General features: G+C 38.6%; 2 protein-coding genes across 3 annotated transcripts in view; both read left to right on the plus strand.

The window, feature by feature from the left end:
- Window positions 1-11,701: 11,701 nt before the first annotated feature.
- gclc (glutamate-cysteine ligase, catalytic subunit) lies at window positions 11,702-40,341 on the plus strand. The gene is given in 16 exon segments (NM_001079335.1): window positions 11,702-12,066; window positions 24,428-24,540; window positions 25,567-25,749; window positions 25,991-26,104; window positions 26,406-26,464; window positions 26,562-26,698; window positions 28,168-28,242; window positions 29,505-29,621; window positions 30,060-30,198; window positions 30,523-30,635; window positions 33,219-33,311; window positions 34,800-34,904; window positions 36,447-36,528; window positions 36,617-36,720; window positions 37,311-37,431; window positions 38,946-40,341. Coding segments are annotated over 16 exon segments (1,914 nt in total). The 5' UTR covers window positions 11,702-11,916; the 3' UTR covers window positions 39,155-40,341.
- A 26,609-nt stretch (window positions 40,342-66,950) lies between these two features.
- Window positions 66,951-72,089, plus strand: part of elovl5 (ELOVL fatty acid elongase 5) — a 21,920-nt gene continuing 16,781 nt past the window's right edge. Inside the window, 2 exon segments of one of the 2 annotated variants that reach the window (NM_001011248.1) lie at window positions 66,951-67,015; window positions 69,170-69,236. In NM_001011248.1, the coding sequence (NP_001011248.1) occupies window positions 69,179-69,236 (58 nt within the window). In that variant the 5' untranslated portion in view covers window positions 66,951-67,015; window positions 69,170-69,178. 2 annotated transcript variants of the gene reach the window in all.

Below are 72,089 nucleotides of genomic sequence, written 5' to 3' on the forward strand. Positions count from 1 at the left end.
AATGATTGCCAAGACTTTTGGGAAAATACCTTGTGGACCGACGAGACAAAAGTTGAACTTTTTGGAAGGTGCGTGTCCCGTTACATCTGGCGTAAAAGTAACACAGCATTTCAGAAAAAGAACATCATACCAACAGTAAAATATGGTGGCGGTAGTGTGATGGTCTGGGGTTGTTTTGCTGCTTCAGGACCTGGAAGGCTTGCTGTGATAGGTGGAACCATGAATTCTACTGTCTACCAAAAAATCCTGAAGGAGAATGTCCGGCCATCTGTTCGTCAACTCAAGCTGAAGCGATCTTGGGTGCTGCAGCAGGACAATGACCCAAAACACACCAGCAAATCCACCTCTGAATGGCTGAAGAAAAACAAAATGAAGACTTTGGAGTGGCCTAGTCAAAGTCCTGACCTGAATCCTATTGAGATGTTGTGGCATGACCTTAAAAAGGCGGTTCATGCTAGAAAACCCTCAAATAAAGCTGAATTACAACAATTCTGCAAAGATGAGTGGGCCAAAATTCCTCCAGAGCGCTGTAAAAGACTCGTTGCAAGTTATCGCAAACGCTTGATTGCAGTTATTGCTGCTAAGGGTGGCCCAACCAGTTATTAGGTTCAGGGGGCAATTACTTTTTCACACAGGGCCATGTAGGTTTGGATTTTTTTTCTCCCTAAATAATAAAAACCCTCATTTAAAAACTGCATTTTGTGTTTACTTGTGTTATCTTTGACTAATAGTTAAATGTGTTTGATGATCAGAAACATTTTGTGTGACAAACATGCAAAAGAATAAGAAATCAGGAAGGGGGCAAATAGTTTTTCACACCACTGTATATATATATATATATATATATATATATATATATATATCACTAAGCTGGGGGGCATTTACTAACATTCTTGATTTTTTGTAATTCTTTTGATTTTTTATTATAAGTGTAAAAACCACCAATGCAAAACTTCGCCATCTAAAAGCTGTCATGGTCATGTAGTCAATGTGATGTCTTCTGAGGCAAATTGTAACAATCTTTATTTAATTTGTTGTTTTATAGGTTTTCTGGCTTTTTCCGTAAGTCCACAAAGATTTGAATGAAAACTTAAAACCCACAGAAAATTTGTGGTTTACATGTTCTTTTTGTAAACCACATTCAATTGTTCATGCTTTTTTCATGGTTTTAGTGAAAATGAATTTATTTGTGGTTTAAAAAACCTCTAAAACAACTAAAATCCGAATGTTGATAAAAGTGCCCATTAGAGTTTGCACAAAACTGCTGGTCAGGTAGGTTTGGTTGAAATGTTGGCAAACAATGCTAGCTTGGGTGCGGGTCCCACTGGGGAAGTTTACTCCTTTTTTGATCCCTTTCTTGGAACCAGAGGCGCATGTAGAAGTAGTGGAAAAACGGGTTGGACATGAGTCCAGGTTTGGGTACAGGTTATGGGTTAGGTGTGGGTTGCGTTTTTCCTGACCAACACATCACTATTCTGAAATGTCTAGTTGTGTGGGTAATAAATTGTTTAATCAACCTAATCGACCAAAAGAGCCCTATATTAAAGTGTTTTAAGAAATATATATATATATATATATATATATACAGGTATGGGATCCGTTATCCAGAAACCTGTTATCCAGTTCGGATGGGATGGCCATCTGCCATAGAGTCCATTTAATCAAATAATTCACATTTTTAAACAATATATACTTTTCCTAGTAAATTATGCAAATTAAGATATAACAAATCCTTATTGGAGGCAAAACAATATAATTGGGGGTTAATTAATATTTTTAAGATATGAATATCCAAATTACAAAAACACCCCTTATTCAGAAAACCCCAGGTACCATACATACATATTGTATATATATTTTTTTTTAATAACCCTTGCTCTATGTCTCTGATCTTTACAACTAAGAAGTCCCCAACCTTTTTTATCCATGAGCCACATTCAAATGTAAAAAGAGTTGAGGAGCAACACAAGCATAAAAAAAAGTTCCTGCGGGTGCAAAATAAGCGATGTGATTGGCTATTTAGTAGCCTGTGTGGCTTGGCAGCCTACAGGAGGTTCTGTTTGTCAGTACATTTAGTTTTATGCAACCAAAACCTTCCTTCAAAAGCACCTGCTTTGAGGCCACTGGGAGCAACATCCAAGGGGTTGGTGAGCAACACATTGATCACTGACTAGGTCCTTTTTACCTAAATCTCTAAATCTATTTGTCTCCTGTTTCTCTTTTGACCGCCCTTCATTCTTACTTCTCAGATTTCACTAATGTCAATGGAAATCTACTCGTATTTAATATTTTCTGTTATTCGTATATTTAAAAATTCCCTCCTCTCAACTATTTTTCTGTTTGATGCTTTTTTACACCTGTTTTAACTGATACTGTATAAAACCAATTTATAAAGAGAAGAAATAATGCATTAAAATATAATGGTGTTTAAAATTATGGATTGAAAAATGAATCTACTGATGTATATAAACACTGCCCTGTACTTCAGCCAGAAAACATGAAAGCACACAAGGTAATATGAGTAACCAACTAAACTGTAAAACATATGAGCATGCCCACAATGGCAGCAACTTGTTTTAATCAGAAAAGAATGCATTAAGCTCAGAAATGAATCCATTTAATCAGCTAATTGCTGGAAATAAAGGAGGAAGAATGTTGCAGCCAACTGGTGCCAGAAATATTAATTACATATTAATATTCATTAAAACACAAAAAGATTTTCTGGCATCAACTGATGCCAACATTCCCACATGCTCAGCTGTGCCCATTTGCACTGAGGAAGTTATGGTTGTGTATACTTCCAATGCAGGTGGTCAAGGGCTATGGTATTGTGGCCCTTTTGGCCAAGGTGGACATCCAACCTGTCATTAGATTCCTGTCCACTGGCCTCAGTACTGGCTCTCAGTACTTTGGAATCTAATTTTGGGAGGTCGAAGGGGTGAGTATTATATACTCCTGTCCTGTGGGATTTCTGAGTTATGCCTTCCACAAAGTGGTATACTTACTTCTTTAGTTCTCCTTTAAAACCTTATTTTCAAGCAATAAATCTGTATTTTGTACTTACAGCCCAAAGGTTTTTTCATTGCAAACTTCCCTTTTTGTTTTCGAGCCAGAAATGAGTATTTTCCTATTTAACCTTTGCTACTGGCAAATTGCTCTAATCGTCGTACACATTTTTTGGCAAACCTAGCTGTAGTAAACCATTTACAAACCATAAAGCTTTTATCTAAGCCTCCAAAAGGGCTTTCAGTGTTTAAGTTCACAATGTTTCTTTCTTGAGTTCTAACTGAAAAGCTAAACTGAAAGCTAGCACTTTTATAGGTAAAACACAGGGATTGCATAGTAGTGTAGTAGATAGAATTGCTACCTTCCCTTGTCTCCTTCACAAGCTTTTCATAAGGGTGAGGCTGAAAAAAGAGTTTGCCCAGTTAGAAATGTGTTTCAAGCTGGGATTAGTGGGCCTGTGCCAGGAGGAACTAAGACCAATTATTTTATTTGCCTCTGTGTAACCTCAGCAGGTATGTGTTCCTATTGATCTGCAGTGGTTCAAAGCTCTACCTATTTGCTAATTTGTACCAGTAGTCCTAATGGATGTAGGCCACTGGTATATGGTAAGGTTGTTAGGCTCTGGTATATGCTTGCAATAAGCAGCAGCTATACTACATATTCATTACACATGGCTGTGAATATGGGGCTTTGTTTTGTCCATGTTTAATTCAGCTACATCTAAATCTCATTACAAATTTCAGCCAAATCCAGTGCTCTTGGGATTAGGTGTTGCGTAATCAACAAAGCAAACAAATGTATTTATTTTACATGCCAGTGTTTCTCCATGCTGTTTTATCAAGGGTCAAACTTATTGCCTTTGATACATGCTGCAGGAATTCCTGAGGCCTGTCTGAAAGATTTTCAAATGGCACAGTGTATTTCACTATTCATAGCTAGGGCTCTGGCGTTTGGAAGCGTATTCTCTTTAAAAAGCAGCATCCCAGGGCCCTGACAGAGGCATACAAAATAATCTGCTTAGATGTAAAATATACTGTTTAGCAGGTGCTAGTACCACAGCTAGATGTACTGTATATGGATTCTAGATTAGCCATTTTTTGTTGTTCTTAAAGGGAAACGAAATGTAAAATCACTTGGGGGTGCCAAAATGTTAGGCACCCCCAAGTGACTTTAACTGCTTACCTCGTACCCCGGGCTGGTGCCCCTGTTAGGAGAAAACAGCACCAGCCCGGAGCACCTGGAGCGGATCGCTTCCTTCTTCCGGCTTCTGTTGCCGGAATGCCAGCGGTGAGAGCATGCGCGATAGAGTGAAAAGCCGACTTTAATGTTTAAGTTAGGCTTTTCACTCTACTGCGCATGCGCGCGCAGCGAATCGGAAGAAGGAAGCGCCGGCAGCTACCCCAGGCTGGTGCTGTTCCCTCTTCACAGGGGCACCAGCCCGGGGTAAAAGGTAGGTGGTCAAAGTCACTTGGGGGTGCCTAACATTTTGGCACCCCCAAGTGACTTTGACTTTCTTTTTCCTTTAAATTTTAAGGGTATCTATGATCATCTGAAGAATGAACATATGTATCCATATGAATACATGACAAAAAGAACATGGGAGAAGAGGACACAGCCCTGTCCATTCTTGGCTGTGGTAACCCTTCAGTGTTGACCATGTTTACCTTAATCACCTTTCTAGGTTAGTATGTTCTGCCATCCAGAAAAGGCTCTGTTTCCTAAGATAGTTGCTCTGGTCTCCCCTGGATTTATATTCTCAGGATGGGAGTTTGGTACTGGTGTCTACTTTCATTGTATACTGGTCTCTTACCTATGGAGGGTTCCTTTGTGTTTTTATCACTCCTTCTAAGTGTTTCTTATAGGCACCTTTTGATCTGCACCAAAACTTTGCATATGTATAGCTTATACTACCTGGTGAGTATGGGAGTAAGTATCTCACATTTTGTTTAATGTATATATAAGCCAGGTGAAGATGTTTCTTGATATCTCTCACTTTCTGGGAGTGTGAAGCTGGTACCATGCTTATTGTGCTCACTTTCCAGATGTCTTTGGTAATATGTAGTGCTTTTTCCCCCTCACTCTGTAGTATATAGTCTATAAAAGTATAGACATTTATAGATTACGGGGTTTGTTTTGTTGTATATATCCATACAAGTTGCATGATTGTGGGTTTTAATGCAATTCTTATTACAGGTTTCTGTTAAAGCCTTATTACCCACCCATTATGAAACAAGTGCCCTGTTACATCCCTATACTGACATGGACTTAATCATGGGAAAATTGCATCATACTTACATCATCATCTTACTTTCCTAGATAAACTTAATTTAAGTACATTACCATGGGAGGGTACTTCTGGTGTGCGCAAGGGGCAAGGGTTGTCCTATGTACTAACATTCTTCCAGAGAAGGTCACTGTTAGTATGATAGAATCTTTGCTTTTTCAGCATATGATTCCATACATCCTCAGCAGTTAGTACATTAGTATTTTAGTACACATTATCTATATTTAAATTTTGTGCACTTTAGCAAAAGTTTGAATAAAAAGTAATTTTGTGGTGCTTTTGCTTGTCTTTACTTTCATGTGGAAGTAGGAGGCTGGACCTAGTTAAAAATAAAGTAAGGTTTGTAAGGCATTTTAATAAGAAAGGCTAAAAAACACATGTGTATCTTACTAGGAAAATGTTTACATCATGCTCTCTGTGGGTTTATCCAATGCATAATAGAAAGGCAGGAACCATTGGTAGAAAGGCATTTTGCTTAGGTGTAATGACTGTTTGCAGTATCAGATAAGGGCTACTCAGGTGAATTTATATGTAGCTTAAGCAATGAACAAATCTAGAAAATTATCTTAGTCAGTGGGAGTGCCAATGAGACATCTTACAAATAGGAATTCTTTAGTGCTCCTTGTACTCATAAGCAAGGCTTGCAAAACTGTTGATTTATGGGCAGACAAAAGACAACCACACCTGTTAAAAATGAAAAGAACACAAGAGTGACATAAATGTTCAAGTTACGTGGGTCATTTGGATCACAGTGATTAAAACCAAACATAATTAACTAAGGTTACTTCCAATTATCATCAAACGGTAGAGTTGTGAGTTGCACTGCATAGATGATTACTGCCTATATATTGATGATTATTGTCCTATATTTGCTTAAAATAAAGGATGCAGTGCTTTTATTACACCTTTTTGTGGGATCTGTGAGTACCTGCTGGTTCCTCCATGGTGTGATTTTTGCTTCTCGAGCTGTAGTCTGGGGCATGTGCACCTGAACCCCACATAATTACTGGTGAGCTGTTTCACCTCTTTATGGTCAAATACTAAAAAAAACCTTTACTTTATTTTAACAGCACTGATGAAAATTCAGTGTGACATAGCTTACCCAAAGCTTTATATGACCTCCTTTAACAAATACACAGGAACAGCCAGTAGATACAGAGCATTTAAAGGAGGTCTTACAAAAAAAATGATTGGTGTACACTGATTGTTGATTGGTCCCCTGAGCAATTTTTATATTAATTTTCTATTTTAAGCATACCTTCCAACGTTTTGAAAATGGAAAGAGGGACAAAAAGAAATGCCATGTGCAGCACTTTTTTTGCATTTTTGCGACAATACCACTCCCATTTGACTAAATTTGGCCGGTTATTTAAAGTTTTAACACATTTCTGGGGGCTTTGGGGTCCTGTTTTATGTGTTATTACAGTTTTGCTGAAAAAGGTGAAATTGCCCTTTAAGCTGCAAGTCTCAGTTCCCCTAAGAGACCTGTTTAGCTTATTAGTTACAATTGTATCTCCGAGCAGGTGGGGCTTCTTACCTTTCTGGGCTCTCTGCCAAAAGCCCACTTATTTAATAAAAAGTGCAGGTGACGCTCCTTAAGATTTGTGGGCTCTCTGCCAAAAGCTACTTTTAAATTTGTATCTTTTTTAGCTTCAGTGCAGGAGATCAAAGGGAAATGAGGGACTTTTCAGTATGAATCTGGGACTGCGGGTTGAGCTTTTAAAAGAGGGACTTGTCCCACGAAAATCGGGACAGTTGGGAGGTATGTTTTAAGTGGTTTCCGAGATATTAGCAGTTTTAAACTTCTAATGCCACACTTAAAAATATTACAAATGGTGATTCTATGTAATTGCTCAAAAATGCCTCCTTTAGCATTTTCAGGTGATTACCAGGGACTGCCACATGTAATGTGTTTTAAAGGAGAAGGAAAGGTAAAACCTAAGTAAGCTTTATTAGAAAGGTCTAAGTAAATATAGCCATAAGCACTTACAGAAACACTGCACTGAGTCCTCTGTCAAAAGATTTGTTGTCTTTGTTTTCCTGTGCCAGAGACACGCTGCTCTCTCCTCTCTCCTGCTCCCCCCTCCTTCAAGAATGCTAAGAACTCACTCTCCCCCCTTAGGAATGTGGATCTGAGCCAATCAGCAGAAAGCTTCCTGATAGTCTAACTAACTGAGCATGTACACTGGTCTGGGTCTCGGTGCAGGAGTGATGCATTATGGGAACTTTCTTTACAAAGCTCAGCGGTTTTTTTCCTATGAGGCTTCTGATCATCTGAATGGGAGAAATGTGGGGAGACTTAAGGGCACTATTGAGAAAACTGAGGGTTTGCCTGCAGCTTGAGATTAACTCTTTATTAGCCTTTCCTTCTCCTTTAAATGCAGCGACTGAAAGGAAAGTGAAAGGGTAGTCAGCTGACCCAAAAGCCTGGTAGCTGACCCAAAAGCCTGGTATTAGCTGTTTAAAAATGTATCCAAAAATCCACTAAAAATAGAAAACGAGCACAAATTGCAAGAGCGCTCACAGAAGCACCCTGAACATGTTTACATTAATTAATTTATAGGGTTTAGATCCCCTTAAAGCACATAAGAAAAAGCTGTCATGCAGGCTAAAGCCTAAGTAAAAATGCACAAGTAACCAAAAAATAAATCATATGTATAACACTGACTTGTCAAAAAAATAAAACAAATATATACTTTCTAGATAGAATAAAAGTTGATTATCCTTGAACTATTATTTAGTAGAATATATGCTCAATAGTATCCTTGCATGAGTCAGCAGCAAACACAAGAGTCTGAATCATCAATGAAGAAAATTTCTATACGCAAAGAAAAATCACAAGCTGAAATGTATAGTCGGTACAATTAGCCATTATTCTTAAATGACACAAAGAAGCTAGAGCTACTTTAGAGGCATGGTCTTTAAAAATGTTTTTTATATGGTATACTCTCTATTAAAGGGAAAAATATCCCCCCTACTTTCTAACCAATATGAATAGCAGAAGTATTTTAAGGGGCATATTTATTACAGGGTGTAAGCAAACATCACCGGTGGTGTTGCTCATAGCAAGCAACTGATCAGCAATTAGAATTAAACAGTCACCTACAAGTTAAAAAACCAAAGCAAAGATCTGATTGATTGCTATGGGCAACATCACTTTTAATGTTGGCATACACACTATAATATACAGTATATGCCCCTAAGTTCTTGAATCCTTCACTTCACTATGGAACAAAGCGAAGGAGGAGTAGTATGACTATGAGCATAAGCGCAGTTGGAAAATGGCTCCTACGAGTTTTTCTTTAAATCTAAATAATCATCTCTGTATATCTGTAGTAAAAAGAATAAAATATATAGTATTTTTGGAGTGTCTATGCACCTTTTACCTTTTTGTTGCAATCTTTTTGAGAAAGTATGGACCGTTTGTGAACAATTTCAACACTAAACAGTTTTTGAAATGCCAAAGAGTCCATACTCAGGGTAAGGGTATGGGGTCATATGTGGCTACTCAAAAGCCCACTTAAAAACCACAGACATGATACAAGAATGTTCTATTGCCTATAATACCCACTTTAATTTCATGAGGTGCACTCTGTTACTAAGGTGTAACATAACACCTTGTCCACTTTGTACCCAAATGGAATGCTGCCAGGGCAAATTAGGGCAACAGAATATGATTACATACCAGGGTTTGATATATTAATTTGCAATTGCAGGCATACAATGATTATGAGGAACCTGGCTGTATCTAGAAAAAACATTTCTGATACTCATAGAAGAACAGAGATTTTATGTAACAACTCAAGCCAAAGACTAGCATAAAACCTTTTTCCACCTTGCTCTTTTTAGATCCAGCAGGGGAAAAAACATGGCATCTAAAACATTTCTTGCTTCTTTCTCAAATATATGAAACACTTCTAGACAGTAACCGTATATGTTGTTTTAGCCAGAGGTGGAAGGCTGTGCTCATGGAGCATGGGCACAGACTTTACATGATTTAATCAAGACTTAACTAAGTCTTGTGTAATGTGAACTAAGAACACTACCCCTGCATCAGTCCTTCTCTTGGTAACTCTTCTGTCCAGCCTCCTGGTAGCTCATGGACCTCAAATGAGTTTAATTCATGGGGAGGGGAAGGTCTAAGGCAGTGTTTTTCAACCTTTTTTGGGCCAAGGCACACTTGTTTCATGAAAAAAATCACGAGGCACACCACCATTAGAAAATGTTAAAAAATTTAACTCTGTGCCCAGCAGCAGTGACCCCCTAGTACATTGGTGCCAAGAGCAGTGCCCCCCTAGTACATTGGTGCCCAGCAGCAGTGCCCCCCTAGTACATTGGTGCCAAGAGCAGTGCCCCCCTAGTACATTGGTGCCCAGCAGCAGTGCCCCCCTAGTACATTGGTGCCAAGAGCAGTGCCCCCCTAGTACATTGGTGCCCAGCAGCAGTGGCCCCCAGTACATTGGTGCCAAGAGCCAGCCCCCCTAGTACATTGGTGCCCAGCAGCAGTGCCCCCATAAGTCAGTGTGCCACGTGGCCCCCCCTAATACATTGGTGCCCAGCAGCATTTTACTTCTGCTCTTCGGCGGCTTCTCCGGTGGCTTCAGCAGCATCTTCGTATCCCTCAGGCGCGCCGCCTCTGCACTTCTGCCTACACGCGACCGCACACAGGCCCTTTTATAACGTTGCGCCCCGTGCGTACTGACGTCACCCGTACACACGGGGCGCAACCAATGACAGGGCCCGGATTTTATTAAAGGGGGCCCGAGCTACTAAGAAAAACTGTAGCATCGCCGGGCCCCCTTTGAAAGTAAAAATTGCGGCCCTGCCTACGGCACACCAGTCAGCATCTCGCGGCACACTAAACAGTGGTTGAAAAACGCTGGTCTAAGGAACAGGGCCTCCACAATAAAAACTATAGTCCAGTTAAAAACCTAGCTGGTTCAAAACTGGACAGACAAGCTGAGTAAACTGAGTGAAAACCAGACGATTCTAGAAAGTCCAGTTAGATAGGTTGACCTAATTATATTTCACTTTCATGCAATCAGGGCACCACAGTAAAACTGGCCATACCCGTTCAGGTTTTAGTCTTCTTCCGACAAACTTTGGGATAGCAACGATCTAAAACTAACATTCAGACTGAAATTATAGGCTAAAGCACTAAAAATAATTTGGAGGATGTTCTGAAATATGTAATAATTGCAGACACCAATCGCAGGGCCAGAACTAGGGGTAGGCAGAGGAGACACCTGCCTCTCCTGCTTACCCCTAGTCCGTGCACCCTTGTCATTGCACCCCCACCCCCACCGCTTGACAGAGCTGCACATATGTGCTAAAGCACACCCGAGGAGAGGGTTGGTGCAGGGGCGAGGCGGCATACCGGGTTGCCTAGGGCGCCCGGATGGCTTGGCCCACCCCTGACCAATCGTATGAAAGGGACTTCCAGGAAAGCATGGAAGGTCCCCAAGGATATTTTCCATACACAATACATGCACAGATTTATTGTTTTCCAACCAAAATTTTCAAACCTGTTTGATCAACTTAACAACCAATCGCCATGGTATGCCCATAATTGTGAGCTCACACACTGAAAACTGCACGAAACGCATATTGGTGCTGGTATGGCCAGCTTAATTTGCAGTTTTACTGTTTTAAACAACTTAGTAACCATCTTTCTATGGCAACATGAGTGTAATTTGCCTGACTGTCTCAGTCTGGCAGCTTTTGGTATTTGTCGCCACTTGTTCACTTACTGTGGGTTAGATGATGCAACTGTAAAAGTCATTGCTAATCAGCCAACATTAAACCGCAGCGTCTAAGCTGTGCCATTAGTTGACGTTCTGTAATTCCTAGAACCTTGCACTTTCGTTACTAGGAGGGGGGAGCAGCCGCTGCCAGCACTCTGCATTCCTGCCCCAGATCCTGCGCACCAATTACTGGCCGCACAGCTAGCGGAAAGTTGCAGAGTCATGCTGTGCCAAGCGATTTGCTGATAGCCACACGGCCATTTTATTTCATGTATTACTCATCTTTAGCTTGTTAGCAAACAAACCAGCCACGTTGTTAACCAATTATAAACCATCGTCACATTCTATCGTTCTCTCTGAGGGACTATTTTCTGTACTCTTAAACACATAGTTCTCCCGCACACAGGACGTTAGTCTTTCCCATAGCAACAGGCGTTGCATTTGCACGGCCACTAGCACTAGGAGACTAAAAGTGCTCAGTCACAGTGCCGGTGACGTCACGAGGGAAGCGACCGCTCACGCACCTTCACGCCTTCCTCCCGAGCCGGGTGTATATACAGAGCGTGTGACAGCTGCACCACGTGACCCCAATGCTGGCTCACACACGTTGGGAGGAGCCTTGTGACATACCGGCGGGATACATAGGGGTGAGCTGCGCATTCTGTACAATACATTGCTCTGGAGAAGTGTTAGTTAACCAACTAGCTGTACTTGTTTGTGTCGACTGCACTAAGACGGGCTTCTCTTGGCACTCACTGACAGACTAGCGTCTTATCGTGTGTTGTGCCGGTTTGCAGTGCCTAGTATAGCTGCCTGCTTAGTGTGTTTCACCCACCCTCCAGAGCGTAAGAAGGAAGAACAGAATAAGGCAGCGCAGTCGCCATGGGTCTGCTGTCACAGGGGTCCCCTCTAAGCTGGGAAGAGACCAAGAAGTATGCCGATCATGTCCGGCAGCACGGTATCGTCCAGTTCCTGCACATCTATCACAAGTTGAAAGAGCGGCAAAAGGACGTGCTTAAATGGGGAGACGAGGTGAGTATTGTGCATGTTCCTTTCACTTTAACTGCTGGCTGGCAAGTACAACTCGTTATCAGCCAGATACTACTGTATCATTTAGAGATATGCCATTTTCTTTCTGACATTAGAATGTGATTTTACTTGTTCTTTCCCTAAAGCCAAACTTGTGTGCCAGACCTATACTTATGTATAGGTTGTAATGTTCACCCTACTGTCATTTATAAGGCTAGTAAAAGTCACTGAGCATTTTCTTACCCATAGAAAAGCAAGAGGCCCTAGGCTGAGTGCTTTTATGAACTTAATTGAAATGTATTGTTATTTTGTACATTTTAATATGGCTGTTATCTATATTTATACCATTTTGGTGGCAGTTTGCATTAGTAGGCATTGTGTGCACTGCTGCTCCTCTTCCTCTGCACCCTTAGATGGTTTTGTCCATGGAAGTTTTTGGTTGTTGATTTACTATGGTTTTTGGTTTGGGTAGTCCTGGGGACATTATATCGGGGAGGGGGTGGGGTTGACATCAAGTGATAAATGGATGAAAGAAATTTTAGCCCATGTTTCTTGTTGGGACTGTTGAAGTATGATAAACTTTCTTGATGGTCCCTGGCACAGGAAAGACCTGTCCCATAGTGATCCCAGTTATTCCGGTCCCTCCCAGTAGCAGCAGGCAAATAGATGGGAAGAAGGGAGTGGGCCAGCATGAGGGAACAACTGATGGCGAATGTCTGTCTAACTTGGACAGGGGATTTGATTGCTCTGCAACAACATGTTTGGGACATGGCTATTATAATATTTTTCTAGAAGTAAAACCGTTTTATGTTGTTGGGTTTTTTTTTTTTTTTTTTTGAGCAATTCACCAAACTTGTAGTTGAAAATTTGGGGTCTATTCATAACATACTGAAGTTCTTCATAAGGAAATTTAGCTTTAATATCTACATAGCAGTGAAATATATTTGTGAGCTCAGACTTATAGTAATGTCACCGCAGATGTCATTTGTGTTTTACTACCTGGCCACTTGAAATGCCGCCAAAATAATGGGATGCTGCTCTGACAATAACTGCACTTTTATTCATTCCCACCAGAAGGTTTTTAAAGGTTTATAAATAGTAGATAACCATGTTGCTGAAAACTTTAATGTACCAGATAATCTTACTACTTTGCTCCCTTATAAACAGGAGCGTTAACTTGTTTTTGCATGGGGGGGAGGAGCTTTCAATCCAGTGCTCCATGTGAAGTTTGTATTTTTTGTTTTGGGCTAATTGATAAAAGGTATTCTGACCCATGATCCAATGCTGGTAGTCAAAATACTTTTGATAACCACAAATTGCTTCCAACTGGCATTTTGCCATTTAAGAGTAGCAATTGCAGGTCCTGAGACAAACTTCTGATCTACAAGTTGTTGCCATTGGAATCAATTTGCATCAGTTACCTGGTATTTTAATAGCTAGTTTTTGTAGCCTTTACAGGATGAGTGCCTTAAGCATGTCAGTGGATGCACTTACTCTTGAAATCTACTGTGAGCGTTTACCCAGAATACAAGCCTGTACTGGAGTTCACAATTCAGTCCCCTTGCACACAATAAGTCAGAGCTTTAGTTGTCAGATAGGTCAGAGCATTTACTATTGGGGTAATTTGCTGCTTTCTGCTCTATAAAACATTAAATTGCAAAGTGGGAGGCCTCTGCCATGCTGTATGTAAAACTGCAGTGACAGGTTGGATTGCACAAGGAGCAGGTGTAGCCAGGTTTGTATGCATTACGATCGCTACATGATTTATGTAACAAAAGAAAATTTAAGGTGGAGCACAGTCATATTATGTCTTGCATAAAAAAGTCACTGACTTAAGGGATGAGGATTTTACCTCTTTATAGATCCCTGCTAAGGCCTTACCTTGAGTATGTACAGGTATAGGACCTGTTATCCAGAATGCTCAGGACCAAGGGTATTCCAGATAAGGGGTCTTTCCGTTTTTTAGAACTCCATACCTTGTCTACTAAAAATCAATAAAACATTAATTAAACCCAATAGGATTGTTTTGCATCCAATAAGGATTATTTATATCTTAGTTGGGATCATTTACAAGGTACTGTTTTATTTCTACAGAGAAAAAGGAAATCAGTTTTAAAATTCTGAATTATTAGATTAAAATGGATCTATGGGAGACAGGCTTTCCGTAATTCGGAGCTTTCTGGATAACATGTTTCCGGATTAGGGGTCTCATACCTGTAGTACAATTTTGGAATTCAGTCCCCAAGAAGGATATTAATGAGCTGGAGGAGGGTGCAGAGATGTGCTACTAAACTGGTAAAAAAAAAACTGAATAATTAAACTACTTAGGGCAGACTGTAAAGGCTGGGGGTGTTCTCACCTGCAAGGGTACAGGATTACTAGTTAGAAGCATGTTAGACAACAGACAGCAGGAAATCTTTTTAAACCTAGAAAAGATTAAGAGGCCACCCATTTAGATTTAATGAACTGAACTTTCACTTTAGACTACAAAAATTGTTCTTTGCAGTGAGGCTGTTCCCTGCTAAGCGATGTTGTGAAGGCAGATTCTATTAAAGGGATAGTTCACCTTGACATTGACTTTTAGTATGATGTAGACATTGATATTCTGAGAGCATTTGCAATTGGTATTAATTTTAATACCTTTTCAGTTTCTTAGCTTTTTGTGCAGCAGGTCTTAGGTTTGGTATCTCATCAGCTATCTGGTTGCTAAGGTCTTATTTACCTTAGAAACCGGGCAGTGGGTTGAGCAAGAAACAGTAGAGGGCCTGTGTAGAAATAAAAGTAATACAAAGTAACGATAACAATAAAACGGTTGCCTCACAGAGCACTAGTATTTGGCTGCTGGGGTCAGTGACTCCCATTTGAAAGCTGGAAAGAGGCAGAAGAGGAAGGAAAATAATTCAAGAATTTTATAAAAGATAAATAATGAAAACCAATTGCAAAGTTGCTAGGAATAGCGCATTCTATAACAGACTAAAAGCTAACTTTTCTATAGTAATCTCAAAATCTAAAATTAGTTGAGTACAGATTATATATAGATATATATATAAAATTGATAGAAGGCACTCACGGCTTAAATGTCCAAAAAGCAAATCCTTTATTCAGGCATACTATTAAGGTGTTTTCAATATATGCTGGGGGTCATATGGAAGGTTGCAATTAGTAGACTAATTTTTTTTTTTTTTTTTTCAACTACAATTAACTATATAACAATATATTAACTGCTGATATGGTTTGTTTCTATATAAGATCCAAACAAATGATATTGTGTGGTAAATAATTTACTTGTGCAGTAAAACTATCATCTGAAAAGTAAACACAATACACTTTATACAATAATCATTTGTATACACCGACCAACTGAGTCATACTTACGTTGCAAACACAGAGTAGTTTTAGGAAGGTCATTTGTCAAACAAAACTTCAAAATCCAATAAACAATGATCCACATAAATTACCACATTAATTTGCATTTACAATAAAATCTAAAACCTCTTAAATTATGTATTTTGGAAAATTATATAGAATTATATTTTATTTCACTAGGACCTTTTAAATATTCGTGTAAATTTAATGTGGTATTATGAACAAAATCCCTTGCCGCATAACTACATTTATGTACAGGTAAGTGTGGAGAGAAACGTCCCATACTAAGCAACTTGCAAATAATTTCCATCGGGTTTAGTATGTTCCCAAAAGGAATATCCTTCAGTCAATAGTGTATTGTCTTGAAGCACAGCAGCAGATGGCAACATGGGACTAAAAACATTCTTCAAGGCAATCATATGTATATTGTGACCTATGGAATATACTATTATTCATAATTGACAGTTAAGCAGATGTATGTATTTTAATAAGATTATTTCCTTGAAACTGCCTAGTGTTACTGTGTGTACTTTTGAACTAAACACATTTTCCTGTATTGTTACACATGGTCACTTTTGTAATTGTGTTAATATGCTTATAACTAATAAAAAGTGTTTTGTTTTATTTTTGTAACTTTACAAGCTTCATGGTTTTTGAGAACATGATTTTTTTGGTGAACTTCATAGAGAGATGATTACTGTGTGCTATTAAAGAGCCAGTGTCAAATGTTCACATAACATACTCTTTTAGTCTCTGCATACATTTTAACAGGATCTTTCTAATTTTTAAGTGCAAAAATGTGTAACCTTTATTTATTGACAAACTGTTTAATTACAGCACTGGCATGGGCCAACTAACAGGAAGGGTGCTTTATAAAAATCGTTATCTAGGGGGGAAAAAAAGGTGTATAAGAAAACTGACAAAATGAGCGAGTGACTTTTCGTGTATTTTTTTCCTTAATAATAGGTTATTTAATAAGATGCTTAAACTTAATAGTCACTTTTTGTCATGGAAAAAAACTTCTTTGCCAGCAAGTATATAATGTTTTTTTCATTATCAATGAGGCTAAAAATCTTGAATGTTTTATTAAAGTGGGGAAATAAACTAGACTTATTAGAGAATATTCCTATTACTATGGTTTTCTCTAGCCCAGGGTAAAAGGTGACTTTTGGCACCCTCCAGTGATATTTACCTTTTCCTTTTTCTTTAAGATGTTTTGTTGAAGGTTTTGTAAGTTATTTGGCAGAACAATGCACTTCTGTAGCTATTCTGTTTCAGTTCTGAAACAGTCATCTAGCATTCTGCTAAGTCAGTATTACAAATACACCCTGTCCCAAGTACGCTTTGAATGTTGAGGGGAAAAAAAAACATGATCCTAAAAATCCCATACAAGTGAATATAAACTGGTGGCATTTTACTAGGCGAGCCATGTTTTCACTCTTTATTAAATATACACCAAGCTGTTTTGACCACTGTAAAATGCATGTGACCTAATGCAGGCATATTTCAGGCAATAATTGCTGGTACAAGGCAAAATCATGACAAATAGAGGTGTCTAGCATTGCTGAAAGGCTGGTGCTCCAATCGTCTTAAGTGGAGATAATTTTAATTCAGGAATGCAAAACATACAGCACTGTAACTGTTAAAATGTAAATCCCAGCATAACCTCATACTTTAGTTTAACAGACTGCGGGGCAAGAGGTTGTATGTCCCTGAAATATCTTTTTTTTGTAAGCAGTGCAACATGCCCTTTGCGCTATTTTTCAAAAAGCAAACTTTGATACTGGGGCCCTAGGTAGGTGCCCACTCTTCCTTACTCTAAAACCAGCCTTGCGTAGCATAGACATGGAAGAAGTCTACATCTGATTAAAATCTATTTATAATTATAATCTAGCGAGTATAAGGACATTGATAAAATCACTTTCTACTGCCACGTGTTTTACCAGTAGATCATTTTACACATAATGCATTTTTTTAAAAACAGTTTTTGGCTTAGGATATAAGCTGTTTATTATGAAAATGTTTTACTTTAATATCCGTTCTGTAAAAGTTAAAAAAGCAAATAAAAATTATTGAAATAAAAACAGTTTTTGGTCATATACACCACTTCATATTGGCATATTATTATTTAATAATAATAAGAAGAAGGACTTTGTACTTGACTGTTATTAGCTGTTTTAAAAGCAAAAACGGTCCTAAAACAATTTGCAGTGGATTTTACATTGCTTTAAAGATATAAATGGGCTGAAAGTAGCTGGCACATATATTTGACAGATTATTTACTAGTGTTTGGAAATAAAATGACAGCCTGACAGACCACTACCCCAGTCAGCCTGTAGATGTCAAGAGAGGACTGTATGGAGTTCCTTTTTAAGATGCATTAGTTGACCCAAGAGCCAAATTATTGCTTCATCATGATTTGGCCCTCTACCTGGCTGGCCAATTCGGCAAGAATTTTCCTGATCCCTCTTGTGTTATTGCATCCTTCCTTATACAGTTGCTGATGTTCTCTGACTGCTGCTTGTAAAGGAATGCTTGTATAGTGGTGGCACCCCAGTGGTGCTAGGTGGCATTTAAACACCAGAGGTCATTTTTTTTTTATATCTTAAAGGACAATGAAAGGTTAATATAAATGAAAAGTAAGTCTAAAGGCATTCTTTTTAAGTACTTACTGCATATCTAAATTCCCAGATCCCTGCTTGCTTCTCTGAGATATGGTGCTGGCAGCCTACAGCAGTGTGAAGACTACAGTGACGTCACTGAAATCTCTGTCCTTCCTGTAGGTGCCAGCGGCAGCCTTCCTATTCTCTGAGCATGTGTGTAACTTGATCCTGTCTCCTGTTCTGAGCTACACATGCCCACCAGCCAATCAGAACCGTATCTGGCAGAGGGGAGGGGGGAGGGAATGAAACAAATGTGCAGTATGAAGCAAGGATGGAAAGGAAGGGAGAATACCTTTTTAGAGATGGCTGCCTGTTCTAGAAAATGTAAAGTAAGTGTGACTGAGTAAATATTTGATTAGGTGAGCCATAAGTGTGGCGTTTTTACTAAACAATAGGAGGGCTATTGGGCAGTATGCTTTTTAAATTTTGACTTGCATTCTCCTTTAAAGGTACAAGTACATAACTAAGTTGTAATGGTTTATAGCTTCTACTGTACATAAGTGAGAGTACAGGAAAAGAGCTGTGCAGGTATTTTAACCTTTGGAACTATAGAACTTTGGGAATATTATATAGTACAGTATTATTATTTACATTATACCTAATGTGCTACTTCTGAAAGTTGGTGGCAAGAACCTGCAGGGAAATGAGTGAGACTGAGTAGCATGCACCCTGCCCCCGCCCACCTCTGGTGTCTTCTGGTTTGCAGCAACAGCACTTGCTGTTTAACGGTGGTCAGTGGATTGGGTTATGGATAAGGAAGTTGCAGGTCAGGTCGGTTAGCAGGCTCAAGCAGGCAAAAATGCAGGTCTGTGTGTAGTAGCATGTCTGGGTTGCAAAAACTGTACCTCCTTGCTGACTCCTTGCTGCTCTGTAATGGTATACTACCAGAGGTAGTGCCCATTCGGCAATTATGGTTTTAATATACTGTATAAATAAATGCCATGTGCATACATGATTGCCCAATGATTGCCAATGTTTTAGTAAACTGGGGGGAAAAGTAATGAGCGAAATTTGTCCTCTGGTTTCGACGTGAAAAAATGCCCTTAGACTCAAAAAAAAAGTTATGTGGTAAAAAAAAAAAAAAAAATAGCTGCGTGGAAGGCAAAAAAACGCCCATTGATTTCAGTGCACTATTTTTAAACAGCCCCTCTGGGCTTTCTCGATTGAACTTTAGCTAATACACATGATGGTGATGTCAGATGGGGACTTCTCTGGGGTGCTGATGTAAATGGACCCTGTCTAATTTTACACGTGACTAGCATATTTGTCACGTGTCCCATTTTTTGAGTAAAAAAATCAAACACCAGCTGAAATTTGGTCCTGGGGAGAACTGCAGTGGTCAAAAAGCCCTTCCCCACCTAAAAATTATAAATTGGTGAATACTGTACCTGTGGCCAACACTTGTGTGCCATATGCCCTACTATGCAGGGTTTAGTAAAAAGAAATGATTCAGCTCTTATGTCCTTTAGAATATGCATATTAACTACGGAGAACCCTTTTGGCTACTTTTGTTTTAACTAGTAGTAATAAAAATGCTTTTGGTAACTATGAGCCACAAATCTATATTTTCCTATTTGTTGCAATTTTAAAGCTCATTTGAATTTGGGCAATGTTCACTGACCTCAACTCCACCTTCCTTTATAAACAGGACAGTTTGTTTAGTGCTCCCTATCTACCTTTTAAAGGAGAAGGAAAGGCTAATAAAGAGTTAATCTCAAGCTCCAGGCATACCTTCAGTTGTCTCAGTACTGCCCTTAAGTCTCCCCATATTTCACCTGTTCAGAAGATCTGAAGCCAAACAGGCAGAAAAAAAAATGCTGAGCTGTGTAAAGAAAGTTCCCATAATGCCTCACTCCTGCAAAGACACCAAAGACCAAGTGAACATGCTCAGTTAGTAAGACTATGAGTCAACTTCCTGCTGATTGGCTCAGATCCACATTCCTAAGGGGGGGGAGTGAGTTCTTTAGCATTCTTGAGGGGGGGGGAGCAGGATAGGGGAGAGAGCAGAGAGCTGTGTGTCTGTGGCACAGGAATTACAGACACAAGAAATCTTTTCACAGAGAAGTCAGTGCAGCGTTTCTGTGAGTGCTTATGGCTGTATTTACATAGACCTTTCTGATCAAGCTTACTTAGTTTTTACCTTTCTTTCTCCTTTAAACAAATGAACCTCTCCCTTATCTTAGCAGCAGCTTATCAGCAGCACATTGTCAGGGGCTTTTAGTCAATAAATGGTAAATAGTGTTATTATCTCCTTTGGAGTTCTTTGGGACCAGAAGTGACAGGAAGTACTAAAGTGAAACTGGCAAATGGCCCCCTTATTGTTTAGTGTCAGAAATATAAAACTCTAGATATTTCTTAATTACAACAGTAGACAAAAAGTATTGCACAAACTCTACTCATTCAGCTAATGTTGAAAAGAGTGTATACTGTTTCTTTAAAAATGAGCACCTGCTTTGACGCCACTGGGAACAACATTAAAAGGGGCTGTGAGCAACGTGTTGCATACATATGCACTGAGGCATCAGAAATAACTGTTGGTTTTTAGTTATGCTGAGGGATTTATTTCTTCCCTTCAAGCTGGAGGAATGGCTAAACAAAGGCGTGTTCCTATCATAGTTTTGCTCCATAGGTGGAAGATGGATTGTTTTTGGTTATAGAGTACATGTTTTTCCTCTTTTCTTAGCAGTTGTATAATCATGGACAGGGTCAGTTTTTCCCTGTTATAAAGTGAAACAGCTAGAATAGAGTGCTGGATTGACTAAAAAGGACAAAAATTGAGCTAAAGAACCTAAAGTCCTAAGTCCTTCCTTAATAAGGTTTCCAATCTTGCATTGTACTTATTCTGTTGCTTGTATTATAAATATAATGTTTCGATTGGATCAGTACTGTACATATGTAAAACTGTGCCAGTAGAAGTGAAGATAACAACATAACTCTAAGCATTGTTTCTCACGCTGCCAGTTTAGTTTATTTGTGCAGCATGCCAAGTCTTCTGGAAAGATATTGTTTTTAGACTTAATCTGGGATCTGACACTGCGTAGACAATCGCTATACCCATAGCAATTTTGAAACTGGAAAATATTAGTTAGAATACAGTATTAACTGTCTAGGTTTCTACTCTTTTAGATCAAATCTCTTTTTTTCAGAGCTTTTTGGTTCCTTTTTGATACTCCAGTATGTTCTGAACATTGCCATAAAAGCCTCATTTTTTTTTTTTTAGCAATTGGGATTTGCTTTTTCTTTTTTTTTTTTTTGAGTTTTGTTTAAAGATTTCTAGGTCTCTTCAAAGCAATGAACTTGCCAATAGGAAATGGATCTGTGTGCTGTATGTCCATTGTTAGTACTGGATATACTGAAAAGTTTGCCAATAATTTGGAGCACAAAAACATACCTATTGCTAAAAAGAGTGTTTTGATTGCAAAACTGTATATAAAGTGTTTAAATCAAATTTAACAAAATCAAAGGCCCCAGCATGGAAACTATAAAAAGTTACTTCTTAGGGTAGGAACAACTAGGCATGGATCTCCAAAGATTTAGGCTTTACTTGTATGTGTTGGTCAGTAAGCAATGTAATGTAAAAAGAGTAAATATACCTTCTTTTTTTACATGAGCTCTTCAGTTGAAGAGATAGTGGTGTAAAAACACTATCTAAACTTCCAATTTCACACATTTGTTACTTATTAGAACCATGTCCCAACCCCCCTTAATCTCATGATGTAATGCAATCCCTCTCTCATCTTGTTCCATTGTGAAGTGATGGATTCTGGGATTTAAAGTCCACCTGCTTTCCATAGTGGGTGGTTCACATCTAGAATGTATCACTTCACAATGTAACATAGGAAAAAGGGGGGCTAGATCACCCTGTGTCTAGGGTGAGATAATCTGGCCCTGCAAGCACAGGTATATGAAAAAACATATATAAAATGTTTTTTTTGTTAATATAAGCCCAATGTAATGAGTGTGTGTAAAAAGGGGGTCATTTACCTATAACATATACTGTGGTTTTTAAAAAAAACTACATTAAACTTTATGTATTAGATGCAGTTCACTCTGTCTAGTGAGATAAGTTTACCCAAAAGCATATTGCAGTTTTGCAGTAATACAGTATAATGAGCTGTTTTATACAGTTATTGATGATTGTCACATTGTGTTTTCTTACAAGCAGGATTATCTTGTTTATTTTAATGAGTACATCTTGGCTTTTTCGGTACTTACTGGCATTCATGTTGATGTGCAGTACTTTTGGGAGGAACCCTCTTTAAAAAGCCAGTCTAAACCCTTTCTCAACAGCAAGTCTAAAACTTCATTACAAACGTTGTGATTCTTGCTATGGCAGTGATTCAAAGGGCTTCATTCAAGTGGAAGAGCAGAGCACTGCATTCATTGGTAAACATTCAGAACTGTAATTTCATATCGTAAGTGTTTTTTTTTTTTAATTTTGGCTAGCCATTAAAGAATTTATCAGTGTCCCCACCCCAAACAATGCTTTTCAAACATTTGGTAGTACAAGAAGCGAAGCGACAGACTGCAGCCACAGAATTACAGGATTGATTACCCTCCCCCATACTATAACTTACAGATAAATGGAAGTGTGTAGACGGGTTATTGAAACGTTTTTCTATAAACCATGAATTTTATTTACATTTAGATTACACATGTAAAGTACGGCTGCTTCTCATCTGAGTATTTGTAAGTCACGAATTTCTCTGAATGATAAAAGAGAGGCCTAGGATACATGTACCTACTGAGGCCTATCTATCAGCAGATGGAAAAGTAGTTGATTGTGTGTGTTCTGTCAGTGTGTAAATGTATACTTGTTATCTGAAAATGAATAATCACTAGTGGGTCCCAGATTTCAGACACCCACCCCCTTCCATAATTATAATGGCTTACCTGAGACCCCAGACCAGTGGTTCTGTTTGCTGAAAAATGCACTGGCCCTGGGTACTTATGTAGGAGTACCACATCACCATCACCTTGTGCTTCTTTGCTCTTCCCTGTGCGCCATGCCCCCTGCACATTTGGCTTTTCACTGTACTGCACACTTGCACCTGGTGGGGAAAACAATATGGGGGTGATAGGTGCACTTTAACTTGTTTTTCTTGTGAGGTCCAACCTGCAAATCCTTGTATCTCATCGTTCTTGTATACACTGAAGCCCATTTATCAGATTTCGAATTTGTGTAACTTTTATGGATTTTTCAACCACAAAAAATCTTACAAATTAAAAAAGCAGGCATGTTGATTTATTTATTAAAACATCTGAATAAAAAAAGCACGAATGAATAAAAATGTGGAGCAAATAAGAATACGCTTGCACAAAAAAATAATCACAAAAAACCTCTAAAACCAGCAAATTAAATAGAGATTGTTACAAGTTGCCTAGGATAGCTCCCTATGACTTCTACATGACCTAGGCAGCTTTTGGATAACAAAGTTTGCTATTAGTGTTATTTGTACTTTTTTACACTTGATAAATATAGACATTTATTTATTCAGGTAATTAGTAAAATGCACAATTTTTAGTGCTTAATAGTACCATTCTGGGAAACGAAAGAAATACAAATTTTAGTAAATGGGCCCCCAAGTCTTCTGAAATAGCCTTTCTTGGCAAGTAAGTCTGTAAGCCAACCAATACCTGCCCCACTCTTCATGAATTATTCTGACTGGACTAAAAAAAGTCATGTCGGGTATAAAAGTGACAACCCTATATATTTACTTTCCATAGTCTCCTGTTTATTGTATAGATGGAGTAGACATTGAAGTTTGTGGCCTCGTTCTTTCTCTTCTCTTTTTCTCTTTTCTTTTTTTTCCATTTAATAAAAATGCTGGTGCCCCACATATAGGTATTTCATGTAATTAATTAGTATCTTGAATTGTTTACGAACTTCTTTTAAAAATCTCTGAGATATACACATCCTGCTTCTCTATTTTTTGATGATATTGTATATGCTTGTGTTTTATTCTTCAGCCCACTTGTGACATTCCTGTTTTTCGTCACTGGTTTGGAGTAAGTGACAGTTGCTTTAGAGCCATACCAGGTGGCAGATTACTCTAAAAACTGGGTTCCTGATACCTTGGGCCAACAAAAATCCACCCAACAGCATGTGCATAATCCCAGCACCCCTGGGAGAAAGTGTTAGACATAGTGGAAAGGAATTGCTGAAAAGGATGCCTGCTTTGATTTACATGGCAGTTGACACCAAATTCTTATTATTGTTTTGCTCTGTAGCTTGAGACCTTATTAAAATATAGACCAGTAAACTCTCTTGTAGTTTTTGCCAGAATATAGATTAAAAAAAAAAAATACATTTAAATGTCTTGTTCTCTACACAGGTGGAATACATGCTGGTATCTTTTGACCATGCCAATAAAAAGGTTCGCTTGCTTCTTAAAGGAGGAGAGATACTAGACACTCTCCAAGACAGAGGTGAAAAAATAAATCCAAAGTGAGTAACTCATTTTCTTTTTACCTATCTATACAATGGCACATTTACTAAAATCCGATTTTTTTTTTTTTTTTTTAAGCTTCAAACACGATATGGTAAAAATTTGGAGTAACCACAATAATTTCTGATGTTCTAAAATGTCACAATAATGCTTAAATCGTTCATACGAAAATTGCATAGTTAAATCCCGAAGATCCTGAATTTTTCGAGTTGAAAGCATTGATGAAACTTGAAAAATTTGAGTTTAAAGGGACATTCCTTTCCATGAATCCTTTTCATTTTCCCAAACAGGAATTGCTCCAGCAGCCATTTTAGGAGCATTGGCACTCATTTTTGGAAAACAATAATGTGTTTAAGGTTCAGTTGAAACTGAAAACTATGATGGGATTAACTTTCCCTTGAATGGTGTGAAATTGAAAACAATGAGGGGATTAACTTGTTCTTTAAGGACAGGCTGTCACTGACTATTCTATTCCTCTGCTATTCTAAGCCTCCCTAGGACTCAATGGTACTTGACAGATCAAACCTGTCGAATTTTTATTTTACAAAAAAAAGTTAACTAAACATTAATAAATCGCAAAATATGGGAGTTATTTTCGAAAAACTAAAATTTTTCTGGGAATATTAAAGAAAAAAATCAAGTTCTCGTGAAAACCCACATGTAAATCTCGAAATTATCTAGAAGTAAGAAAAAATCCGACTTTAGTAGTTGCTTAGTAAATATGCCCCTAAGTTTCCAGGTGAGGTGAGAATTTACATAGACCTTTCTGATAAAGCTCACTTAGGTTTTACCTTTTCTTTTCCTTTAATCTCAGCTAAAATATAATTAATCCTCACTGGAGGCAAAACAAGACTTTAAATATGGTGATTCACATTATTATCCGAAAACCCAGGTCCCTGGGCATTCAGGATAACAGGTTCATACATGTATACTGTATTATGTATTTGCTTGATAAACCTGCAGACTTCAGAACATGTGTGTTTGATTAGATGTTTAAGCATTGGTAACACTTTCTGCATATGTAGTCATCCAACACTTTGGAGGCCCGAATATGGGAGTTACATGATTGAAGGAACGCCTGGACAACCTTACGGGGGAACCATGTCTGAGTTTAACACAGTGGAAGACAATATGAGAAAAAGGCGCCAAGAAGCATCATCTTTGCTATCAGTAAATGATTCTCTCTGCTCCATCACCACCTTCCCACGGTAACTGATTAATGCGGTTTTATGACCCTTAATACTGAGTTTTGTAAGCTGGGTGCTCTATAGTTTATATTATATTTTTCTGCTATATTATGCTTTATTTCTCATTTTCTTTGGTGAAGTCCTCATAGGTAATTTAATTATGGGACACTTACTTTTTTATTCTTTAAGTATTCATTTAGGTTGTATTATTAAATGATAGTAGCATGCATTTATTCTGTTTTTGCTTAATTTCTTTATATAGATTGGGATGTCCAGGATTCACCTTGCCTGAGTTTCCACCAACCCCTGTGGAACAGGGTGCCTCAAAATCCCTATTCTTCCCAGATCAGGCTATCAATATACATCCCAGGTTCAGGTAAGCCAAAACTGCCTTGTACAAACATCATGTAGGTACAATGTTGTTCCATGTTTAATATTAAGGCACATATTGATTCTTGGCCCTGGGGATATCAGCAACCTGAAAATGCTCAGGCTTCACAAAACTGCTCCCATTTTAATGCAAAATAGAATACTCTGCTGTAGAATGAATGTGGGGCCACAGGAGATGTTTGTAGTTCTTCAGCCAGCTGAAATCCACTGGAATAAAAAATAGGACTTGGCAAAAGCCCAAATGGCTTCTTATATTTTATTTTTAACATATTCCCTTTCATCTACAGTACACTCACTAGAAATATTCGACACAGACGGGGTGAAAAAGTTGCAATTAATGTTCCAAGTGAGTAAAACAAATTCCTTATACACTTTTTTAATTTCCTTTTATGTCTTTTTTTTATTAACGATTTTTTTTTTTTTTTTAATTCCCTATTAAACAGTTTATAAAGACCAAAATACACCATCTCCATTTATTGAAAGGTTTCCCAATGACAGTAACAATGAAGCAGTAGCTGCTAAACCAGACCACATTTACATGGATGCTATGGGATTTGGCATGGGGAACTGCTGCCTTCAGGTAATAATCTACCTGGCTAAATTTATAAACTTTGATGAAAATGTTGGTTAGAAACAACCAGCAAATGTTAATATCTTAGTGTGTTTATAATGCTCTCTTCTCATCTATGTTTTATTTAGTCACTGTGTGTTCTGTCTTGTACTTCTGGATTTCCAGTTAACTTGCTTTTGTCTTAGGAACAAACTCTATGGGATATTTTGATCAGATTTTATCTTGTCATAACAGCACGAGATTTTGTGGGATCCTACAAAATTTGATCTTCATTGTAGTGCAAGTTGGATCACATCAGATGGTGTGGTTTTTTCCTGCATCTGACAGTCAATGTATTTTAAAGAGAAAAAAAAGTCTGTCAAGACACCATCAAATGTTATCTCATTGGATGAAGACGCAGCATGCAAAATTCACATCTGACAGACGTGTTGCATCAGATGGCAAATGTTCCGTGTAGTTTACACATCGGATTTATCCTCACTCCCATAATATTTTGACCCATGCAACTACATCCAACTTTGTAGGGTGCATTATGTCGATCTGACACCATCCTACAAAATCTCCCGGGGAGTTTAGCCTTTAATCATTTCTATTTACTAGCTTCTTAAAGGAGACCTGCTACCCACCTGTAAATTTTTTTTTTTAATTATACATCCATACCTTTTATAAATGTATTTGAAAATCAGCAGCAGCAGCCCCCTCAAGTTACCAGGGGCCATAAAAGCTGCTTCTGGTAATTTTAAAAGATGAATTTCCAAGTTATTTACCCGGACATTCGGCTTTTTTAGTGTAGAGAGCAGCTTATGGACTAGAATTGCCCCTGACTGAAGGAATCAAAAGGTATTAGCAATAATTTAGGGTGACTTGTCTCTTTAAAGGAGAAGAATAGGATCACATAAGTTCAAGCAACTTTGCAATGTGCATCAATTACAAATATACATGATTTTTAATGTAATAATGTGGTTTAGAACAGTCCCCTAAACCTAGCCATCTTCTGCTGATCTGGCTGATCTTGAAACTCCAAAAAAAAATGTAACAGTAGTCAACTGTCCTTAGCCTGCTTTCAGCCTGCATCCTCCAAATCCCTCAATTCCCTGCCCATGTGATGTCAGTAAGGAAGGGAAGATCACAATGGAATGCATTGTGGGGGTTATGTAGTTCCTGCATGTTGTCTGTAAGCTGTAGAAGAGTTCTTACAATGTGTAACATCAATGTTTTAGCCCCCTTCCCTGCCAGAATTTAAATGATGCAGAAAGTGAACAGTTTAGCAGCTGGATTTAACCATATAAAAATGGTAGCTATTCATACTTTTTTAAGGAACAGATTACAGTGATAGGTATATTGGGGGTTGCTGTGTTGTGTGGGGCTATTTATCAAATTTTGGCTTGGAAGCCAGAGTTCCCCTTTAATATACCCATTTCCATTAAATAGTATTTCCAGTGAAAGAGAGTGTAACATTTTTATCTGTTTATATGTAGGTAACATTCCAAGCCTGCAGCATTTGTGAAGCCAGGTATCTTTATGACCAGCTAGCTACAATATGTCCTATTATGGTAAGTAGTTAATCATAAGCAAATTTAGTATCCCATTCAGAAGACATGGCATTTATATTTATGATGATTTCTATCACAGAGTGTTTGGGAGAACAATTATGATGTTCCAATTTTAAGTCTGTTAATAATTTGTGATTACAAAGTGTCCTTAAAATTTGTTTGGTATTTTCTTCCAGAGCCCCGTGCTTACAAATTTCAGTGGTTTTCATGAAGACTTTTATGTTTTTAGGGAAATTGGTATCACCCATAAAAATCTGTACCCACTATGTTTCTTACTTCTACATCACATAGTTAGATGATGCCATGTTTAGTGGCTGTGTTCTTTTTGGAGATTTGGAAATGGCCACCCTAGTTTTAAATCTCTACAAATGAGTAATCAAAACTGAACACACACATAGGGGCAGATTTATCAAAACACAAGTTCGAATCCCGAATGGGAAAAATTCGGATTGGAAACGAAAATATCACAAATATCACGAAAATGCTTACGAAAAAATCGGATTAGTTGGCGATCCGAAAGTCACAAAATGTTCGTACCAAACGATTGTAAAAAGTGGCAAAACCGATCCGTTTTTTTCGCGCTAAAAATACGAAAAAAGTCGTACACGGTACAAAAAAGTCACGAAAGGTACAAAAAAAAGTCTCAGAAAATATGATTGGACCGTTCGTGGATAAGTAAATGTGCCCCATACAGTAGAGCTTCCATTTTATGTTTTTCAAGGGATCAGAAAAAAATAGTTAAGGGAAATGTGTTAAAACAACTTGAAGAAGTGCTCAGTTAGAAGCACAGGAGTCCGTTTTACTTTGAAATAAAAAGGAAAAAAATACTAACCAGATGCATACTTTGTCATGTTTCTGTCTGTAAATAGTCAATTCCAATTAGTCTGCACCTTTATATAGTCATGCACAAATTTACTTTAGGTTGTGCATCTTGCACATGCCTCCCACAGTGTAACATTAAGGCTGCACTGCTTAACTCTTGTTGTTAATACAGTAAATATTTTATTTCATTAATAACATTCATGTGGGACAAACAGACATTTTGGGGAACATTAGGACAACATTTTTATGTAAAATCTGGGAAAACATGTAGAATCAGGGAATAGCACCCACTGAAATACATTATAAATTGGTGGGACCAAAAAAAAATGTAAAATGCGGGAAAACTTAAATTCAGAGTATGTTAAATTGAGGTTTCACTGATCTCTGTATAATATAAAAAAAATGTTAACTGTCTCTTTTCCATTCATATTTCTCTAAAGATGGCTCTAAGTGCGGCAGCTCCATTTTACAGAGGATATGTGTCTGATATAGATTGCCGTTGGGGAGTGATCTCTGCATCAGTAGATGATCGTACCAAAGAAGAAAGAGGATTAGAAGTGAGTAGTGATGAGCGAATCTGTCCCATTTCGCTTTGCCATAAAATTCGCAAAACAGCAAGAAAATTTGCGAAATGCATTTGTCGCACAATTTTTTTTGTCTCCCACGTCAATTTTTTTTCTACACCCGCATCTATTTTTTTTTTTGTCGCCCGCGCCCTTTCTATGACGCGACCGTGCCTGGTTTGGTTGCACCCAATTTGACGCGCAACAAAAAAAAAATCTGCACAACAATTTTTTCCACTGCAAATTTTCGCGGAAGTGAAATGCAGAAATTCGCTGCGAATCCATGCCTGGCAAAAAAATTTGCTCATCACTAGAAGTGAGTTTAAACCACATTAGTGCTGGTAAATTGTTATTCACTTTTGCATCCAAACTATGTAAATTACTGAAGCTTTTATGTATGCAAGACTGAATTGTTTTTCCTTGATTTTGCAGCCTTTGAAAAATAACAAATATCGAATCAGTAAGTCTCGATATGATTCCATAGACAGTTATTTGTCTGAATGCGGAGAGAAATACAATGACATTGATTTGACCATTGATAAAGAAATCTACAATCAGTTAATAAAAGAAGGTAAGATTTCAGTGTTTAGCTGTGTTATGAAGTGGTATTTGTGGACTGAATAATATTTTCAAAGCTTCAGTAAGGCTTAACATGAATTTAGAGGTCTGTGTTACTTGTAAGCCTTCCTCCTCCGAAAAAAATCCTTTCTACTGCAGTGCTTAGTAGCATTTAATTATACACATATGAGCACTAGCTGTGTTTGTGAATTTGGAGCCCCTGTACTTTGCTGTAAAACAACAGATAGATGTTTCCATACAGTGAGGCAAAGTACAATGAAGCTGTTTAAATAAAAAAAATATACATATTAAAATGTCCTTGCTTTTTTGACATTAGGTATTGATCACCTGTTAGCCCAGCACATTGCACATCTCTTTATTAGAGATCCTTTAACATTGTTTGAGGAGAAGATACATCTAGATGATGCCAATGAATCTGACCATTTTGAGGTAAGTGAAGGAGTGGAATTATGTGGGTGTTTTTTACCTAAATTCCTACATATTGGTCCAGAGAAGGTTTATGGAACATAGGGTATATTTAAATGTTTTACTGACTGCAAGCTTTTCATCTCAGGGTAAAGGCATGACAGCTCTTAAATTTATCTCTTTATAGACTTCATTGGTAACCACTCTGACCCTGCCAATGCATCCATGGGTTTGGAATTTATAAGTTTTTAAGTAAATGTCTAAAAGCAGTAATTTCCCAAACAATTAATGCACCGGCAGGGTCCAAGCAATAACCCTGCAAATGTCACTGTTTATCTGCCTGCCAAGGTGGAAACATTATGGGTGGCAAAACACATAAAGTTGCCATAGCCCTAATGAAACAGAGTAAAATAAACAAACCCTTTCTTAGCTTTAACAAAAGCACCTGTTTTTTTTTTTTTATATGAAGTTTATATTTGTATAATACATTTTCATAGAAGTTATTTATTGCAGGTATCATGGTTATTCTATTTGTTGTAAATTACTGCATGATGTGATTATTCCTCTTTAAAAAGGTGAAACGGTGCTTCTTATTGCTATATTATAGGAAATGTTACCTATTGCTTGGATAAACCAAGCAAGAATTGTATCTTTCAGATGTGGCAGTAACCACAGTTTACTGCTTTCTAAATTTAGGATTGGTCATTATAATGTCAATTTAAAAAAATAATTGTCCAAGTTTGCTAGTCTAAATCTTGTCTAAATAAAATAATTCCACAACTGCCTGCAAGCTTGCTGAGATGCTACATGTAGGTTAACAGTACCCTGACAGATAGGAAACTGAATTATTTTACTGAATACAATAGCTTGCTCAAAATTTGTTTTGTAAGTTAAATAAATGCATCTGCTGAATTAATATTTAGAATATGTTAGGCAGTCCTACTTTTAATAAAGTATGCCTTCTTTTACTGCCTTTTCTCTGTGTAGTGTGGTAACCTCCGACCTATCTTTGTGATACCTTTCATCTCTAACTACTTGCGCGTCTAGCTTACAGACGACTAGTGCTATTCCTCTCTGACAATAATGCCCTCTTTTCGGCTAAAACCAAAAACCTCTTCTCACTACTAATATTTCTTGATCTCTCAGCTACTTTTGACACTGTGGATTACCCTCTCCTTCTCCAGTTCCTCCATTCTCTTGGCCTTCGTGACACTGCCTTGTCCTGCATTTCATTTTACCTCTCAGATGTTTTTTTTTAGTGTCTCTTGGACAGTGGAGCATCATTTTCTCCCTTACCTCTGTCTGTCTGTTGGAGTTCCTTAAGGCCTTATTATTTCGTCTCTATAATTCCTTCCTTGGCAAACTAATCAACACATACAGTATGGTTCACAATTCCTCCTCCATGCTGACAATGCTCAGATCTAACTCTCCTCTTAACTTACACCTCAACCTTAAAGGAGAAGGAAAGGCTAAGTCACTTGGGGGTGCCAAAATGTTAGGCACTCCCCCAGTGACTTAAATCACTTACCTTTTACCCCAGGTTGGTGCCCCTTTTAGGAGAAAACCGCATCAAATTCAATCAAATGTAAATTTTATTCATCACATACACAGTCATACACATTATGATATGCAGTGAAATGCTTAAACGACTACTATTGACCTCAATTACAAGAAGAAAAAAAAATAATATAAAAATATAAAGAAGTTAAGAATATAAATAAAAAAAGAAAATATACATAGTAAAATGAAGTATAATTGAAATGTATGTAGTGCAATGAGGAACCGTGGCCAATTATTGGCATGATAATGTGCAAGATTGCAGTTCAAGTTCGCAGTGTGCAAATAAAAGTTGCAGTCCTGAGATGTGCAAGCATGTGAGTGTTAGGTCACATACCAGATGTTGGTGCTTGTAGACAATTATTGACTTAGTCCCTAACAAGGGCTCCTAAAGGTTTCTAGATCTATGTGGTTATCCTTGATTCTGCCCTGTCTTTCACTCTTCATATCCAGTCACTTATGAAATCATGTCACTTCCACCTAAGAAATATTTCCAAAATATGATCATTTGTCACCAAACATGCTGCTAGACATGCCTGAATACTCACCAAACAGTTTTTACGCTCCTCTATTGACCTGCTCCTCAACCCCTCTCTCACATTCAAGACTTTGCAAAGGCTGCACCCCTTTTCTGGAATTCTCTCCCACATTCTGTCTGCTTTCTCCCAAATTTTCAGCCTTCAAAATATCTATTTAGAGTTGCTTACCCCCATTTAGTTTAACATAACTTAGTGTGCTGCTAAAAGCAATACCCTATGCTACATCTCACTGTGCTTAGTTCAGATCTTGCCCATTCCCACACCTTGTGTCTCAACCCTCTTCACCTCTTGTATCCGTTATTGGTTTCTTTGTATGTAATTCTGTATGTCCAGTGTATAAACCCATTTATTGTACAATGCTGTGGAATATGTTGGCGCTTTATAAATACTTCATACTGCTGCAATTGATTAATACTCTTCAATTCTTGTCAATTCTAGTCTTCAATTCTTGTCCCCCTTTTTTTTTTTTTTAAGTGAAAAAACTAATTGATATTTTTCTCCTCTTTAAAAGAACATTCAATCAACAAACTGGCAGACTATGAGGTTTAAACCTCCCCCACCAAATTCTGACATTGGATGGAGGGTCGAGTTTCGTCCAGTGGAGGTAAAAAGTTACAGCTGGTTATTGAATATAATTATGTATTAATTAAGTATTTTTGAACACCTTTTAAAACTGACCCTTTCATCTAATTATACATATGTTTAAGGCTGCTGTAGAATGTAGAATGACTACATTGCCCGTTCAGCCTAAGCCCCATTACTACCAGTTTGCGCAAAAGCAGTATTCTTTCTAATAGCATAGTTAGGTAACAGTGCAGATTGCCAAGAGAGTATAAGCGCCATGTCACAATGCAAACATAACCAAGTAAGTCAACAGATTGGATTATGAGTAGGGGCATAACCTTGGGGGGTGCAGAACCCCCAGCATGAAATGGTGAGTTAACCACAACAGGTTAACTCTTCAGATAAGAAGCTACAGGCATATACCTTTACAGTTGGATAGCAGCATGCACCAAGCATTTTTATATCTAATTTAATATTTCCTAAATTAAAATCTTGTGTACATTATTTTTAACTACTTTGAATGTAAACATGCAATTAAAGAAATCCTTTTTTAGATTATGGTTCAGATAAATGTAAGAATTTTATCTAGTAAAGTTAATTTAATTTTAATGCCCATAATTGCACCTGAGAATTTCCCATGAAGGTTGTAAGGGGCACGTAGGTGTTAATAATTTGAGCACATACATTCTCACAAATAATTCTTAGCTAGCCCTTTCTTTCAGGTTTGGCAAAACAAATTACATGCATATGTTTTTTTGTTATTTTTTAAGGTAAGCAGAGCAAACGGGAAAATTGATGTTGCTTCTTGTTTGGTCCTTGAAAGGTAGATATGGGTATGGGATCCCTTATCCGGAAACCTGTTATCCAGAAAGCTTCGAATTATGGAATGCTGGTCTCCCATAGACTCCATTTTAATCAAATAATTCAGAATTTTAAAACTGATTTCCTTTTTCTCTGTAGTGATAAAACAGTACCTTGTAATTGATCTCAACTAAGATATAAATAATCCTTATTTGATGAAAAACAATCCTATTGGGTTTAATTAATGTTTTATTGATTCTTAAGTAGACATAAGGTATGGAGATCCAAATTATGGAAAGACCCCTTATCCGGAATACCCTTGGTCCCGAGGATTCTGGATAATGGGTCCTATACCTGTAATTAGATAACCAGAGCACAAAAAGGGTTAAATGAGGTGGTTGTATACTGTTAATATGATTATCTACCTTGCAAGGAGCAAATGTGAGTAGCTTCAGAAATAATGAAAAAAAACATAGATTTTTTTCCTGATTAAAGTTATAGCCAAAAAGTCCTATTCATTAAACTCATGTTAAACAAGGCGGTGTTCCCTTTAAATTTAACCCATTGTATGTGGCTTTATGACTTACTATATGCATATTACTGAAATAATTATTTATTTAGTTTTTATGCCTTTATTACATTCCTTTTAATTGGCAATGACTTGTTTGGTTAAATATTGAAACAAAAAAATATACAAATTCATTGATTTCTGGTATCTTATTTTAAGGTCCAATTAACAGACTTTGAGAATTCTGCATATGTTGTATTTGTGGTGCTGCTTACCAGAGTAATTCTGTCCTACAAACTGGATTTCCTTATTCCCTTGTCAAAGGTAAATATATAGTCTTGGAATTCTTTACATTGTCTTCATTTTTGTTAGCTCGTGTAGCATTTTCTGGGCATTTGGTCACATTTTTAACATCTATTGCAAAGTTACTGAAGGCAGCTTTACTGATAACTGTGTTATTGTTAAGACATTAATTAAAGCAATACTGACACATTCCTATAAAAATCCATACAAATGTGTCAGAATTACTAGACAAGTTGAGACATTTAGATCTTTCTACCACAAAATCCCCCAACTTCTGAATATTGTATCCACTAGTTTACGTAATGAGATAAATTATAACAGTATTTAAACAGAAAAAGGGAAGACAACCCACTTATGGCATGGATAAAGTAAAAAAGAAAGATACTATGGTAACCCACTAAGGTGTACATTTTATACAATGATTGTGCCATATTAAAGCTAAGCTAAAATAAATCAAAAGGACATACAGCTGAATTAATTAATAATAATTCAACTGGTTTAAAAACTACAAATACAATTCGTCACCGTCAAATTAGTGAAGGGAAAAACCATAAAAGGGTGGGAAACTATAACCTGTGAAACTCAAAAACCCAGGGTACCTGAGAGACAGAACAGATAGATATAGGTTCTTGGAGTTAAAAACAAAAAAATATAATACCAATTAAAAATAAAGCACCGACACCTACAATTACCCAAGATTTGCCTGGGCAAAATTAATTACTTAAGTGTAAAAAAATGATGAAGAGTCAAAGGCAAAATAGTTCTGTTCTGTTGTATATCTATTTACATCAAGGTACCCAGGGTTTGTGAGTTTTACAGGTTACATAATTCCTTCAGCTAGGTAGAAATAATTGAGCAGGTTTTTTGTTTTTTTTTTAAATTTTTTTGGACATCCGCCTTTCTATAACTTTCCTTTTCTTAAGGCTTTTTGACGTTCACACTGATGGAGGTGAATAAGGATCCTGCCACTTGGCCAAGAATCCGCCCCATGTTCCAAAAATCTTATTGATAGGCCTGCACCTGGAGCCATTGCTTGGCCTGGGCACAGGCACAGGATTTCTGTGCAAAATTGCATATGTGAGGCAGGAGCCTTAATGAGTATTTGTAGTTTTTTAACTTTTTTTTTTTATTGAGAATGATAATTAACATAACAGTGTTATCAATGGTATATAAAATTGTATATAGTTACATCAATTAACTGTACAATAATCAACCACGTATGGTTTTTGTGTATCATTCTTTGAGGGAAGGGGGGGGAAGGAGGGTGATCCACATTCCTAAGGGGGGGGGAGTAAGTTCTTAGCATTCCTGAGGGAGGGGGGAGCAGGTAAGAGCAGAGAACAGAAAGCTGCGTGTCTCTGGCAGAGGAATTACAGACACAACTAATCTTTTTTCAGAGAAGTCAGTGCTGCGTTTCTGTGAGTGCTTGTGGCTGTATTTACATAGACCTTTCTGATAAAGCTTACTTAGTTTTTACCTTTCTTTCTCCTTTAAAAAAAAAAAAAAGAATGTTGTAAAAGGAATGTAAATCAACATGTGTTTAAATAAAGCATTTATCTACAGGTTGATGAGAACATGAAGGTGGCACAGAAACGAGATGCAGTGCGACAAGGAATGTTTTACTTTAGGAAGGATATTTCTAAAGGTATGTTATAAAATCATACAAACTAATATTAATAAAATTGAATCTTCAGATGGAAAACATGATCACAGTGATTGTTGTTATTTTTTAGCTGGAATTGCAGTTGTTGATGGCTGTTGTTCTCCACAAAATGGAATGGAAACTGACCCAGAAGAATACACATTGATGAGCATTGATACAATAATCAATGGAAAGGTAATTTTCAGGAAATAAGCCCCTTTCATTAGTGAAATGAAATGCTGTTTGTAAAATAAGGCAACAACTTGTTTATTGGAGAAAACTAAAAATGATTCTGCCATGTTTGCCCTTCATTTACAATACTCTGGCACTGAGAAGTGGCAAGTATTTTAGCAGGGCAAAGCATGTAGATAGGTAAGTGATCATCAATTTGAATGTCAATAAAAAATAAAAAAAGTGCCCAGATCCACCTGGCAGCCAACCTGGAACTTTGGGTGTCCTTCATTTTAATTTCTAATTCAGACCTAGTACCGAGAGCACTTACACAATAACAGAAATGTTCCATACTAAGTACACTATAAACTAGAAACTTTTGTGTCCCATATAGCTTGAAGGGAGGAAGCTGGGCACCAAAAGTAAGATGTAAAAATAATTTTGTGCAGTATGATATTTTTTTAAATATGCAGTTAAATTTGCTGTTTTGTAAATATGGGGATTATACAAACATATTTCTTGCTTTAGTGGGCTGTCTATATAGAGTCAGACTGAAGATCGTCAATACACCTTAAATCGAATTTTTCATAAATTGCATTTGTTTTCTATTTAAGGAAGGAGTTTTTCCGGGTTTAATTCCAATACTTAACTCATACCTTGAAAATATGGAGGTTGATGTTGATACGCGCTGCACCATCTTGAATTATCTTAAACTCATTAAAAAAAGAGCTTCAGGTATCATTCAAATTTTTATTATGACTATTATCTTCCTTCAAGCTTTTTTCCTATGAAAATCTGCATTAAATGCATGCATATCTTGGTACTGCACTAAAGGCTCTGACCTAACTAGACTCCATGATTTTGAGTTTTAAGCTCCCTGTTATGTTACCATATTTGCTCAGTGCCCTCTTAAGGTGGCCATACACAGGCAGATTTAAGCTGCCAGTTAGGATCCTTTAGTCTTATCTGCCCGTGCATGGGCACCCCGATGGGCCTACCCGACCAATATCTGGCCTAAAATTGGCCAGATATCAATCGGGCAGATTTGTTTTTCCTGTGGCATCGAAGACTGCATTGGCTCATCGATGTGGTCCTTGCGCCAACGGGGCCTATTCCCGTTCCTTTTATAGTATGGCCAGCTTTAGTGTATAATAAACTAACACAAATGTAATATTAGAAAGAAAGGTTATTTTATAACAAATATAAACTCAATGCAGATTTTATCGTTAAAAAAAACAAAACAAAACTGCAATTGTGTCACACAAAATTCATATTGTTCCATGCATCTTCAGTGAGGCTAAAAATTTTAACTGGTTTAATAAACAAAATAAAGTTGCTTGAAATCTTTCCAGACAATTATCCGTGCTTCTTTTTCTTGAATTATGAATAAACTTAATTTAATAAACCTGCCCCATAATGTACCTTACTTAGCTTAAAGGAGTATCCAGGATAGTAAGGGACCAATTAACCCCCAGTGACTCATAGGCCCACATTCACATCATATTCCTCGAGTTTCCCTAAGGGAGGCTAGCTTTGGAACCACCAAATAGACTGTAATATGACTAGGATGCCTCCTGAAATAATTGTGCAGTGTAATTATATATTTAAAAGGGTTTTTATTTTTCCATATCTCTGTTTCAGTATTGCTAGTTACTGCTTTTTTCATATCTTTCGCACAGTTTTCCTTTACTTATGCTATCCCATTTTCATATTGTGGTTTCATTTTATCCACCGTTGCTAACTTTTTTTTATTTGGGTTAAAGTACCAATAGGTCTCTAAGGTTAATGTCCCACTGAAAGATTAGTCTCCCGCGATAAATCTCTGCTACCACAGGCGACTAACCTCCCAGAAAAGCCTTTCCACCCACATTGAAGGGAATTGCCAGTAGAAAGGCCTGCGCATTGCTTCAGTTTTTCAAAGTCATGCAAAGTAGCCTGCAATAGGAAACTTTGTACGACTTCCCTCATCCTCACACCTTCATCATGGTCAACCATTTTTTCCTCTGCTCTCATATGGTGCATGGCTTACTGAGCATTGTCAAGGACAGCTTTGTAGTTTCTATATTTTTTCTTTTGCTTTCATTAAAAAAAACACAGTAAAATTAAGCACATTCTTCACAAATCTGCTACTTTGTACTGGTAGAAAGTTATGGAATGTGAAGTGGGGGAAAAATGGATTTAAAGACCAGCAGCATGCTCCTTAGTGTTCTCTGGATAGAGTCATGTATCTGTGTTCTTTTGTTTTGTAGGTGAGTTAATGACTTGTGCAAGATGGATGCGAGAATTTGTTGCAAGCCACCCGGAGTACAAGAAGGACAGTGTCATTACTGACAAAATCAATTATGATCTTCTTATGAAATGTAACCAAATTGCAAATGAGCTGACTACTTGCCCAGAGCTTCTTGGGACCACGGTCAATAAATCCAAGGCAAGCGGCAGTCAGTCTGTTCCTTTATGATGTGTAGCTCAGAGCGCATCAAATGTAGCTCACAAAATGAATCGTATTGGTGTGATGACCAAACTGTTTACGCTACACAAACAGTGGGCTCCTGTGTTCTTCTTGCAGTAGTAGTAGCCTCTCCAATGAACCTATTTCTGTTAACGTTTATACAGTGTACCTGTATATAGTAAAATATTTTTATGGCTAACATTGTATATGCTACCAACAGTGTATGACTTCACTGTGAAATGATTTTTTTATATATACTGGAAAAAGAATGTCAATTGTTCTGTTGGTCTGTATGGTACCACTTTGTGTGCTTTTTTTTAAAATGTTTTATTTCATTCATTTATTGATTGTTACTGAATGTATGCCATAATTCATGTTCAATAGCTGTTAACTCAAGTACCAGTGTACTTGATCTGGAGGAAGCGTCTCCATGTAGGTTTCAGATACTTGGCCTAGCATATCTTGGGTATTGGCTTACCCTGTGCTCTATAAGGAGCATTCATTTTAAATGCCTGCGTGTGGATTTAAACACATTTTGCTGGAGCTCATATTGTCCAGTGGGAGGTAGGACCTGCATTCCATGTATCCCCACAGCATTTAATGCCTGCTGTCTGGTTTCTCTCTCTTCACGTGCCCTATATATTTTATATTTTAATACATGCTGCTCTGTTACTTCACATACATGAAAAATTCCAAACTTTAAAGCAAAACTACAACTGTAAACTGTGATAGATAATATCATATTCTAAACTGCTAAGGATATTTGTATTTATAATATATTGTGGGCATTTCTACCTAAAATCCTGTTCTACTGGAAACCTCACTGGCCTTAAATATTTATGCAGAACGTAAAAGAGCTATCTGAAGTGTGTCCTTTGTAAATATGGCTTGTAATAATGCACTTACCAGTTCAGAATGAATCCAAATTAATGCAACTTCCACAGTGAGTATGAATTTTACTATTTTCGTTTTGGGACTTTCTGATAAAAGCTCCACCTGTGTGATTCATGGTGTAGGTGTGGATGAGGCAGGACCAGTGTCTGAGTGCCAGGGTGGAGTCTTGTCATGTGTTTTTGCATACTGAGGATGCCAAATAGTCATTCAACACTGTTTTGATCTGGATGTATATTTGATTAAAAAAAACAACTGGTACAGAATGCATTGATATAAAATAAAAGATGAATTCAAATTTTAAATTTGTTTTGCTTGTATTTTGTTGCCTTACAGGAAAACTATACCCCTGGAATACTTCACCAACAGCTAGTTTATATCATATTAAGTAGCCTATTAAAGAATCCTACCAAACTGGAATATATATATCAGTAAATATTGCCCTTTTACCTTGAGCCACCATTTTATTATGGTCTGTGTGCTTCCTTAGAGAGCACCTGATAGGAAGTAATGCTCCAAATGTAACAGGAAATAGTGTAAAGGAGTAATAGACAGAACTCTGTCCAATCATTGGCTCATGTGACTGAGCACACATGTGCCCTTGGTTTGTTTGTGTGCACTGTGACTCATATGATCCCAGGCTTGGTCCTTAGTACTTAAAAAAAAATTATATTTAAGATTACCCAATGGCACATGCTAGTAGAAAAGTATATTTTTATGAAAATGGTTTATTTATATGAATCGGCATTTTACAGCTGTTTTATCCAATATATTTTTTATAGAGACCTACAATGTGCCCTTTAAGTCTTTTATAAGTAGTTATTGCATCAGGGTGTCACATTGACATGGTTACGTTACAGTGAAAGAAAACACAAATAATAAGCTAAAACCCATTTTACCCAATTGCTAAGGGAAGTACCCATAAGGGTGATGATGAACTGGGCTGCAGTGATCTACTTGGCACCACTCAGGCTCTACCGGTAAATAGGAGTAACAAAACTAAGCTCTGCAGAAATAAAAATAAAACCAATGGACTGTACTGAAAATCAGGGCTGGAACTAGGGTTGGGCAGAAGAGGCACCTGCCTAGGGCACAACGGTGGGGCAGGACTAGGTTGCCAAGGCGTCTGGTCGGCTTGGTCCGCTTCTGCCAAAAATATAACCCAAAGGGCCATCAATTAAGCATAATTGACGTGACGTGAATTATTTTTCTATTACAGATGCCGTCATAAGGTGTGATGTTGAGACCTGGAATTTAACCATGACAGAAGAATACAGCTTAATGTACTGTGGATTTCATTGGCCCCAGGGCAATTGATCAGCACCCCACTCCACAAAATACAGTGGATATTAAAAGTCTACACACCCCTGGTAAAATGTCAGGTTCCTGTGCTGTACAAAAATGAGACAAAGATAAATCATTTCAGAACTTTTTCCACCTTTAATGTGACCTATAAACTACCACTCAATTGAAAAACAAACTGAAATCTTTTAGGTGGAGGGAAGAAAACCAAAAAAACGAAAATAATGTGGTTGCATAAGTGTACACACCCTCTTCTAACTGGGGATGTAGCTGTGTTCAGAATTAAGCAATCACATTCAAAATCATGTTAAATAGGAATCAGCATACACCTGCCATCATTTAAAGTGCCTCTGATTAACCCAAATAAAGTTCAGCTGCTCTAGTTGGTCTTTCCTGACATTTGTTTAGTCGCATCCCACAGCAAAAGCCATGGTACACAGAGAGCTTCCAAAGCATCAGAGGGATCTCATTGTTAAAAGATATCAGTCAGGAGAAGGGTACAAAAGAATTTCCAAGGCATTAGATATACCATGGAACACAGTGAAGATATGTTTGGCACAAAAACAATACTGCACATCAATAAAAGAACACCATACCCACAGTGAAGCATGGTGGTGGCAGCATCTTGCTTTGGGGCTGTTTTTCTTCAGCTGGATCTGGGGCCTTAGTTAAGATGGAGGGAATTATGAACAGTTCCAAATACCAGTCAATATTGGCACAAAACCTTCAGGCTTCTGCTAGAAAGCTGAACATAAGGAGGAACTTAATCTTTCAGCATGACAACGACCCAAAGCATACATCCAAATCAACAAAGGAATGGCTTCACCGGAAGAAAATTAAAGTTTTGGAATGGCCCAGCCAGAGCCCAGACTTGAATCCTATTGAAAATCTGTGGGGTGATCTGAAGAGGGCTGTGCACAGGAGATGCCCTCGCAATCTGACAGATTTGGAGTGTTTCTGCAAAGAAGAATGGGCAAATCTTGCAAAGTCAAAATGTGCCATGCTGATAGACTCATACCCAAAAAGGCTGAGTGCTGTAATAAAATCAAAAGGTGCTTCAACAAAGTATTAGTTTAAGGGTGTGCACATTTATGGTTTTTTTGGTTTTCTTCCCTCCATCTAAAAGATTTCAGTTTGTTTTTCAGTTGAGTGGTACAGTTTATAGGTCACATTAAAGGTGGAAAAAGTTCTGAAATTATTTATCTTTGTCTCATTTTTGTACAGCACAGGAACCTAACATTTTGTGTAGATTTTTTATATCCACTGTAAAATGCTTTCCAGCCATTGTATTATATATGTATAACAGTTACTACTATAGTTCTCTATAGATGCTGCTATAGATTGGGGCATAATGTGATTCAAAATTTCATCAACTGTACATTTAAAAAAGAAAAAAAAGAGGCTATAAAAGGCTTTAAGTATGTTATAGATAGGCCTAAAAAGATCATGCTGGTATATAACTTCTGATCTTTCTCTTCTGGTCCTTCTTTGATCTTCCATTTTAGCTTCTAAACTGCTACCCACTTGCTAAAGTAACTATACAGCAGCTGAAATTCCAAAAAGATCCAAATATTTAAAAAAAATTATAAAGTGAAGACTAATTGAAAATACTTTAAAAATACTGATGTCTGCATCATCCTAAGAGTAAACTAACCATTAAGGGGGCCATTTATTAACATTCAGTTTTTTCTCCCACGATTTGTATTTTTTTGTGCCAAAAGCCGATATTGTTGCGGAAAAAAAACATGATTTTTTTCTTTATTATGTGACAAAACTGCGACAAATCCAAAAGAAAAAGTATGCCATCTAAAAGCTGTTGATTGTGTAGAGGTCAATGGCAGATGTCCCTTTTTACAACTAAAAGATCTTTCTTTGCTTTGTAGGTTTTTGGGTTTCTTTGACGCTTGCATTTGTGCGACAATACGAAAAAGTTGTTTAATTGATAATCCTAGTACAAGTATGGGACCTGTTATCCAGAATGCTTGGGACCTGGGAGTTTCCGTATAAGGGATCTTTCTGTAATTTGGATCTCCATACCTTAAGTCTGCTAGAAATTACTTAAATATTAAATAAACCCAATAGGATTGTTTTGCCTCCAATAAGAATTAATTATATCTTAGTTGGGATAAAGTACAAGGTACTGTTTTATTACTACAGAGAAAAAGAAAATCATTTTCAAAAATTAGAATTATTTGCTTATAATGGAGTCTATGACTGATGGCCTTTCCTTAATTCAGAACTTTCTGCATAACTGGTTTCTGGATAACGAATCCTATACCTGTAATCCTATCTACCAGGGGTGTCAAATCATTGAGAGGAGGTAAGTAACTCGCCGCATATGTACATATGTGCTATGTTACATTGATACGTGACATTGTTGCAAATAGCAATAAACATTTTTATTTTGAACACAGTATCCCTTTCATATGCTGCTTCATTACAGCTTCCTAGAGGCAGAGTGTACCTTATCCACTCAATAATATGTTGAACCAGCATTAAAAATGCAGCGATAGTGTTTAAATGATTAATGGTTTCTCACATGAACATTCAGCAAATATGTGAGTAAATATTAATTTGTCCCAAACAGACCAAACATTCTGTGCAAGCATCAGCTCTTGCAGGAGAGCCTTGTTTGGATCCCTTTGTATTTTATAATGCTTGATGTGTCTTTTAAATCGGTGATTTTATGGCTCTGGGCTCAAACCCTCATTCAGTATCCGATATTTGGTCAGGGACCTCCCATTGCTTATTACAGGTTTATAAATATGATTGTTCCAATAGTAGTCATGTTACAGTTTAGAAATAGAAAGTTCCACAAATCTCTCAATATCTCACACACTCACGCAATTGTCAAAATTTAGATTTTTTTTGTTTGTTTTATAGCTTTTTGAAACTACAACTTAATTTATCTCCACAAATGTCCTAATTTGCATATGCTAACTAAGTCAGAGAAGGCATAAAAAGAACTGCACGCTTAGCCTACGGCAAAAAAAATGTATGTTCTTCCAGTTGTAAAAAGGACATCTGGCATTGATTGTAGTGGCAGTGACTAAAATTCCAAACCAAATAGCTGAAAACTATTTTAGAATATCACTGTAAGGTAGAAATACCCCATTAAGCTTTTTAAAGCCTTCCTAGATCTTTGAGACATGGTCATTAATATAATGTATATTATTGTATCTTAATACCCCTCTCCATTAAGTCACACAGAGAAAGGGGATTATGGGCACACACACAAACCACATCAAGGGTTGTCTATGACCGTCTTTCAGGTTCTGTCTTTAGCGATACAAGCAGAAATCAGAGATAGGTGCTAGGGCTAGTCAGCCAGCTCAGAGCTCAGACAGAAGCATTAGGTCTGTGTCCTGAAAAATACAGCACCCTGGCATTGATGTCACAGATAAAGGGAAATTATATGCATGTTCACCAGGTGCCCTTTTTTAATGAAACTGCATTCTGCCTATTATATAAAGAAAGATACCATAAAATACTAATAGATTGTCATTTTGTTTTCCCCTTACTATCACCTTCTCCCAGGACCTGGAAGAGATAAAGAGCTCAGTATAAGCTAATCTCTCCCTTTCTTATCTTGGCATGGTAATTTGATTTACTGTATATACTCGAGTATAAGCCTAGTTTTTCAGCACCCAAAATGTGCTGAAAAAGTCACCCTTGGCTCGAGTTGGGTGCCATGGGTCCCTCCAGACCAGCATCCTCTGTCCTTTGTGTGCAAATTAGGCCACCCACAACCAGACCCTCCAGTGCCCTGGCCTGCTCTCAAATTCATCTTCATCTACCATCCTCACCTGTCCCATTCAGCACTAGACATTGCACTTTATATTCTATATAAACCATAGTTTTGAAGGATTTAAACTCTTTGGGGGACATTTACTAATCCACGAATACTCTGAGCATATTTTCAGTGACTTTTTCGTACCTTGCACGACTTTTTCATACTTTGTGACAAAATCGTATTGTCGCGCAGAGTACAAAAGTTTTGGATTCATTCAAGCTTCGTTATCATGACTTTCCTTGGGCCAGGTTGGAGCTGCACAGTGCCATCGAGCCCTATGGGAGGCTTCCAAAATCATGCACAGAAGGGATCAAAGTCGGAAAGGTTTTCCCGCTGTTTACAATCGTTCGGTACGAAAATTTCCGATGACCTATACGATATTATCGTGACTAATATGATTTTTTCGTAGGCATTTTCGTGATATTTGGGATCTTCAGAAATTATTGTATCCAATTCTTTCCCCACAAGGCAGTCAAGTGTAAAATGGATATCATGTTATCTTTGAGATCAACAGATAATAAGCTACAGATTTTTCTTAATTAAAGCAAATGAGTGGTGTTCTCCTATGATGATATGTTTGGGTTGGGAGGGACCAAAAGAACCTTTAAAGTGGACCTGTCACCCAGGCAAAAAAAAGTTGTCAAATAAAAGTCCTTTTCAAATTAAACATGAAACCCAAACTCATTTTTGTATTAACACATCTATACCCATTATAAAAGCATTTAAAAATCCCAGCTGTCAATCATATATTGCTTGCCCCACCTCTATGCCTAAGGCAGACAGTTACTTACACTTTCAATTCAGAACTTCTTAGATGTTGCTGCACTCCTCACATTCAGTCACCCTCCCCGCCAGCTAATTTTGTAACCAGTGCATGAGCATCAGGTCCCCACCCCCATACTTGCACAGAACAAGATTTTGGCAAGATACAAAGCTTGCCTTAATAACAGTGTCCACAAAATGGTGACTGTCTTCAATGGCTGCAACTGTGAATTCCAAGGCTAAAGAAAATAAGATTAATACCATTTTTATAATGTAAGTGAAGTTTATTTTACTTGACAAACCATTTGGAATTATTTCTTAGCGTGACAGGTCCCCTTTAAGGGCAGTGACACATGGGGAGATTAGTGCACAACAAATCTTCGTTGTCGCAGGCAACTAAGTTCCCCGCAATGACATCCCAGCGCTGGTGAGATGGCATACACGGCGCCACAATTTGCCTAAGTTGCCCGAGGTTTCCTCCCAAGGCAACTTCGGCAAATAGCAGCGCTGCGTATGCCATTCCACCAGCAATTTACATTCTAGCCAGTGGGATGGCATTGCGGGGAGATTAGTTGCCCCTGTGTTGTTCACACCTTTTAATACCTGCATTGTTCAACCCCTGCAGTGTTCACACCTCAGACTCAGGCTGTAATCACCCCCATTGTTCACCTGTTCACACCTCAGACATAGGTACTGTAGGTACTGCCTGGAATATGCTGCCTGTGTGGCACACACAGGGAGCATAGGGTAGGTAGAGCATGGCACACACACGCAGCTAAGGGCAGGCAGAGTATGGCACACACAGCCAGCATAGGGCAGGTAGAGTATGGCACACACAGGCAGCATAGGGCAGGGAGGGTATGGCACACACAGGAAGGGTAGGGCAGGCAGAGCATGGCACACACAGGCAGCTAAGGGCAGGTAGAGTATGGCACACACAGGCAGCAACCTGGCAGATGTTTGTTGTGGGAGTTTGTTAGCAGTTGGAAATAGCCATTAAATGGTCCCTAAGGTGTACTTAGGTGTACTGGGGGTTGCTGTGCTATCCAAAGGGGAGGAGAAGGCATATGGAATTTAAGGGTATATTTTAATATGACATAATATAATTCTTTCACATATGAATGATGGTTGATTTTCCCACAGTAAGGACCAAGCATTTGGGATTTTGCTGTGCTACCACCATTGTGATAAAATAGGTGTGGTTTGAAGTGGGTGTGGTTTCAAAAAGGGGAGTGGTCAAAACTGGCTTCCATTAGCGGCCCTCCACCATGTATGCTAGAGAAATTCCGGCCCTCGGCACCGCAGAGGTTGGACAGCACTGAGCTAGTTCATTCTCTATACCAGTGCTGTCCAACTGGCAGCCTGCAGGTCTACCTGCTGTGGCCCCTGCATTAGTCTGGCTGCTGTGACTGCTTGCCATGGATAAACTTAAAAGGTATAAATACTGAGATTAAGTAACCCCCTGCGTTGTTTACACCTCAGATTCAAACTGTAAGCCCTGCCTTCACACCTCCGGAATACTCTGCCTGCCCTATGCTGCCTGTGGGAGATGAGCCTGGTGGGGGTTTGTAACATTTGAAAATAGTTGTTAGTATGTGTTAGTGTGTAATTATGTGCTGGGGTTGCTGTGCTATACACTGGGAAGAAGGAGCCATATGAATTTCAGGGTATGTCTTAATATGGCCATTAATCTGAGTATGTTCTTTAAATTTCTTGTGATAAAATGGGTGTGGTTTAAAGTGCATGTGGTTTAAAAACTAAGACTGGTCAACACTGGCTTCCATTATTGGCCCCCCAACACATAGAAAAATTCTATGGGCAGCAAAGCTCTATACTGTATTTGTTGGCACAAACAAGCATATTAAAGGAACAGTAACACCAAAAATGAAAGTGTATTAAAGTATTTAAACTATTATGTACTGTTACCCTGCACAGGTAAAGTTGTGTATTTGCTAAAGTAACGGTACTATAGCTTATATAAATAAGCTGCTGTGTAGCCATGGGGGCAGCCATTCAACCTGGAAAAAAGGAGAAAAAGCACAGGTTACATAGCAGATAACAGATAAGCTCTGTAGAATATAATGGGGCTTTATCTGTTATCTGCTGTGTGCCTGTGCCTTTTCTCCTTTGAATGGCTGCCCCCGAGGCTAAACAGCAGCTTTGTTTATATAAACTATAGTAGTCTTTCTGAGGCAAACACACCAGGTGTACCAGCACAGGGCAACAGTACATAATATCGTAATTATTTTTATACACTTTCAATTTTTGGTGTTACTGTTCCTTTCACAAAGCATAATTCTACCTGAGTGGCGGTCACAAAAAATACTGTTCACTGTAACTTCATTAGGAAGGTGGGAATAGCACAATTTTTTCATATGCATTGCATTGCACAATGGAAATCATTCATATATTGTATAATAATGTTTTGTTCAAGAATGGAATTTCAGTAAGTGTGGAGTTCCTTGAATCTTCACAGTGCCATGAGAATAGTGTTAGAATGCCTGAGAGTGCCGTTCATGTTGTGCGTTTCATGCACACCACTAGGGGGAGATCTTCTCACAATGCATTCCTTTACAATCATGTTTGTCGTGATACTGAAGGCAATCAGAGGTATGGGACAGATCAGCAATGTGTTTTGTTTTTTACATATTCAGTTAATTTTTGTTTTTTACATTAAAAAAAGTTGCACAACATTTGGAAAGCATTTTTGTATTTGATAGTGCACCTGATTAGCAGAAACGGATACCTCAGTGTGTCACAAATCAAAAAGTTGTAGCCAGTTTATTTGCTAATTGATTTCAAACCTTTATAAATTCAAAATGATATTTTAATATAGCAACAGCAAATGCGAATTTGTGAATATATACTTTTGTGATTAGCAAAACAATAGGAAGGGAGTAAGATAGCAGCTCCCAGTAGATATCAGAATAGCACTCAATAGTAAGAAATCCAAGTCTGACTTGGGACTCCTCCAGTTTCATGGGAGTAGGAGAAATAATAGGTTACCTGAAAGCAGTTTTAATGTGTAAATGCTGGCTCCTTCTGAAAGCTCAGACTCAGGCACAATGAGATGGCACCTACACACCAATAATACAGCTAAAAAAATATATTTGTTGGTTTAAGAATAAAATTTAAATGGTAGAGTGAATTATTTGCTATGTAAACAGTGCAATTTAGAAATAAAACGTACACCATTAAAATCATTACAGTATTCCTTTAAGATGGCACAGCTAAATAGACGATATTATGATTATGATAATGTTGTTGGCTCTGCCTAGTTTTTCTAACCTTGCACCATAGTTATATAGTAAAAACCACTGTGCAAAGTTTTAATAGTGTCAATTTCCCCACTGAAAGTCAATGAGTGACATCTGATTGGCGGTTGGTGGCTCTGCCAACTTTTTCTGACCTGGAACTTCAGTTACCCAGTGACTAACTCTAACCAGTAAAAGTCAATAGATGAATTGTGATTGGTGCTTGGTGGGTGTGGCTCCTTTTTCTAACCATAAGTCAAAGTCACCCAGTGGGCACACTGGCATAAATATTGTAAGAATGACAAAATTTTAAATTTAAACCAATGAAATTCAATGGATGAAATCTGATTGGCTATTCATAAATGTAATTGGCTGTTGGTGGCTCCGCCCACTTTTGAACTTTGAACCGCAAAAACCCAGTAACAACCCTGGAAATAATACTTAAACAATGGCATCAGTTTAAATATAAACCAGTGAAATTTAATGAGTGGAAACTAATTGAAAGTCTATAGGTGAAATTTGATTGCCTGATGTTGGCTCTTCCCACTTTTCTAAACTTGGGACGTAGTCACCCAGTGACAAACTGCAAAGTTTGGGAACCCTGACATTAAACCAATAAAATTCAATAGGTGAAATTTGATTGGCTGTTGGTGGCTCCACCTACTTTTTAAAACCTAAAACTTCAGTTAACTAGTGACAAACTGTGAAGAGTTTGAGGGACCCTGGTGTTAATACTGTGAGAATGGCAGCAGGTTAAATTTCCCCATTGAAAGTCAAAAGGTAAAATCTGATTGGCTGTTTGTAGCTCCACCCACTTGTGGGCATTCAACAAATATCATACTTTCATTCAGGGTGACCCCATGACTATGTGATTCAAGTTTGGAGAGTGTAGCCTCAAAGTTGTAAGTGTGGCAGGAAAATCTTCCCTGTCAAAGTCAATGGGAAAATTGGGGTGTTCGGAGCGGCGCCACAAAAAGACGGGGGGGGGGGGGATCACTTAGAAAAGCACAAACAACCTGCTCCGCTATAGGGCGAAGAAGTGTGGAGAGTTTGGGTGTTGTACCCCTAAAACTGTAGGAGGAGTAGTGTTTAGAAAATGGGGGGAGCTAAGAAGAAGAAGAGGAAGAAGAATAAGCTGAAGTCGAAGAACAGTATGTTGGGTTTTTCAAACGAACATAATGAAGCAAGGGGAGTTAATTAAGAAGTTTATTTTCAAGTGAAATAACAATAATTTTAACTTGCATTTGACTTTAAATTTTATACATGTTAATAAAGAATTCTTTCTACTTAGTTATACCTGGGTGTGGTCTATTGTCTTTGAGGGGTTAAGTTGCTTGAATTTATTGTTGGAATTATAACTGAAATATAATGTTAGTAAGTGACAAATAAAACACTATATTTCATAGCTCATATACACACACAGACGAGATACACATAGCAAACTTATTATTTACATTTTTATTTTACTGTTGCTCTCTATAAAGGCTTTTTAGAACATAAGAAAAACAACTATAAGAATGCACCTAAGTGGGTCAAGTTTTCATGACCTCATAAAGCAACATATGTTTCCTCGGCTTCTATTCCAGTGTCGAACTGGGTACCTGGGTCCCACCAAATTACCTCACCACAAGGACCCATAAATACAAACACCATGCCCCCATTCCCCATTATGAACACATATGAACAGGAAATCTAAACAAAATATGGAATCTGAGGTAGAGTTTAAGCTTGGGGGCTCAAAAATGCACTGCACATAGTGGGGTATGGAACATGTAAGGAGTTTGCCCCTTTGGCACTCCCTTTTACCATAATTAATATATATGCCTGTATAGAAAGTGGAGTACAGAGTAAGAAGTTTGGGTAGCAAAGTCAATGCTAATTAGTGTGATACAATTGAGAAAGGAATTGATGTTTAGCAAGTCCTCGGCCAATTCTGCCATTGCCCAGCAGGTGCCATAACTCTACTGCTTTGCACCCCTCTAGGGATGACACCTGAAATAAAAACCTCATATTTTGAGGATGGTTTGTCTTTCACAGGTAGTCAAGACAACTTGGCAGCTATTGCACATGAGGTGACTGATCAGGAAGAGCTTGCAAGCAACATGAGGTGTCTGCGAGATAAGGAGGCCTATCTTATTGAACTTTGTTATACACGCTTATCAGTCTTCTATTTTCAACTCTGTACCACAACACTGACTGAAAACGTCAGACAAATTACATGGAGTGACTGTGCAGCCACCTGTCAGGTTAGCTTTCTAAATCTGCTGAACTCTGGGGTGTCAATGTTGTACCCTGTTGTCAGCGACTTTTATACTCTGGCCAATGAGTCCTTTCCTACGTTCAAACAAAAAACCTGTTTATGAAACTAAACACCAAGGTTAGTCTGACTGTGTGAAATTTTATAACGTGCAGTATAGAGAGAAAAAGCAGCGTCTTCGCTTTGCTAAAATATAAAATAATCTTTGATATTGAAAGGTGAAGGAAAGGCTAATAAAGAGTTAATCTCAAGCTGCAGACATACCTTCAGTTCTCTCAATAGTGCCCTTAAGTCTCCTCATATTCAGATGATCAGAAGCTTCATAGGAAAAAAAAACACTGAGTTCTGTAAAGAGAGTTCCCATAATGCCTCTCTCCTGCACCAAGACCAATACCGGTGTACATGCTCAGTTTGTAAGACTATGAGGAAGCTTCCTGCTGATTGGCTCAGATCACACCCCCTAAGGGGGGGAGGGGGTTCTTACCATTCTTGAGGGTGGGGGGAGCAGGAGAGGGGAGAGAGCTGCGTGTCACTGGCACAGGAAAACATACAGACAAAAAATCCTGTATCTTTTGAAAGTGGTTATGACTGTATTTACATAGACATTTCTGATAAAGCTTACTTAATTTTTTACCTTTCCTTCTCTTTACCTTTCTAATTGATATTGGTTAGTTTAAGCACTATTGGGGAGATGTGCAATGTTAGGTCAGCTCTCTATATGTTGTGGCAAACAGGGCCATGTGCAGCCGCCCCTACCACTGAGGGTACCCACTGTGCACTAAGATGCCACTGTGCAACACCAGTGATTTGTGATTGATTTCTGAAGAGTAAAACATTTATCTGCACAGTGGCAGAATGTACAATGCAGCCTCCACTGTGCTGTGCTGGCTTGTTGGCAGGGAAAAGCATTTATAGAGACACAGATCCAAACTGTACCCAATGTTAACATAGCTATTACTACTATTAATAGAATTTTTGTATGAGTAGATAGATGCAGTGGTTGGAAAATCAGGACCATAGCCACAAATGCCAAGTGTTACACTGGAATTTTAAGCACAGAATGTAACTTGCACTGTGCAATTGCTTATGCTAAAGGGCAATAGTGCTCATTCTGTTGTAAGCCTGACCCGACAACAGCAGGTTTCACATAATGTGCAAGTGCAGCTACTGGAAATTATCCTGGTGTACTTTGGTTCATTGCTTGTCAGGATCACTCTTGGCACATTTGCTCACAGTCAGTGCCAACATGTCATGACACCATAATTATCTGGAGTATTGATCAATAAATTAATAAACCATGGGTTACTTTTGGCTTTGAGAAGCAGTCCTGCTGTTCTCAACAGTGTCCTCTATTTATCTAAAACATGAAGGAAAATTCAGATGAAAGTTCATATACATATACTATGGGGGATATTTATCAAGACACGAATGCTCGGAGCATTCGTTTGAACGCTCCGAGCGTATTTCCGTGTTTTTTTTTGCACTTGCGCGACTTTTTCGTACGCTTGCGCGAAAAATTCGGGAAGGTTCTGCCGCTGTTTACAATCGTTCGGTACGAAAATTTCGTGACTTTCGGATCGCCAATACTATATTATCGTGACTAATACGATTTTTTTGTAAGCATTTTCATGATATATGCAATCTTCAGAAATTATCGTATCCAATCTGAATTTTTCCCATTCGGGATTCGAACTCGTGTTTTAATGAATCGGCCCCTATGTGTAGTGTATGTATGTTATGTGTAGTGTGTGTATATTAGTAGGACAAGGAAAGTATAAATGGTATGGGGGGGGGGAGTACAGGATATACCTCTGCGCTCTTGAGGGGTAACCTGTTTCCACTTATATTTATTGCTTCTGTCTCTGTTCATCTGAAATAAAATGACTGAAAAAGTTTATGATGCTCAAGATATATTAAAGTTATGGCCAGCCAAATCCCCCGGAAACACTAATGAAACAGGAAAAGGCTAGTGCTGGAATATTTTGGGGCCTCTGTTTTTCAGATAAGTACTAAAATAATCTTAATATTTAAAGCAAAATAAGTACTATTGCTCTTTACTTGCAACCCCCTAGCCAGCACAGCAGTTATATATAATGGATAGTATTTATTTTAGCATTTTCAACAGACAACTAGACACTTTTTTCAAATGTTACATAAATAAGGTGCCTTTCTTCATGCACAGTCCAAAAGAACTTTGTAAATACAAATTTACAAACCTTTGTATAGCATCAACCACATTTCCAAGTGATGCAGGGTACTAGTACAGGTATCGGACCCCTTATCCGGAAACCCGTTATCCAGAAAGCTCCGAATTACGGAATGCCCATCTCCCATAGACTCCATTTTAATCAAATAATTCAGAATTTTAAAACTGATTTCCTTTTTCTATTTAGAAATAAAACAGAACCTTGTAATTGATTCCAACTAAGATATAATTAATCCTTATTGGATGCAAAACAATCCTATTGGGTTTAATTAATGTTTTATTGATTTTTCTAGTAGACTTAAGGTATTGAGATCCAAATTACGGAAAGACCCCTTATCCGGAATACCCTTGGTCCCGAGCATTCTGGATAATGGGTCCTATACCTGTACTTGGATATTAAACACCTTGCACTCAGGGGCCTAGTGAATGTGAGCGTTACTGAGACCAGAAATAAAACATTTTTTTATATTTCTTATAACACTGCCTTTGCATGGTATTTATAATTTTGTCATAAAAGTATTTGCCTGATACTTTTACATTCCCTATCTGATCCCCCATATTCCTCTATGAAGGGGCTGCTATATTTTGCCATATTTGGCATTAGAAGCTGTAACTGACAGGCTGAGAAGGGACAGTCAGGTTGGCAAAACACAGTCAGGTTTAGGAACTTCAAGTAACAATTACTTACAAAAGCAGCCCTAACAGTGAAGAATGATCAACATGACCTATAGGCAACTTTTAATGTACATTTATAATTTGATGAGTAGTTTTTAAGTGTCAGTATCACTTTAAGGGGTCCATTGGCGTAAGCACTACAGTAATCCTACGCTGCTTGCATTTGCTTACAGTTTCTTCTGCTGAATTGTGAGCAAGTGCTCTTATTGACATGGAGTAACCTTGGAGCTACAGCCACTTTGAACATGATTTTAATGAAATTACATGTTCCCGAGTCAACTCAGACTCAAATTTGCTACCATATAACCATGCAGTTGCATTCTTTTTAATGCATTAGGAACAGACACGGCAGTTGCAACTAGAAAGGGAAGTTTGAGAACAAACTTCATGTTGGGTTGAAAAACATGAAGTCACTGAATGGGCTCTGTCCACTTTCTCTAACCTTGGACCACAGTTATATAATAAAAACCACTGTGCAAAGTTTGAGGACCCTGGTTTTAACAGTGTCTGAATAGCAGCAATTTAAATTTCCCCACTGAAAGTCAACGAGTGACATCTGATTGGCGGTTGCTGGCTCCATTCCCTTTTTCTAACCTGGAACTGCAGTTACCCAGTGACTAACTCTGCAAAGTTTAGGGACCCTGGGATGAATAGTTAGAGAACGACAGCAGTTTAAATTTAAACCAATAAAAGTCAATAGGTAAATTGTGATTGGTGGTTGTGCCCACTTTTTCTAACCTTGGGTCGAAGTCACCCAGTGACAGACAGTGGCACACTGGTGTAAATAGTGTGAGAATGGCAGCATTTTAAATTTAAACCAATAAAATTCAATAGATGAAATCTGATTGGCTGTTAGTGGCCCAACCCACTTTTTCTATTTTTGAACTGCAGTCCTCCAGTGACCAACTTTGCAAAATTTTGGGGACTTAGGCATAAAAATTATGAGACTGACAGCAATTTACACTTCACCATTTAAAGTAAATAGGTGAAATGTCACTGGCTGTTGGTGGCTCCGCCCACTTTTTTCTAACTTTGAACGGCAAATACCCAGTGACTAACTCTGGAAACTTTAACAACCCTGGAATTAATATTTAAATAATGGCATCAGTTTAAATATAAACCAATGAAATCTAATGGGTGGAAATGGATTTGCTGTTGGTGGCTCCACCCACTTGTTCTAACCCTGAATATGTAGTTAGCCAGTGACTGACTGTGCAAAGTTTGGGAACTCTGACATAAATAGTGTGAGAAAAGCAGCATTTTAAATTTAAACCAAAAAAATTAAATAGGTGACGTCTGATCGGCTGTTGATGGCTTTTTAAAACCTAAAAAGGCAGTCCCCTAGTGACCCTGGTCTTAATACTGTGAGAATAGCAGCAGGTTGAATGTCCCCATTGAAAATCAATAGTTAAAATCCGATTGTCTATAGGTGAAGTCTGATTGGCTGTTGTTGGCCCCCCCCACTTTTCTAAACTTGAAACATAGTCACCCAGTGACAAACTGTGCAAAGTTTGGGGACCCTGACATTAAACATGTGAGAATGGCAGCAGTTAAAATTTCCCCACTGAAAACAATGAAAGAAATGTGATTGGCTTTTGGCAGCCCCACCCAATTTTTCTAACCTTGACTACAAAGTCACCACAGTGACTGACTGTGCAAAGTTTGTGAACCCTGGTATCAAACCAATAAAATTCAATAGGTGAAATCTGATTGGCTGTTAGTGGCCCCGCCCACTTTTTCAAATCTAAAACCGCAGTCCTCTAGTGACCAACTGTAAAAAGTTTGGGGACCCTGGTGTTAATACTATAAGCATGGCAGCAGGTTGAATTTCCCCATTAAAAGTCAATAGGTAAACTCTGATTGGCTGTTGGTGGCTCCACCCACTTACAAAAATACAAAAAACCTTAAATGTGTAGTCACCCAGTGTCTGACTATGCAAAGTTTAGGAACCCTGGCAACAAACCAAAAAAAATTAATAGGTGAAATCTGATTAGTTGTTGGAGGCTCCGCCCACTTTTCAAAACTTAAGCTGCAGTCCCCTAGTGACAAACTGTGAAAAGTTTTGGGACCCTGGTGTTTTTACTGTGAGAATGGCAGCAGGTTGGATTTCCACCAAGTCAATAGGTAAAATCTGATTGGTTGTTCACAGCTCCGCCCACATTTAGGCATCCAACAATCATCATATTTTCATTCAGGCTGAGCCCATGACTATGTGATTCAAGTTTGGGGAGTGTAGCCTCAAATCTGTAAGATTGGCAGCAGTTTCAATTTTCCCATTAAAGTCAATGGCTGAAATTTGATTGGCTGTTGTTGGCCCCTCCCACTTTGGTGTCATCCAACAAATGTCGCTGTTTGGGGTGACCCCATGATTATGTTATTCAAGTTTGGGGGGTGTAGCTTCAAAGATGTAAGAGTGGCAGCAATTTGAAAATCTTCTCTGTCAAAGTCAATGGGAAAATGGGGTGTTCGGAGCGGCGCCACAAAAAGACGGGGGGCGAGATCCCTTAGAAAAGCACAAGCAACCTGCTCCGCTATAGGGTGAAGAAGTGTGGAGAGTTTGGGTGTTGTACCCCTAAAACTGTAGGAGGAGTACTGTTTAGAAAATGGAGGGCGCTAAGAAGAAGAAGCGGAAGAATAAGCCAAAGTGGAAGAACATTATGTTGGGGTTTTCAACCCAACACAATTAAGGGAGAATGATGCATAATGCTGCATAAATGACCCTCATATTGTTGCGTAAAAAGCAGATCAGTTCTAATCCTACAAACAAGTTACCATCATTTCAGGTTTATCCAGAGACTATGAATATCTGAATAGAGCAAACAGTTTAATAATAACAGTGATTGTGTTCTGTCAACATTACAGTTCTTTAACTGCAAAATAACCCTCGGGCCGTGTCTGCAGTATTTTCTTATCACTGTGTTAAAAGATTTTATAACGATTTAACTCTATGTTGCAGATATTAATACAAAGCTTCCTGTATTATAAAGGTATAACCTTTGCTGTTAGGGTGCTTGTGCACTTTGCCAACATTAATTGCACAGACTATGTTTGCAAACAGGGAAACAGTGTGAGTTGGTATTTTTTTCCCCCATAGATTCTGCTTAATTACATTTAGATACATATGTTTAAAGGTTCCTATATAAACACGGGGTCAGAATTTAAAAAGCAGCAAAATATTAGGGATGCACCACATCCAGGATTGGGTTTGGTATTCGGCAAGGATGCAACCTTTTTCAGCAGGGTTCGGATTTGGGCGAATCCACAGTCCTGGCCGAACCAACTCCTAATTAGCATAAATTAGCATATGCTAATTAGGATATGGAAGGGTTAAATGTTAGGGGGGGGAATTTTCACCCTTTTTACCCCTTCTGGATCCTAATTTGCATATGCTAATTAGGATCCAGATTCAGTTGGATATTCGCCGAATCCCTTGGGATGGATTCAGAGGTTCGGTACATCCCTACAAAATATATTCAAATAACATAATTTTACCCAAAGCCTTTTAACACACCAGAGCCCTGTTAATATATACCCACTGAGTCCCCAGTTGTAATATCATGTTATGCATGCTCAAGGTGAATCTCATACTTACTAAGGTTGTATAATAAAGACAGAAAGGATGGGCAGAAACAGGAGTGATGGGAGCAATATGTATTGCATTTGCTTGAGCACTTGACAGGGGATTGTTGACTGAATATGTGCAGTTTTAGTGGCCCTAAAACACCAGGTACAACTTCACATTATGTACAGTAACTTTATTTGCACCATGGGATGCTTGGCTTACAGCAGGGGTGGGCAAACTACAGCCCATGGGCCATGTCCGGCCTGTTGGTCTTTTTAATCCGGCCCGCCGAGGGTTGGTGTGTCTCGCTTTTCCTAACAGAGACCGCAGTCCACAATCTTCTGTCTTGAGTTGGCGTCAAGACTGCATGTAAGCGTAGCGACGCAAAACCTAGGGGACTGACGAGCGGAGACAGCGCTGGCCCAGCCCGTCTGTCAAATTTTAAAAGTCAATGTGGCCCCTGAGCCTAAAAGTTTGCCCACCCCTGGTTTACAGCAATGTAAATTGTGGACTGGGCTTTATCAAGCATTTGCTGAAGTATTACTACCTTGGGTGTGGGAACCCTTCAAAAAATTACATTTTGCTAATTTTTACCTGAAATTACATAACACAAACTCTGCATGGAACAAACTTAAACATAAGATATTTCTGCAAATGTTAATGTACAACTACTATTCATCTGCTGAATTTAAAAGACTGGAAAACACAGTGGCATATCAAAAGTGTGGGCATCCTGTCAGCCAGTACAGCCCCTTTGGCAGAAATCACAGCCACCAGAGGTTTCTTGTAGCCAACTAATAGTCTTTGTTTGTTTAAGCAACTACTTCCTACACTTCCTCATGAAATGCTTGTAGTTCAAAACTATTATTGCGTACAATGCAAATTTGAGATTTACCAATATATTTTCAAATACATGCAAGCCTCTGGAATGTGAAGGCCAATCCAAACCTTTAATCTTTTGATTATTTGTTTTGTTGTAATATCCAAACTCTTTCCAACTGGGAGTCAGGCATTAGCTTCCAGGATCTATTGGTTGTCAAAAAAATACCGTCAAAAATGAATGAGCACTGGAGCAAGCAGTGCTGAGAGTTGACAAGTGCAACACAATGGCAGCTAAAGTTTATTGTAGGCCTCTTGCCGTGCTGGGTCCTATATTTTGCCTTGCACATATCACTAGCCTATGCGTAGTTCTGTCAGGGACTTCTTTTTGTCTTTCACAAACTGCCTTGACTTGGTGCTGTTTGCTCCTAATGTGTTATTCAGTGGGGGGAGGAACAATTTATTATCCCTTTTCTGCCTTAATCTGCCTTTTCCCTTCATTTAAAGAGGTCATTCCCCTTTAAATTAGATTAAGGATGTTACAAAATGGACAATACTTTTTTTTAACTGATATTCATTTCCTTTTATAGTTTTTTTAATTATTTGCCTTCTTCCACTGATTCTTTCCAGCTTTCAAATGGGGTCACTGACCCTGGCAGCCAAAAACTATTGCTATTTGAGGCTACAAATTTATTGTTAATTTTAATTACTTTCACTACATTTTGATAACTTTTTAAAGAAATAAATATTTCAAATAAATAGTAACTGTGTGTTTACATTTGCAGAATCATGTCATATTTAAATTGTTCACTGCAAAGGTTAACTTCTTTTCACTGAAAGTGGTACTGGCTCATTCCCACAACACTTCAGAATATATAATAATGCAGCACTGTACCAATTAAGCTGCCCCCAGCCCAAATGTCCTTAACCCTTCCTAATACTGCGACGCAGAAAACCTTGCTTAAACCTGTACAGCTGCCTGTCAATCCTTTATATGCATACTGTTAACATTTATGCTCCAGCATATTGAATGATTGCCCCTACCCCAGCTCAGTGTAACTGCAGGAAGTCTCTCTCTTTCCAGACAGCTGCACAAGTGCAGCTGGGGGAGACTTAGGGCATACCATTGCATTATTAGTAATATTGATACATTCCTTAAAACTATAGGAGCATGTCAGCATGGCTTTCAATAATCAATACAAACATAATTTCAGCAGGGGCACTCAATATTTTAACGCTACAGTCCATATAAATGACTACACCAATATCCCTGCTCCATATAAAAGGGATCTGTCACTCTAAAAAATAATTCCAAATCCTTTTGTTAGTTGAGCAAAATAAACTTTACTTACCTTAAATTATTTAAATTTTGTCATGGAATTCAAAATCACAGCAAGCAGGCAGACACCATTTTGTGGACACTATTATGAAGCCAATCTTTGCATGATTCTAAAATCTTGTCAATGCACCAGGATAGGATAGGATGATGCCAGGCCCAGACTGGGATTCAAAATAGGCCCTGGCATTTTAAGTAGAGAGGGCCAAACAGCCCCAACACCAGCTCAATAAATACTGACTGTCTGTATAGCAGCCCTTCTGGTATTTGTAGAATCCACAGATTGCCAGTCTGGGCCTGGCACCCAAAGTATATAATACAACTAGAAAGGGAAGTTTGAGAACAAATATGCTTATACCAGTGCTGTCCGACTTCTATGGTACCGAGGGCCGGAATTTTTCCGGTCTACATGGTGGAGGGAAAATAATGGAAGCCAGTTTTGACCACTCCCCTTTTTTAAATCACACCCACTTGACACCACACCCATGTTATCACATGACCATACCCATATTAGTGGTGGAAGTACAGCAAAAACTTGCCATAATCTGCCTTTCCTACCCGGCCTATGTGTGCCATACTCTGCCTTCCCTATGCTACCTGTGTGTGCCATACTCTGCCTGCCCTATGCTGGCTGTGTGTGCAGACTGTAGGAGCAGTGCCAGCATTGTGTCACTGTACCCTGTCTGTATGCCATACTCTGCCTTCCCTATGCTGCCTGTGTGCTATACTCTGCCTGCCTTATGCTGCGTGTGCAGACTGTAGGAGCAGTGCCAACATTGTGTCACTGTACCCTGCCTGTGTGCCATACTCTGCCTGCCCTATGCTGCCTGTGTATATGGCACACACAGGCAGCTTAGGGCAGGCAGAGTATGGCACACACAAGCAGCATACATTGACACAATGCTGGCATTGCTCCTACAGTCTGCACAATAACTATATATTAAAACATTTTCTAATTGCAGTACCACATCAGTATATGTTCTTTTTATAGTGTGCAGGGTTTATTTATGGGTTTCTACTGCCCCTACAATCTGAGGTGTGAACAGTTGAACAATGTGGGTGATTACAGCCTGAGGTGTGAACAATGCAGGGGGTGAACAATGTAGGGATTAAAAGGTGTGAACAACACAGTGGATCACATTTTTAAACAATACAGCCTGAATCTGAGGTGTGAACCATGCAGGGGGGGGGCAGTTAATCACAGTACTGATACCATTTAAAGCTTACTCAAAGGCAAGCCATCAAAGCAGCCAGACAGGTGGGGGGCCACACAGAGGGGGGTCGCGGGCCACTGGAAATGCCCTGTTTTGCAACAAAGACAGTGAGGAGCTCAGTAAAACTCATCTTGTGTGAGCCTGAAATTCCTGATGGGTTGGAAAAGAACCTAATAGATCTTCTTAAAAAGGTGGGTAGCAAAAGAGGGATAGAGGTACAGTATTGTAACACAATTATGTTTCTGCCCCATTATTGCTCCGTTTCAACAGAATTGAAAATCTTTGAATCTGATTTATTTATCAGAGTTTTTTGGTGTATGACAATATGAGCACAGCGAATAGAACTTGAATTGCATGTAAAATCCATACTTTCATGATTGTTTGTAATTTGAATGCATTTGTTTTTTTCCATCAGCTACATTGTTAACGTAAAGGCTTAAACTGCCAAATTCTTGCTAATCAAGAAGTTTTAGAGTAAGGCTGACAGGCAATGCACCAAAAGATAAATTCTGTATCACTGGTGTCATGATAATGTCACCAAAACCATTAGAAATATGGATATCTAACTTGCAAACCAATATAACCAATGTTTGCAAATCATTTGCAATTCTTTTATTGGTTGGTATGTTAGTAAGTATAAAATCTATGCTGTGAATGTGTCAATTGATCCTATAGCTCCTTAAAAAGAAGCCAAAACAACTGCTTGGTACACGAGGAAACATCAGACGCTATCAATTCTTTAAATCCATTGATTGGGTGGCACTGGAAGAGAAAGGAGTCTAACCCCCGTTCCAGCTGAGAGCAGGAAGTACATGATTTGTGAAATGATAATAGCCCTGGGTGAATAACACTGACTAGTGAAATAGGAGGATCTAAAAGCAGGGTTTACTTTGTGGAAGTTTTATTTAAGCATTAAACACACAAGTCTCCATTCTCACACAGCCATGAGAGCCAATGGGAAACCTATACACATATGGAAGATGTCTCTGCAAAAGGAATATGGCACTTCCATTTCTAAAGGTTGCATATTTCCATTGTAATCTTTATTGAATTAGGATATTAAATACATGGCAAACTGAGACACCAACTGCTACAGAATTTAAAACCTTCATAGGACATCTAAAGGCAAGTACAGTTACTATTCCCTTGCTAATAAGATATTTTGTAGCATCTTGACTAAAATATTTTTTCCCCTTTCACGCAGCCATCAGTGGAGCTATTCAGGCCATATGATGGAGACACCGATGTCGTTTCTTAAACCCGAAACAGATGAAAGTTTCACCAGGAAACCAACAGATTATTTTCAGCTTCTTGTTTTTGCATTCCTCCCGGCTGCAGTAGGTATATGCTTGTGTATATAATGCAGTCAGTAATACTAACATGTTATTCAATCTAGCATAGGTATATAAGATCAGAGGACAGTGGAATATATGTGGGCTTCAAGATCAGACCACTTGCTGCACAAAGGCCATACCTTCTCCTCCATCTCCTGTATCATCATCAGCATTATCTCCACCCTGAGATAACATCTTCCAGAACATAGGATCAACTGGTAATTGGTAGTGGTAATTGGTAGTGGTGGCACTATGGTAAATACAGGGTAAGTAACTTAATGTGGAGCGAATGTTGCGTGACTGTGTAAGAGAATGTGAGATACGAAAGGCTAAGGGTATAACAAGAAGGCGAGCAGATGCTAAGATCGCGCTTGCTTTGCCTTCCTGCACATCATGTCTACAGAACCCATACCTAGTTAGTTATGTATAAAGTTCTGTAGTTTCTCCAGGCCAAGTGTGTTTTCCCTATCTGAGGCAAATTGGCAGCCGCTTCAGATGGGGTTTTTTTTTACCTTCGCCTGGAAGTTTAGTTAAATGAGTTAAAGTTAAATGAGCAAAGGGTGGGACTCATAGACACGTGCAGTTTAAGCCTCTTTTGTGTTGTCTCTGTTTGTCATGTTTTGTGTTACAAGTGAAATGACATCTCACTGAGGGGAAACAATGGCAAATTATTCACATTGGATCTCCCCTGAGGCATTACACTTGGTGTGAATGGTGTGTGAATGGCCAGTAACAGGGTTGAAGCCTTGACGTGGCATCACTGCTCACATGTAGAAACATGTGCTAATTCAACCAATAGTGCGACTGTGAGTGGTGTTATTTTATTAGCAGAATATGTAATTAAGCATTAGATTTCTTCACGTAAAAATTTTGGATTTATGTTTTAATATTTATTTTAAAGGGATAGTTTACCTTAAATGTAATTTAAGAATGATGTTGACAATGATATTCTGAGATATTTTGCTTTTGGTCATCATTTTTTATAGTTTTAGAATTAACTTTTTGTTTATCAGCTCTCACTAAGCCTGCTTTGTTCTTTATATCAAAAAGGTACACAATTATTGATTATTAATACCATCTTTATAAATCTGATTAATAACAAGCAAAATTGAGTTAGCAACACTAACACACCAAATACTCATATGCTGTTCTGACAGATGTGTCTGATTTTTAAATAGTACTCTTGATTCATAAAAGTGCCCCATGACACAACCATATTTAGAAGTAAAGTAAGGTTCTTCAAACAAACAGCAAACCCAAAAACCTGCTCCTGTTTTAATCCTTTTCAAATTTGTGAATCTCCCCATTTCAGTAAATGAGCTTAGGGATGTCCAGCCTGCAGGCCTGAGAGTTGCAGTCAAACTGGAGGGTTGCAGGACATCTTTGAGTTTTACTACTTTTTCCCATTAAGGCAGAGCCTGCCTTTGCCTTACTGCCTCATATATAATCCTAAACTGCACTGCAATGAATTTCCAATGCCCAACCAATCCTTTAGTGTCCCTTTTTTATATCAGAGACCCAAGCTTTCTGGTTCTTGATGAAGGGTAAGTTTCATTTTAAGTTGACTCATATGCTACAGAATGACCTACCATAGCAAATTTTCAGTTGGTCTTCATTTTTTATATACCAGTAGTAAACAGACCCAACTTGGCCAGCTTGGTTACCCTTCTCTGGAGCCTCTAACTCAATAATATCCCACTTGATCTATGGACACCAAAACTGTATAGATTTTTCTAGAATCCACCTATCAGGAGTCAGAAAGCAATTGGTAAAAGTTTCGCAATAAAAAACGTGATGATTCAGTTCCCATAGGTTTCAATGGTAGTTTGTGGCTACAGAAATCTTTTTCAATGCAACATTTTAGTCATCTGAGCTCACAAAGACCCACCATCCCATAGGCAGCAGAAGATATTTTTCATTGGGGGCACCAGAAAAGATGGGTGATGCAGCATGTGTAGCATGCCATGGCACAATGTTTAAGCCAAGCATGCTTTTTTTGCAGGTCACACCCACATTTTAACAACAATGACAGTGGCCACAAGCCCAATAACCCATGCAGTAGACCAAAAATTAGTTGGTTTTTACATGTTAGACCAGGAGTCTTACATTTCCAAACCCGAATCCTGAAAACTAATTGAACATGCAAGCAATATATTCACATGGGTGAACACTAATCAAGGCCCACTAATGAAATTATATTCAAATATGAAATCAATTGATGGCAATCAGACTGGTCCCTGAATAAACTTATACTATGAGCTATCCTCTATAATCCTGTATTTCCTCACTTGCTAAAAAGCCATCTAACATCTTCTTGAAACTATCTAATATATCTGCCAGTCCAGCTGATTCAGGGAGAGAATTCCACACCTTCACAGCTTTCACTGTAAGAAAACATTTTTGAATAATTAGGCAGAATAGGATGCCTTTGTGTCTGGAAGGACCTACTGGTAAATAAAGCATTAGACAGATTTTTATATGGTCTCATTATATATTTATACATAGTTATCATATGCCCCCTTAAGTGATTCTTCTCCAGCGTAAACAGACCCAACTGGGCCAGTCTCTTTTCATAACAGAGACTTCCATGCCCTTTACCAGCTTGGTTACCCTTCTCTGGAGCCTCTAACTCAATAATATCCCACTTGATCTATGGACACCAGTTCCCATGTCTATGGACATCAGTTCCCATAGGTTTCAATAGCATGTTGGGAGATCAGAGGTGGAGAAACACGCAATGACCCTGTGTATCTTGGGCTTGGCTGTATGTTACTAAATATTACTCAGACACAGAATGAAAAAAAACTTGTGACCATCTTCTCATCTGAGTGAAAGCCAACAACTACTAGATTTCAGCATTCCTCAGTGTACAACCAAATGCAACTAAACATGTACCTAAGAGTGATGTGGTGGCCCGCCCAAAACCTGTAGGTAGCTCAGGTTCAGGCCAACACTCGCACAAGATTTGTGGGTCAAGAGCAGGTTAGCTCTTCCTTCCACTCTCCCTGCCCATGACCTTTCTGTGTCCAGCTTCTGCCTACAGCAGCCTTTGTTTATAGATGCATGCCTGCCACACCCCCCTTCATGTTAGTGATGGGGTGGGGCGGGTGCAGGTCTATAAATGAAAGTGGATTGCTGGGATGGGTGCAGGCAGGTCTGGTGCCAGCCCGAACCCTACCCGACCTAGAGAGCCAGAAGCCTGCAGTGTATGGTCATGGGGAGAGCAGGTGGAAGAGCTCAACCTCAACTTGCACTCGAACCCGCAAATGTTGTGCGGGTCAACTTATTGTTAACTTATTGTTAACCAACACATCACTACTACATGGGTTTTCAAAGGTGCTGTCCTTCAATCTGCAATGCAAATACCTCAAAATCACATGTGCCCATGTGACCAATAAGAGTGCAATGATTGTACAATTTCTGAGAACTACTCAGCAGCATTTTGTGGGGTTTTCAAACCTGATGAGCTTCAATCTGATAACATTTTGCCATTTCATAGTGCTGGAGAAATTTCATATTGCTTTAAAGATTTACCATCAAATTTCCTGGCCAACACTAAGTACCTCAGATAGTATGAATTGCAATAAAAGTACTAAATATGAGATTGTGGGATACGGAATAGGGGTAAGCCCTAAGAAGCTGCGACCAGGGGTGCGCTTAATGTAACCAGCCAAGAATAGGCCCTGATACAATGAAACAAGGAAAGTTTACAGAGCTGTAAATCCCCAGTAGGCAGCGTGTGTAGGTGGGACACCTGAGGAGTGTGTGCGAACACACAGAGAGTTATAATGGCACAGCAGGCATAACTGGCCCAAAAAGGCGATAGTAACAGAAAGGCAGAGCACGATATTCTTTGGATTTTCACCTAAGGCGATAAAAATGCAATAAGAGTAAGAGACATCACGTAAGTTTGCCGTGGGTATCACGTGCAGCTTTTGCCCTTTGTATCGCGGCTTCAGCCCTCACCCTACTGTACATGGTCCTTCTCTCCTTCCTTTAATCCTATTACCCTCAGCCCGTCTCACCTTGCTGGTCCCAGTTATTACAAGCATCCTCTGTCTGATACCTGCCTCCTCGCCCCGCCCCCCACCTCCCAGCACAATACTCCTAATATCCTTACTAAGTGCCTCCGCTCTCAACCCCTCACTGAAGACTGTATAATCCCCCCGGAACAAGAAACTGCCCCATCTCCTGACTAGTCCTTGCTCCCCCTTCTGACAGGCCAATCCCCCCCCCGCCCCGGTATCTGCTCTCTATACCTCATCATCAGGCGAGCCTCCTCACGCGTCCCCTGTCCCTGGCTGTGTGTGGCTGGGAGCGGCGGGGGCTCCTCCCCGGGGCGGGGCCTCAATCTCTCTCAGACAGTTGGCAGGCCGGGCCCGGGTTGGGGAGGAGAGGAAGGAGACGAACAGCCAGACTCGCTCAGAGAAGTCACGCTGCTGCTCTTGCTGCTGCTCCTACTGCTGTAAGATGTAACGGTGCTGGGGCTGCGCTGGAATGACTTGCGGGAGGGGCTGGGAGCCGTGATAACTTCTGCATCATGCTCAGACGTTGTGAATTGGTTTTGGGGGGTGGTTAGGTGGATACAGCATGTAGAGATGCTTAAATGTTTCTTGCCTACGGCCCTCCAGCTGGTTTGGAGTCCCAGCATCCCTGCTCAAGGCTGCGGGTTGTGGTCCTCCTTCACTTGGAGCAGACTGAGTGGAGTTGGTACTAGGGATACTAGTTTGAGTTGGGGTCTGTCGGTGTAAGCCGTCATGGAACTATCTCAGCTTCTGTTTAACTATAGCTCGCACAGCCGTGCCCACACTGAGAGCTACAACTTACTTCTCCTGGCTCCCGTTTTATTGTAGCCAAGTGGCTGCTAGAGTTTGGCTAGGTTCTTTCCCTTTGGCTCTCTCTTCCTTTCACTTGTGGCTGAGTGAGATGTGTGCCATGATGTCGGAACATGGGCTCCTCTCTATATATGGCTACAGTCTCTGTCATTTCCTCTGCCTTTTTAGGGCCCACACCCACCTCTTTCTTTCTCCCTTTTCTGGCTCATTCCATCCTGCACTAACTCATAGCCCTCACTCTACTGACTTTTTATCATTTTTTCTTCAGTTTCATCATCTGCTTTTTCACTATCACCTTCCATCTTTTGTTCATAGAGATTCCTCTTTATCTGGTCCCCCTCTGTCTTGCTAGACTACCAGAGTGGCTTTTACTTCATACTCTTCCTCCTCCCACCCCACCCTTTCTCTTATACTGGGTATTTCTGCAACAATCGCTTCATGAAATCTCTTATTTACACTAAGATATTTATTCCTGATACCCATTGAGTATTTAGTAAAATACAGCGCTCTCCCATTTCACAACTTGTCTATTTATGCTGTCAAACTTGCATTGTGAAGCAGCTCTTCATGGTAGTGTAGAAATCAGAGAAAGGTAATTCTCCTGTGCAATTAAATTCTATTTGTTTAATTTTTGTTCTTCAGTGGGTGAGGGATGCAAGTGATGCAACTCCTGTGTGACTGAGATGAGCAAATCATATTGCTCCACCACACACAATGAAATTAGCAGGGCAGAATTAAAAAGCAAACACTATACAGACAATGCAAATATGAATAAGCAATGGGAAACACACATATAAGAAATGTATTTTTAACTGAAAGTCTGGCCTAGAATAAGGTACCTGCAAACCCTTATAAGTCTGTTGAGTTCTCCAACTGGGCAGCCGGTGTGGCCCTCTACATGAGTTTTATGCTCCACCCTTGAATTCTATTTACAGCTTTGTATGCCATCATAATTGTAAATAAATCTGGGGCACTATCTTTCATTCGGACATCCTGACCACGTGTTGGTTGCTTTGACATGTGACAGAAACAACCCTAAGGTAATTGCCAGTCTGGAAAGATGCAAGGATAGAGTTAATTTAAATACATACAGGTTTAGCTTCAAGGATTGTTTTCTAATCACAGTTTAATTGCTTATAAGCTAATGACACTGCTGTGTTAAAATTGTATAGCAAATATATTCATGAATATATTCACAAAGAGACCATTGTGGTGATCCCTTACTGCCAGCAGCAACTTCTCTTAAAGTAGAAGGGAAATGTACTATCTGCAGTATACTACGGTATACTATCTCCGAGTGTCACCTGTTAACAGGGTCATTGTCATCTGTTCCTGTAATTTTTTGTATCAGCTTGATAATGTTTTATTGTGTTCTTTGGATTATACACTATTTGCAGAAGCATCTCTGGTCATACTAAATTTTCCTTCTATATGTTTTGCAATTATATTTACAAGAACCCGGAGAGTACGCTTATTTGCAGTGAAACAGTGTGAGGAAGGCTGTTTAGCCGAAACATGTAGTGCTAAAAAGATGTCTCAATAAATCCACACTGTTTCACTGCAAATAAGCGTACTCTCCGGGTTCTTGTAATTATAACTGTAAAATATACAGCCAGCACGGGGACTGCTACCTGTGGATGAGTACCTACTGAATACACTGGAAGCTACGGCAGGACGTCTACCCATATTTGCGGATTTATATATGTTTTGCCTTGGTGAAATGTAAAACCCTCATCAGGTTAGTGATGCTGTATGAACTCATCAGGTAATTCTTCTCTCCTTAGGTTTTAAAAATGGAAGTCCTGGATAAAGCAGTAAATGGTTATATTGATCACTTGCTTGGGCCAAAAGGTAAGCAGCTGTAATTGCTACTGCGTTTTTGTAGCTCATTGGCAGTTATTTTTGTAGCTTGTTGGCATTAAAGGTAGTTTACCTTAGTGTACTTAATATTAATTTACAATAATGTACATAGTGGCATTTTTGACAATAGGGACCATTTAGCACCTTTCAAAGATATTTTTTTTAAAGGAAAGCACCTAGTCGAAGGGACCATTGCCCTCTTAGTATATGGTCTCAAGAAAAGTTAGATCAGCACAATCGTCTCCTTCTGCACATACTTCAGCTTTATAAAGTAATTAGCATGGCATTAATTGCATTTCCTGGTAATACGATTAATATTATGCAAACAAGCAAGGAAAGAGAGGGCGTGTGCAGTTTACTAGAATGAAAGCAGAAAGCACCCAACCCAAACCCGCAATGGTCCCCCAAATTTCAACCCTAATCTGCCTGAACTAAGGTTAAACCTGCGAGTTGATTTAATTTTCGAGTGGGGCACAGAACCACTGTTTTTGTTATTTCTTGAGGTGAGCAGGAAAATTGAAGCTGCTCCATGTTTGGTACCTGCAAGGAAGATAATTAGATTACCAGTTCACAGATAACCCCCCTGCATAATGTACTTCTTATCTGTACATTGGTAATCTAATTAGCTGCTTCATTTAGCTCAAGAAATAATAAAAACCATAAACCATACAAGGCCTATTCATTAAACTTCTGTTGAAAAGTGGATATACCACCATTTTAAGCAATAAAAAATGAGAATAAAGTTGGCCGTACAGATGTCACAAAACAAGTAGATCTTTGCCCAGCCAGGCCATCTGCATGCCACATTGGTCTGATCCAGTAGTTTCCCAGATCATAACAGAGGCCTATACAAGCCCTTGGCAGAAGACCTCATTGACCTGCTGATGGTTGCTGGGGTCAACGTCCCCAACAATCAAACTGCATTTTCATTTGCAGGCTTTATTTGCACTCGAGGATGTGTTATAATAGGTATGGAATTTTTGGGCTCTGTAATACAAAATGGAACAAAGTTGTTGCACCTATTGACACTATCAATTAAAGGTACCTGTGCCTAAACATACCAAGTTAATCCAGATAAATCATATTACATATTACAGCAGTCTGGCTTAAGGGCAGTGGCACACAAGGAGACAAGTCGCCCACCATAAATCTTCACTATTGCGGGTGACTAATCTCGCTGACTTGCTATCCCACTGGCAAGAATGTAAATCACTGGTAGGATAGTGTATGCATCGCTTTGGTTGCCCGAATTTGCCTCACAAGGAATCTTCGGCGTGACTTTTGAAAACCGTAGCAACGTGTGTGCCAGCCCACCGCGAATTTACATTCTTGCTGGTTGGATGGCATGTCGGGGAGATTAGTCACCCACAATAGTGAAGATTTATCAAGGGCGACTTGTCCCATTGCCCTAAAGGAGGCAGTAATTCCAGGGTTCCTACTGCGGGATGTGTCAATAGGTGCAGCAGATAAAATAAACACACATAGGCATCATTTTGATGTAGAGCACTGCAAATTATGCAGTCTTTTGAAGCATCTATCTCAATTAAATCAGATGCAACTCTCCCTCACAGCCGCCATTACACTGGAATTGTGAGGGAAAATGCTGCATTGTGGTTTAAAAAACATGGTAAATTATGTCTGAAATTGCTCTTAGCGCTCTCTGATGCATTGCGGATTTGTCAAATTCCACATACATTGATGAATAAATGAATTATATACTTAGCAAATTTCTGTTCTAGTAGAAGCTTGGGAGGAGAAATATGGGGCCCTGGCATTCTTTAGATTGCCTGCCGCAAGCTTATTCATCTCATGATTATTGCACTTGAACAAAAGAGAGAACACTGCTAAATCTGATGTTATGCATAATATATGCAAATCCATTGGATTGTAGAAGTAGATCATTCCTTTTGTTTTTTATCTTAAAAATTAAAAAATGAAGTGGCACTTAAATCAAGGGTTATACAGAGTAACTTGATATATTGCTTATCAGAAGGGAAAAGTTACTGAAAAACACAAAGCATATAGTAAAGGCAAGCTAATTATACCTAATATAACACATCAGATATTTGGGGAATACAGGTTTAGCATTTGGTTCACATTCAATGACTGGTCAATGTTAGTTCATATAAAGGTGATTGGGCACTGCCACAATAATTGCTCTGCGGCTGTGTAATGTAAGTCATTGTGTAAGTGATTGTGTACTAGTATTTACTTGGAAATAAGTATTAGTATATCTGTCAATAAATGTTTATAACATTTAATGTTATAAATAGCAGCATGCATTTAATTACCATGTACACCAGAATATACTTACTATATAAAATAGGCTCATTGGAACACTATACCAGTCTCATACCTATTTTTAATATTTTATTAGTCAGAGAATATACATAGTTGTTATGTGGCTTTTGAAATCAAGAGGCACACAGACCGATTAACTCAACCGATTTTCAACTATAACTAACATATACTGGTTTGGGTACATATACTTCTCACTTCAGTCTGCACATTCATTTATTCGTAGATTTCCAGCACAACATTGCCCTAAAGAGGCTCTGGCTGCCCCATGAACACAAAAGTAAAATTCTTTAAGGGTAAAGACACATGGAGCTACAAGTAGCAGCTACTTTTTCACAGCTACTAAACACCAGAAAATGCCCTGCTGTAGACAATACTGAGAATTGCCTCTCATAAAACACACATAGAGACAGTTATCAGTAAATGATCAGCATTGTCTGTTTTAGTAGCTGTAACAAGTAGCTGCTACTAGTGGCTATGTCTTCACCCTAAAAGTTTCTAAAAGAGAAATTCAGTTGCAAACAAATATATATTTCTGTTTGTCCT

Source organism: Xenopus tropicalis, chromosome 5 (assembly GCF_000004195.4).
Source record: "Xenopus tropicalis strain Nigerian chromosome 5, UCB_Xtro_10.0, whole genome shotgun sequence".
In the NCBI taxonomy this organism is placed as follows: Eukaryota; Metazoa; Chordata; class Amphibia; order Anura; family Pipidae; genus Xenopus; species Xenopus tropicalis.